The 50957-nt window shown below is 38.9% G+C and overlaps 1 protein-coding gene across 2 annotated transcripts; it reads left to right on the top strand.

Moving 5' to 3' along the window:
* The first annotated feature begins 18122 nt into the window (after window positions 1–18122).
* GSKIP (GSK3B interacting protein) lies at window positions 18123–47873 on the top strand. Of its 2 annotated transcripts, XM_069104229.1 has the most exons (4): window positions 18123–18241; window positions 33560–33708; window positions 42527–42785; window positions 46297–47873. In XM_069104229.1, the coding sequence occupies exons 3-4, from the start codon at window positions 42528–42530 to the stop codon at window positions 46456–46458; spliced, it is 420 nt and encodes a 139-aa protein (XP_068960330.1). In that variant the 5' UTR covers window positions 18123–18241; window positions 33560–33708; window position 42527; the 3' UTR covers window positions 46459–47873. The 2 variants fall into 2 exon arrangements, with proteins under 2 accessions (XP_068960330.1, XP_068960329.1); XM_069104228.1 differs by lacking the exon at window positions 33560–33708.
* Window positions 47874–50957: the final 3084 nt, after the last annotated feature.

Genomic DNA, 50957 nt, shown 5'->3' with positions numbered 1-50957 from the left:
CAAAGAGAAAATATTACAAGCATCCAGGAAGAAACAATTTGAATAAGAACACAATCAGGATAACCCAGGATCTGGCAGCTTCTTCACTGACGGATCAAAGGGCTTGGAATATGATATTCCAGAGGTCAAAGGAGCTGGGATTTAAACCAAGAATTGCCTACCCAGCAAAACTGAGTATCATGTTTCAGGGGAAAATATGGTCATTCAATGAAATAGAGGACTTTCAAGCATTCTTGAAGAAAAAACCAGAGTTGAATAGAAAATCTGACATTCAGATATAAGAAGCAAGAGAAGCATGAGAAGGTAAACAGGGAAAAGAAATCATAAGGAGCTTATCAAAGTTGAACTACTTACATTCCTACATGGAAAAACGATCATTGTAACTTATGAAACTTTTCTCAGTATGAGAATAGTTGAAGGGAATAGAAATGTATACATATATATGTACACACACATATACATATGTCTATATAGGAGGGTATATGGGCATATGAATACATGTGAGTATGTGTATACATGTGTACAGGTATACACAGACAGAGAGCACAAGACCAGTTGAATAGGAAGGGATGATACTTAAAAGAGAAATTAAGAGGTGAGATAGGAATATAATAATAGGAGATAGGGAGAGATAGAATGGGGTAAATTATCTCATATAGAAGAGGCAAGGGAAAACTGTTATAATGGAGGGGAAGAACAGGAAGGCAAAAGGGAATGAGTCAACCTTATTCTCAATGAATTTGGCTTATGGAGGGAATGACATACACACTAAATAGGGTATCTAACCCTATAGGAGAGTAGGGGGAAGGGGATGAAAGGGGGGGATGGTGGAAGGGAGGTCAGGCTGGGGGGAAGGGAAGTTGGAAGCACACACTTTGGAAAAGGGACAGGATCAAAGTATAGAATAGAACATGTGAGGGGTGGGATAGGATGGAGGAAAACATAGTCAGTCTTTCACAATATATCCACTATGGAAATATTTTGCATAGCTACACATGTACAACCTATATTGAATTGCTTATCTTCCTAGTAAGGGTGGGTGACAAGGGAGGGAGGGAAAAAATCTGGAATTCAAAGGTTTAAAATCAAATGTTTAAAAATTATTATTATTTTACATGCGACTGGGAAATAATATATACAGGCACTGGGGCATAGAGATCCACCATGCCCTACTGGAAAGTCAGAGGGGGAATGGGGGAAGATAAGGGAGAGAGCAGATTTCAGTGAGATCACTGTTTTGGGGTGGTGAGTAGGGGAAAAATGGCAAGAAAATTTGTAACTCAAAATCTTGTGGAAATGAATGATGTAAACTAAAAAATTTTAAAAAAAAGTAGTGGACCTTGGTAAAGAGAAGAACCTTCTTTTGAATAGAGAAGGAAATAATGAGGATGGTGTCAATGGCTTATGAGATGAGAAAGAGGGGTAAAGTGATAGACTCTTGACAATGGCATCATTTTCTAGGTAAAGGATAGCACAAGGGAGGGTAAAGGAAGCAAACTCCACGTAAATACTCCTCTGTATGTAGTAGGATAGGGAATCATTTAGAGAGGACTAAAAAAATGCCTCCCTTCCGTGTGGGAAGTAACTAACTGAAGTAAGATAACTAGGTAGAGGACAAAGCTCAGTTAATTGCATGAAAAATGTAACTAAATTGTTTTTCATAAATAGTTATATTAAACATAGCCAGCACTTGAATATCTATATTACACATCAATAAAATAATGTGTTTATACATTGCAGTATAAGATAAATATGAAGTTTTCTATTTTTAAAAATCCAATTTCTCTTCACATGTCAATTTTCTTAATTTTTAGTGTTCAATATTCACTTTTATAAGATTCTCAGTTCTAAAATTTCCTCCCTCTTTCCTCCCTCCTCCCCAAGACGGCATGCAGTCTGATATAGGCTATACACATAAAATCAAATTAAAAATATTTCCACATTAGTCATGTTGTGAAAGAAGAATCAAAACAAAACAAGGAAAACCAGGAGAAAGAAAAAAAAAAGGAAACAGTATAGCTCCAATCTGCATTCAGACTCCATAGTTCTTTCTCTGGAAGTGGATAGCATTTTCCATCAGGAATGTCTTTTGAATTGACTTAGATCACTGCACTGCTGAGAAGAGCTAAATGTACCAACATCAGTTATTGTACAGTGTTCAGCATGTCAATTTTCAAAATGATTTGTTTTAAATACTTCTTCTCCCCTATTCTAGATTAAGTTACCCTTGAGATTCTGACAACACCTTAGAAAGAAAAAGAATTAACAAAAAGGCCGATCATCTAGCCTTACTGCATATTATATTTAAAAGCAAATAGGTACTATTCAAGTTTAGTTATATTGATGGAAGATATTCTTATTTTTTAAAAGTTTTAAAAGATAGGGGGCATGGGGCGGCCAGGTGGCTCAGCGAGTAAGAGTACCGGCTCCAGTGTCGGGATGACCTGGGGATCGAATCTGGGCTCAGATACTTAGCACCACACCCAGAAATAACTGGCCATGTAACCTTGAGCAAGTTACTTAACCCCATTGCTTTAAAGAAGAAAAAAAAAAGATGGGGGCAGCTAGGTGGCACAGTGAATAGAGCACCGGCCCTGGAGTCAGGGGGACCTGGGTTCAGATCAGGCCTCAGACACAACACAAAAACTAGCCATGTGACCCTGGGCAAGTCACTTAATCCCAATTGCCCTCCAAAAAGCAAAAATAAAAAAAATAAAAGATAAACTTCTAGTAATCGATAGTTGCAAAGGGAGTGTGTAAAGGATGCAATAGATGTTAGAGATTTTTTTTACAAGCAGTAAGATATAGCAATGGTTGGATGTAGGGAGGAAAAGAAGAGTCAAAGACAAAAATAATACTTCAGATTTGTAAATTACTAAGATTTACAGAGCAATTTCTCCATACTTTCAGTAAATGAGATAGTGCAATTATCCATTTTACAGCTAAAGAAACTGTGAAAGATTAATGCATGACCATACTCTATGCATGACCATAATCACTAAAGGTAAGATCTGGACTTCAAAAGTCAGGTTTTCAAGATTCCTAAGTCCAACACTATTTTTTCATTATGTTGTACTACCTAACTCACCACTCCAAGACTTTAAACCTACTAGAAAGACAATGGCACTATCAATGCAAATATGGGAAGCATGAAGAATGGCAAGTTTGTAGAAGATAAGTTCAGTTTGGACAAATTAAGAATTCAGATAAAAAATCTGAAAGCTTCCTTGCACTGAGTTACATAATCATACATACACAATGAAAATAGAACCAACATAGCTATAGTTATAACCAACACCATTTAGATCACAGCAAACTTACCTAATCGAGGTCTAGGCCTGAACACCAGTTCTAATCCTTTCACTTCCAATGCACAATTGTCTTGTAACAAGGAGCCCCAAGGAACAGAGAGAGAAATTGACTGAATAAATCCTTCTGTAACTTCTAAAGGTGCATCTGCAGACTCCAGAATTTCATTGAGACTCTAAGGAGAGAACAGAAGTTCATTTTTTAAATTACATTTGATAACTTACATATAAAACTAAACACAGTATAATATATAATTTAGTATTAAGAGAGCAAGCTGAAAATACTATATACTTTTATTTTAAACCAAATATTTGAATGTCTACTATGTGGAACTGTGCTTATTCTTTACTTCTTATCTCACACATTAACAAAAGGTATGTTGAGATTCAGGGATAGATGATGTTTTCCATATATCCCAGGGAACACCTAACATAATGTTAAGTCCATTAAGAGAAAATATGTTAGAATGCGAAAAGCATTCACTGACCTAGAGTGCTAAGGCCCACTTGCTATTTATGAACTGCAATTTACCAAATAAGAACAATAAATAACACCTGGGTACCTATCCCACAAGGTTCTTTTGAGATTTAAATGGTGTAACACATGTAAAGTGGTTTGTAAACCTCAAGGAGTAGGCTGGCAAATGTTTAACAACCCATCTCCAAAAAAGCAAGAGATACTTTTGAATATAACCTGCATTGTTAGTTAACATTTCCTCCATCCCTTTCTTAAGGCTAGAGAATCAACAAAACAATAAATCAAGTACAGATTTATAGCATTTGTTGATTTCTGAAGTACAAAAGCTCACACTAAAAATTTGCCTCTGGCAAATTGATAGGCAACTAGCTCCAAAACACCCCCTGAGGATACATTATATATACTTAAGCTATAAAGTAGGCTCTCATATAAATGGTGGCTGATTAAAAAGAGCTGGAAGATTTTTCCCCAAGTGATTCACTTCCTCTTCTCTATATCTCAAAATCCACTGATGTCCCTCATTCTCTCTTTTATTCCAGTCTAATAAAATGCTTCTCTGGAAGATGAACCTCTCTACATATATCCTTGATCCCATCCCCACTTTTTCTCCAGCAAAACAGGTCCCACAGTCCTCTCCTCTTTCCCTCTAATACCATTTTTTTTACTATTTCTGGTTCCTTCCCACCTGCCTACAAATACACCAATCTCCTTTCTCTTATCCTTAAAAATCCTAGTAGACACTACTGTCTCTCAAGTTCCCATCTTATCTTTACTACTTTTCTTAACCAAACTCCTAGAAAAAGCTGCATACACTTTTTGTTGGTCACTTCCTCTCTTCTCATTCAACTCATTCAATCTAGCTTCCAATCTCATTATTCAACTGAAACAGCTTCTAGCCAGTGAGGAAAAATCTCAATTGCCAAAATTAACTAACTTTTCTCAACCTCATCCTTCTAAACCTCTCTCGAAAATACTTGACACTGTTGACCACCCTCTCCTCCTCCCTGTTACTCTCTCTTGTCTAAATCTTTATGACACTGTTCTATCTTGGCTCTCCTCCCAGTCCATTATATCTCCAACTGCTTATTGGACATTTCAAACTCAACATATACAAGGAAGAATTCATCTCTCTCTCACTTCTTCCAAACTCCCCTACTGTTGTCAAAAGTATCACCATCCTTTCTGGTCATCCAGATTTGTAATCCCAGCATTATTCTTTACTCCTCACTATCTCTCACTCCACATATTCAATCACTTCCCTAATCTTGTCACCTCTTTTTTTTTTTTTTTAAGCAATTGGGGTTAAGTAACTTGCTCAAGGTTACAAGGCCAGTTATTTCTGGGTGTGGTACTAAGTATCTGAGCCTGAATCGAATCCAATCCCAGGTCATCCTGACTCTGGGGCGGGTGCTTTTACTCACTGTGCTACCTGGCTGCCCCAATCTTGTCACTTCTACTTCCCTATCTCTTTCATCTCTTGACAAACAAGCCACCACTGGAGTTTAGGCCCTAATCATCTTTCAGTAGGACTATAAGGGCAGCTTCCTAATTGGTTTTCCTGCTTCAAAGTCTAGCCTTACTACAATCCATCTTCCTAAAAGAAGTAATTTTTACTAGTAATTTTTCTGAAACACAGGCCTGACCATGTCACTTCCTCAATCAATAAACTCCAAACACTTGTGATTGTCTTTAAGATCAAATATAAATTCTTCTGGTTTTTAAAGCCTAACACAACCTGTCCCCTCCCCTGTCTACCTTTCCGAAGTCTTCTAGCACTGTAGCCAGACTGGCTTTCCTAGTACTCCTCACACACAAAGTGCTATGTCTGTTTTTGCACTTGGCAGTCTCCCATGTGCACTCTTCCATGACTAGAATGTCCCATTTAGATCCCTTTTTCCTTCAAAATTGAACTCAAGAAAAAGAACTACATACAACATCTTTCCAGATCCCCCAGCTTCTAATGTCCTTCCCTCCAAAATTACCTTATATATATATATATATTTATATTTATATATACACATATGTTGTTTCTTCCAAGAGAATGCAAGCTCCTTGATGAAAGGGACTTTTTCATTTTTGTTTTTATATTCCCAGGGGCCTGGGTCATAATAGGTGCTTATTAAGGAAGGAGAAGGGAATATGCATTTATATTGCTTATTCTATGTGCCAAGCTCTTTGGGAAACATTTTTTTTGCAAATATTATCTAATTTGATCTTTACAACAACCCTATAAGGTAGGTGCTTAATAAATGCTTGTTGATTGATACTTAGGCATCAATTATATGCCATCAAAAGGACATAGAGAAAAACATATGGCTGACTTTCCAGATACCAGTTCTCTAATTCAGTTCTCAATCACACCAAGATTCTCTCACTACATCCTCCATGGAAATCAGAAAGGTACAGTGGAAAGGGTACGGGCTTTGAAGTTAGATGGCTTGGGTTTAAATCCTAACTCTGTTACTTAATGATCTTGGCAAAGTCATCTTATATCTCTGAGGTTCAGTTTTCCTCATCTGTAAAATGAGGTTAGATTGCTTCTAAAGTTCCTTCCAACTCTAAATCTATACTCCTATGATCCTAAGTGAATAGTCCCTTTTATTACAGAAATTGCAACCTGATCCAAACCTGCCCATATTACACATACCTATATGTATGGTGATGGGCATGCCAATATCAAACACTCAGTGGGGGTCTCCCTCTAGCCCCCTTGACATGGCATGGTTCATACAACTCCAGATCATCCTTTTTTTCTAGTTAGGAATTTCTCTGATGACATCTTTTATAACACCTCTCCAGCATAATTCCTCTTTCATAATGCACTGAACCTGTTTATATCAACCATTAATTTTTTTAATTCTTTTCTTAACACACAAGAAAGAGCATTTTCATATACAATGGATACAATAAGAGGATTCTATGTAAAAACTTGAATCTCTAATTCACACTGCTTGCTTTTTTAAAGTACAGAGTAAATTCTATCCATATATTTCAAAACTCCTGTGCTTATGCTTACTTTTGAACTTCTTGCATTTAAAAAAGTAATTCACTAGCCCTCCCCATCAGTGCTAATCCTACTCTCCCTTAACACTGTCCCTTGTCCTCCTCCCCCTCAATTTACTGAAAGGTGAAAAAAATCCTTATAAAAAATAAGCCTAGTCAAACAGAATGAATCCACAAGGAGCCATGTTTAAAAATGTGTGTCTCTGTACTTTAAGTCTATCCCTCTCTATCAGGAGGTAGGTAACATGAGTCTTCTGATGACATAGATAGTCATTACTTTGATCAGAATTTTAATTCTTTCAAAGCTGTTTCTCTTTACAATATTGTTGGTAACGTATAATTTGTTCTTCTGGTTCTGATAATTTCACTCTGTGTAAATTCATAACCCAGAAGTCTCTGGAATCATGTCTTTATCAATTCTTAAAGTACAATCGTATTCCACTAAATTCATTTGTTAAATATTTTTTAACTTTTTTAACTCTTGCTTCAGCTCTTCCAGGAATTCTAGTTGAACTTGTACCCAACCTGTGTTTTTATTATAAGGTTTGCTTGTAGTCATTTTGTTCTTCTGAAATGTGTCTTGAGCAATTATGTCTGAATACTAGCTTTTTATGGTAGGATTTTTTGTTGCTGTTGTTTTCTCATTCTTCCAGCCTTCTTCCTGACTTTGGAGTTGATATTAGGGCCAGACTCTATGTACTTCTAGAGGGGAAATCCTACTGCTGGAGCCAAGCTATTCCAGGATCTCAGAGACTGCTGAGGTTGGGAACCTACAAACTTTCAGGCCTCCCAAAGTGGTCCCATCCAGGCAATATATGATTTCCAATCTCCTAGCTTTACAAGTTCCTGACCTAGGTTTGTGTCTAAGCAACACCCCCGTATGCTTGTACCTGGAGCTCCAGTAGACTGACAATGAATTCAGTCACTATCAGTCAGGTGGAAAGCTCTGCTTATTGGCAGAACTAAAGGCTCCCTTTTAGTCTGTGATTAACACCCTAGTGATTCCATTACAAGCCTCAGAATAGGCTAGAATGGAGATCCTGCTCCACTCCTGGGGTCAGAACTATTCAGCTGCTGCTTGCTTCTGAATTCGTTCCTTGGTCAGAGCAGTCTAGCTCCTACAAAGCCTACAGCTCACAACCACTCTTCACCTTGGAGTGCTACCACTAGACAAAGGTCCCCTCCTCACTCTGTCAGCTCTGAATCTGTGACCTCAATCTGCACAGTAAGCAAGAAAGCTGCCAATTGGCACCTATTACTATCTATGCCCTACATAAAGTTAAGGACCTGACCCCTCATGCCGGATTGGGACTTCATCTTGCCCTAGTACACTGACTCTCCCCACTCTAGAATAGAATATTCCATGCAGTTGTTCCTGGCTTGACCCAGTACCCAAGGTATGAAGACATCTCTATCATTCAAGAAACATTTATTAAGCAGCTACTATGTGCCAGTCTCTCAAGAAGTTTATAGGGGAGACAACATGCAACCAATTATCTTCAAGATAATCAAGAGAGGAGGAAAAGAAGGATCTAGGAACTAGAACTAAAAAAAAAGATTAGAAAAGACTTCATGTGGAAGGTGGGATTTTAACCAGGACTTGAAAGAATCCAGGGAAGCCAAGAAGCAGAGATGATAGCAGGCTCGGGGAGGGGCCTCTAAAAATAAAATGCCAAGAAGTCAAGAGATAGCGCATGTTGTGAGAAACAGGAAAGAGGTTAAGTGCCACTGGATCACAGAAGGTGAAGGGAAGGGCACGGGACCACAGAGAAGGGGACAGATAAGATGTAAGGTAACTGGAAAGTTGGGGGGAGTTCTGGGGGAAGAGAGAGAAGCAGGTTATAAAGGAGTCTGAATACCAGAGTATTTCATATTTTATGCTGAAGGTGACAGGAAGTTTTTTAAGAGTTTATTAAGGAGATAGAGGGGTGTAACAAGGTCAAACTTGAACTTTAGGAAGATTATGATCTTTGAACAGAAGGTGTACTGGAGTGGGGAAAGAAGCATAGCAGGCAACCAACCAGAAGGCTATTGCAGTAGTACAGATTATTCCAGGCATGAGGTGATGAGGGCCTACACCAGAAAGATGACAAAGCCAGAGGAGATAAGGGGAAGTACATGAGAAATGTTACCAAGGTAAAATCAATAGGTCTTAGAAGCAGATTAGATATGGGGCATGAAAAAGAATGAAAAGTTTAAAATGTCTATCTCCCTTCACATACCAGTGATGGAAAAAATGATTCAGTGTACTTATTTCTTGTATTTCATGATCAGAACTAGGTCTGATCATTTTCTAGATCTATTTGGAAGAGTTGTGAAGTATAGCTAGATTATACTTCTTCCTGCTACTCTCTTCCTTAATTTCTTTTCCAAGAAGAATGAAGATTCTTTAGAGTTTAAAAGGTTTTGGTTCCTCTCATTTCTTAATCTTAAATCATATTTCCAATAGATTTTTTCATTGTCCTCGTCTTTGCTGACCTCTGCACTAACATCATCAAATATCAAAATATTATACACTGATATAATTTGGGACATCTTAGAAAGTACTCCATAGAATTTCCCTACTTTATCCTCTGCTACTGCAAAACTTCTTGGGGAAAAAAAAAGTCTTCACATCCCTCACTCCCTCACCACCCATTCTTTGCTAATTACAAAAGAAGGCTTCCATTCTCACCACTCTACTGAACTTGTTTTCTCACTGATTTCCAATAACTTCCTAACTGGGCCCTCAGTGCTGCTAGGCAATCCTACTAGACCTCCCTTATCAACTCACTATCCCATTCTCCACAGTGGCTCTTCCAAACCCTTTTAGTACCTCCACTGGCTTCCTCTCCCCCTTCTTTCTCAGTTCTGAGATCTTTGTCCCCATTTTATTAAAAAAAAAAAAATGAAGCTATTCACCATGAACTCCCTCTTCTCTCTCCTTCCTCATCTCCTATGACTCAGGTGCCTGCTGTCACTTTCTCCTCCTTCACCCCTTTCTCACATGATGAAATGGCTTACTCCTTACCATGGCTAACCCATCCCTTTATTTATTCAAGTGATATCCTGTCTCCTCCAACAAACTGTCCCCTCTGTCCTCCCCTACCCCTTGACCTCTTTTCAATTTCTCCTTCTCCAATGATTATTACCTATTACCTACAATAATGCCCATGTCTCCTCTATCCTGAAAAAACCCTCATTTGATCCTTCCATCGCTGCTAACTATCATCCTATATGTCTTCTGCCCTTTGTAGCTAAATTTCTCAAAAAGACTGTCTTACAATAGGAGTTTCCTCTTTCTTTCCTCCTACCTTCTTCTTATCCCCTTACAATTCTCCTGGTTTCTGACTATCATTCCACCAAAACTCATCTCTCCAAAATTACTAATGATCTCTTAGTTGCCAAATCCAATGAACTTTTCTCCATCTTTATTCTCCCTGACTTCTCTATAGCCTTTGACACTGTTGATCACTCTCTCCTCTCTTTTCTTCACATATTCAGGACAACATTCTCTCCTGGTTTTCCTTTGATCAGATCACTCCTGTCTCCTTTGCTGGATCCTCCTCCAAATAGCACCCTTTTAACTGCAGGCATCTCTCAAGGTTCTGTCTTGGGCCCTTTTCTCTTTTCCCCCTATACTACTTCACACTGACTAGCTCCCATAGATTTAATTGCCATCTCTATGCATTAGATTCTCAAATCTACCTTTCTTGCTCCAATCTTGAATCTCCAACTGCCTTACAGAAATTCCAAAGTGGATGTACAGTAGACATCTTAAACACAATATGTTCAAAACAGAACTCATGATTTTTTCCCCTAAATCTTATCCCTGCAACTGCCTTCCCTATTACTGTCCTCTCCTCTACCTACATAGGGTATCATACTCTTACCTAAAGGCACTCAGTCCAAAGGAAAGTAAATTTTGAAGGCTGAAGCCTACCTTGATACACCTTGGGGTTTACTGGCTAGATTTCTTAAAGACCATGCCTGAAATCCAATTTGTTCTAGATCTCATTGATTAGTCAAAAATAAGTTCCTACTCAAGCATCACTTGAAGGTTATCTTTTGGGCCTGAATGGCTGTATCAGCAAGCACCCCAGCATCCCCAGGGTGGGCTGCCAACACAGGTTCTTGGATCTGCTTTGATAAAGGAAAGCAACTCAAAATGGGTTAACAAGCTTACTAATCAGTCAAATATGTATCGTTTACCTAGTTCAGGGGAAAAAGGTCAGCACCCCGAACTTCAGAATATACAGACAGAATTATCAAGACAGAGAAACAGATCAAGTAGACAGTTTCCAAACTGTCCAACCATTACATCCATACCAAATCAACATCTGGGTTTTTCAAAGCTGGGGGACTCTCAACAACGGCTTCCCAGAGTTTCATCTGATCAAATCACAGAACACTTCTCAAAGTGAGCCCCAAAACAAAGCTACACATCAGGGCTTATATAGCCTTCTCCTGGCTCAGAGAATGTAACAACCTTACTCAAAAATCAAAAAGTATCTACAAGCCTCCCACCCCAGGGTCCAGGTGCACTTTAGTCTAGGGGCAGGGAAGATCTTTAAAATTTACATCCCCATTACAATGGCTCAAGTGAACATAAATAGTAATTGTCCCAGTTTGATTTTTTTTTTTAATTAAAGGGGACATCCCTTGGCTCACTTCTTAAACAGCATAATCAGCAAATGGGCATTGCCTCAGGCAGTGAGAACTTGGAAAGACCTTAGCTTAAAAAGGCCAAGGTTTCCCACTGCATCTTGGGTCATGTCCATTTTGTATGATCTATATCTGGTTATAGGAAACAGATGGCTCTGGAGGAGAAAGTGAGGCTGGTGACTGCACAGCCCTCCCTCACTGTAATTCAATTTACTTTGCAAGTCATGGCATCATCTTCCTGATTTCAAGATCCTCCCTTTCTCTCCTCTGACACTGTTGTGATAGAGATGGGCTCTGCATCCCTAAGAGGAAAAGACCAACCATGTCTTTGAAAGCAACCCAGTCCCTGAATTTTCCCAAACATTTCAGTAACCCAGATCACTGGTGCCTCCACCCAAGGCATCTGGCCCACCCCAGCCCACCTTGATTTACCCAACACTCCTTAATCCCATCCAGACCTTTTTATATAAAAGTACTAATCTTACCCCCATTAAATTGGGCAGATTAAGAATCTCACCAGCCTAGCTGGTGTTACAGTAAAACCTCATACTATTCTGACTGAAAGAAGGCTTCGGTGGTCAAATTCTTTAGAGGCAGATCCACCCTGTTGCCTTGCATCTCAGGGTTCCTAGCAACCCAAACCACATCACTATCTCTCACCACCTCATGCCTGGATTACTACAACAGTCTGCTGGTGATTCTGCCTGCCTCAAGTCTCTCCCCATTCCAATCTATTCAGCCACTAAAGTGATTCCAATCATGTCACTCCCCTACTCAATAAACTCCAGTGGTTTCTTATTACCTCCAGGAACAAATACAAAATGCTTGTTTGACAATCAAAGTCCTATATAACTTAGCACTCTCCTACTTTTCCTGGCTTCTTACATCTTAATCCCCAACTGGTACTCTTAAATTCAGTGATGATGGGCTTGACTCCCAGCATTTTCCCTGGCTCTCCCCCATGTCTGAAATGCTCTCCCTCCTCCATACCAACTACTGACCTGGCTTTCTTTAAGTCCCAACTAAAATCCCAACTTCTACAGAAAGCCTTCCCCAACCATTTTTAATTCCAGAGCCTTCCCTCTTTTAATTATTTCCTATAAAACTTGTATATAGTTTGCTTTGTATATTTTTCTTGCATTTGGTCTCCTCAAGGGCAGGGCCTGTCTTTTGTCTCTTATTTTACCCCCAGCACTTGGCACAGTGCCTGGCAGAGAGTGGTGTCTAATAAATGTTGACTGATAATATGCTTTATCAAGAATACCCTCAAAGAACCTAGACATTAACTAGCTAAAAGAAAATCTCAAGTAATAAGCTTTTAAAATATTTAACAACTTTTTTATTATGAATACAGAATTAAGAACACCTTTATAAATAAGTATAAAAATGGTACAGTAGAAAGGTATTACTGCAAACAAGAACACCCAGGTTCTAATCTAATATCTTACTGCCAAAGTTCAAATTCATCTAATTCATATACAAAACTATTCACAATATTGTACTCCCCTATCCTTTCAACCTTGAGTTAATCCACTCCATATGGCTCCAAACTATATTATTCTCAGTCCCACATACTTGTCCTATGCTTTCCAATCCTCTAGTCTTTCTTCATGTTATTCACAATGCCTAGAATGTGCTCTTTATTCCTACCCATCTTTTAAACTTCTACAAAAGGCTAAGAAATGTCTGGAAAAACACAGAGTATTATGTACAATTTAGAAGAAAGAATAGCAGGAAAGTGCTACTAATTCAAAAGAGATAATATCCAGGAAGAAATTTGGCTATTAGACCCCCAATCTCATATGTCTATTAAACACACACACACACACATACACAGAGTTAATAAACAGGATAAACTTGATATCCTAATGCAAACAAGTACATCTGACTTCAAAGAGTGAGAAGGGACTTGTGACTGAACTACATACACAGCTCCTTACATAGCCCTGTAAGAACCATTCTGGGTTCCTGATGTTAAGAAAAGAGTGGAAGCTACTGATAAGGATGATAAGGAAGAGGAGGAGGTAGAGGAGGAGAATGATGACAACTGCAATTTATATAGAAGACAAAGTTTTCAAAATTCTTTACATAATATCTCAATTGAAACTCATAACAGTTTTTTACAGACAAGGAAACAAACTCTGAGTGGACTGACTTGTCAAAGGTTAGTATCAGAAGCAGAACTTGAATCCAAAGGTTCCTGATTCCAAGTCCAGCACCATACCACCATACCTTGCTGTTTCTAATAAAAAGAAATGGGTAATGGCATGTTTTACCTATGTTGGGGACAACAAAAGGATGGGGGAGGGGGAAGGGAGGAGAAGGATAAGTTCATCTTTAAGGACAAATGAGATAATGGATGACAATGGAAAAAGTGAAGTTTTTCAGCTCTTATTTTGCTTCTGTGTTCTCTTCCCAAGAATGGACTTTGGACTGAGGACAGAAAAGCAGGTAAGAGAAGTACAAAATAGTGAAGACAGGCAACACATATAGCTACTCTCAATGAGTTCAACTCACCAAGGCAGGAAAACTACCTCTTAGAGCAATTTTGTGCTGAGTTTTCCTTTTATGCTATGAATTGTACAAAACCTACACTTGGAATCACAATACCATATTCATTCTTGAGTCTTCTGGAAACTACATGGTACTTATATTTTAATTTGCCTGTTCATCACAAGTCTCCTAATTCTCCACAATTACTACAAAGAATATTGTGCATTGAATTAAAAAAAAATTTTGAGAAACAATGTCTTAAGAGTGTTGAAAGAATTAGTAGATGTAAGTATTAAGCCATTGTCCATGTTGTTTGAAAACTACTGGAGAAATCAAAGGTACCAATGTTTTTGGGGCACCCAGGTGGCTCAGCGAGTAAGAGCACCAGCCCCAGTGTCGGGATGACCTGGGGATCGAATCGGGGCTCAGATACTTAGCACCACACCCAGAAATAACTGGCCGTGTTGAGCAAGTTACTTAACCCCAATTGCTTAAAAAAAAAAATTTTTGAAAAAAAGAACCAATGTTCACAGAGCTACAAATATGGCTAACTTTGTAGCAAAATTCTATAGCACACTGTTAAGAAAATGGTTACTGAGCACTTAGGGAAGTAGTAATCACTAAAAGTCAGCATGGCTTCACCAAGAACCAGTCTTTCCAAGTTAATCTCATTTCCATTTTTGACAGGTTAGTGGCAACATGGAATAGTGGGCATAGTGAAGGCCTGGCTCCAAGTCCTGACTGATATGTGCTAGCTATGTGATCACAGGTTAAGTCATTGAGCTTTTCAGGGCCGCAGGCAACTAAGACTCTAAGTGATATGTGCCAATCTGCATTAATAGAGACAGTCTTCACACTGACAGTATCTCCACACTGATGAAATCTGAGTTCACCAAAACAAAAAACCCAGACAAAACACTAGACTGGTAGCTCATAGTGGTGTAGGCATAGAACAAGCAAACTATGCTTATGAATAAGATGGAAAAATATGAACTCTGTGTGAGTACAATCAGATTTTGAAGTAAATGAATGACTAGACCCAAAGAATAGTCATTTGTGGCTCAATCAACTGATTAACAAGCATTCGTTAAATGCCTACTTACTATATTGTTAGCAACATGCTAGATGCTGGAGACGGAAAAACAAAAATTAAACTGACCCTGTTGTCAAGAGGCTTACATTCTAAAAGAAGAAGCAGCTTACATTCGATTAGAAAATACAACATATACATCAACAAGTATGTACAGTACAAATAAAAATAACTACAAAGCAGTTTAAATAGGGAAGAGCTTTAAAACTTGGGAGGCTTAGAGAGGTCACTAAAAGAGTGCCCCAGAGATCTGTTCTTGACCCATTTCTAACAATGAGTTAAGGTGACATAGCACAGATAAAGCATTTTAAGGAATGAAAATAGTCTAATGGCTCACTAGATACCTATATCAAACCACTACTTAAAAGCAGCTATTACATATTTACAAAGGAATTAATATGGAAATAAGAAGTGAAAAGATATAATTTAAGAGAAAAAGAGAAAACCATACCTGAAACTGATTACTTAAATACTTTTTTTTACTTTTTGCCTTTTTAAGGCAGGGCAAAATGGGGTTAAGTGACTTGCCCAAGGTGACAGGGCCAGTAAGTGTTAAGTGCCTGAGGCCAGATTTGATATCAGGTCCTGCAGACTCCAGGGCCTGTGCTCTATTCACTGTGCCACCTAGCTGCCCCAAATACCTTTTTTAGCTTCAAATTCTATCCCTACATTATCCCCCTCCAAAACAAACAAACAACAAAAAAAACCCCACAAAACTAGACCTTGGTAAGAAAAACTGTAGGGGCCGCTATGTGGCGCAGTGAATAGAGCACCAGCCTTGGTCAGGAGGACCTGAGTTCAAATTCAGCCTGAGACACTTGACACACTAGCCCTGTGACTTTGGGAAAGTCACTTAACCCCAATTGCCCTCCAAAAAGCAAAATTAAATAAATAAATAAACAACCTTTAAAAAAAAAACAACTGTGAAGTTGAGATTTACTTTACAAATGAGACGGAAAAAAGAAACCAATTTTATCCAGGATGTTTTCTAAATAAAGTAAATTCAATAATGTTTTTCAGTTACAAACTATAAAACAATGAACCAAAATTTCTTCAGATAGTAAACTTGTGTAATAAATGGAGGTGGAGAGGTAGTGGGAGGGAGAGTTATTCTATTCTTTTGTGACATGGCAAAGATTGAATTTAAAGTTAAAAAGCACACAGCAAATACATCCTCATAAGATCCTACTAGGTGGCTCAGTAGATACAGTGAGGGGCCTAGTACCAGGAAGACCTGAGTTCCAATAGAGCCTCTGTACACTCACTCTGGGAGTCATTTAAACCTATTTGCCTTAATCCACTGGAGAAGGAAACTACCAAGAAAACTCCATACTTGGTCACTAAGAGTAGGACACAACTGAATACAACAAACGTTCCTAAGTATAAGGTGATTTGATGTTCAAATGTATATGAAGCATTACATACTGTAAATCAAACTGAAATGTACCCGAAAACTGGAACATCTGTTTTTATGGTCTATTCTTTAAAAAGAGCTCTATACTATCTACACAACTTGCTAACTCAGACGGCTTAAAAAGGAATAATCAAGTCTTGCAAAAAATAATCACAGTAAAAAAAATTCTAGTTGAGGATTCTGTTAACAGCCAAGAACGTCTGTCAACCTAAATAACGTGGGTTAGTTTTTTTGTCTGTCTATAATGTTAGCCTTCTACTCACAAAGTAAGGAAAAGCTGATCAATCATCTTTGAACCTATTTCCATGATACCTTGTATCCAAAAATACAAAATATCTAAACTCTTTATTTTACCAATATTAATCCCAAGTTCTTAGTGAAATACTCTTCCTATAGTGTGGAATACATTACAACATGAAGCAAAGAGAATGTATACAATTTTTGGTTTAAATTTTTAAGCAGTCATTCAGACAAGGAAAAAATGATTTAAGAAGTGGGGGGGGGTGGTCTGAGGGGTGGCTAGGTGGTGCAGTGAATAGATCACCCGCCCTGGAGTCAGGAGGACCCCAGTTCAAATCCGACCTCAGACACTTAACACAAAAACTAGCCATGTGGTTTCTGGAGTTGAATTGGCAATTCATAGTTGACCTTGTCCCAAGAAAGACTCACCATCTGGGCGGCTAGGTGGCGCAGTGAATAAAGCACCAGCCCTGGAGTCAGGAGGACTGGAGTTCAAATTTGACCTCAGACCTTGGGTAAGTCACTTAACCCCACCAAATGCCCTCCAAAGAGCAAAAAAGAAAGAAAGAAAGGGGTCTGCAAATTACCCAACCGATTCCTTTTTAACCCTACCATTTTCTGCCTTTGGGGGTGCGGCAAAGAGAGGAAGAGGATAAGACTTCCTAACCTGTCACTAGAAACCCATGTCACAGCACAGTTCGCCAGTGGCTCTTACCCATTTGTCCAAGGGGACCTGCCAGAGGGATCCAGTCCCTTGGTAGAGATCCAGGCTGAGCTGCTCTAAGCTCAGTTTCTCCTGCAGGAAGTGGCCCAGGTACCTCTGCAGCAGGTACCTGCAGGCCCTTTTCTTGATGGACTCCGAAAAAGGCCAAGGCATAATGGCTGGCTGCAGGTGGCTACTGCCTCGGGGGTCAGCAACTTTCCGGCTCCAGAGTAATGCTGGCAGGGAGCGGGGAAGAGGGGACGCGGACGCGGCACGGCGTCGGAGCCTCGACCCAGCGACCACAAGTCCCCTGCTTCCGTCCCCTCCGGCCCGGCCCCTCTGGCGTCTCCCCTAGCTCAGGGGCCGACCCGGCGTCCCCATGGCCCGGGACGCAGCGTGCTCCCCGCCAGCTGCTCTAGGCCCCGTCCCCGCGGACGCTGAGGAAGGCCCCTAACCCCGAACGCCAGACAAAAGTCGAGGCTGCCGACGAGAGAGCGAAGCAGAGACAGCGAGCCCGGGGCTGGGAAGACAGAGGGCGAGCAGCCCCAGGAGCGAAGGAGATCGATCACCACAGCGACGACCCAGAAGCGACTTTGTTGTCATCCGCCGCGGCTGCGGCTCCCCCTCCCGGGCGTTCGCACCGCACACCCTCTCGGGAAGCGCCGCCACCGGAAGTGACGACACAGAGGCGGGCAAGAGGGAGGTGGAGGGGTGGGGAGAACGAGAACGCCTGCGGCGCTTCCGGATTCGATCGGGCGGGACGGGGCGGGGCGGAGGTGGGAGGGGAATGGGAAGCGCGAGAGTTCGCCGGCTGCTGCTCAGAGCGCGGAGGAGGGAGGGAGCGGAGGTCTCGCGCTTTGAAGCGCAGGTAAGTCTGTGCTCTGCCCGACAGGCCTAGCCCTGGAGGGGAACGCGAAGGAGGGGTTGGGCGCTCCGGGTGAGAGGCCGGAGGAGGACAGCCCCTTTCCTGGAGCCTTAGGTGCTTTAAGGGAAAGAGAGGATCCGGCCTGGGCCCGCTTCTCCCACCCTGGCCGCGGCGCCCACGGGGGAAATAATTAAAACTACGCACAGTTGGCATTTAAAGCCTTTGATAAACCGGGTTCCAGCCCGATTCTCTTATGCCCTCCACTGACCTACTTGCTGTTCCTCTTACATAGCTCCATCTCCTTCCTCTGTACCTTTGCTCGGCTTACCCCCATGCTTGCCGTGTTCTCCCTCCTCACTTCTGGCTGTTATGAATCCCTATTCCCCTTCAAGACCCAGATGCCAGCTCCTACGGGAGCCCCTCACTAATTACCCTTTCTTCCCGCCCGCGCCCCCAAGTTGTTATTGCTCTCCCCTCCCCACCCCCAAAACACTTGGTACTTTGTTTTGCTGTGTAGGTGTTGTTTTTTTGCCTTTTTAGAATGAAAGCTCCTTGGGAGCTAGGACTGTTTCCTTTTATCCTTGTATTCTGTGTGTGGCACGTGGCCCAGTACTTACTTAGGAACTGCTTAATAATGTATTGTTGGGTTGAATTGAATATAATTGCATTTTTAGGTTTGCAAACGTCTGTCTCCGAACTTCTTCCCAGGCAGAAGGATTTCCCTTGTCCGAAAGTTTGTCCCCTTTTTGTCTTCCTGTTCTTCATCCAACATTTGTTGCTTACCCTGTGCACCTGCATTCCCACAGCAGAGAAAAGCCCCTTGCTCCTCAAAAAAGCCGGGAGGAGCTTTGTGTTTCTTGCAAAGTAGTGATTTGCTTAACCTTGGAACTATCTGATGTTGAGCCCTTGTGGGTTTGTTTTACACCAAAGATCGGGAGAGCCAAGCCTTAGTTATGTAAATAACAGCTGCTCTCCTTTGTTGATAGGTTTAAGATTACGAAAGCGACCCCTCACAGCAGGTCTTGCACCCTTCCACACCGGAGGAAACTGAAATGTGTAATAAAACACTTGCCCACTAGTCAGTGGCAGAGCTAGGACTCGAGTCTTAAGATAGCTAGTTGCATCACTGTTGTGTGGTTTACTGAGGACTGAGTTATGGAGGCAGGAGCCTTGGGTATAGAAAGTCCTGCCTCAGACCCTCAAGCTGTGGAACCATGGGAAAATCACCCAATGAGCGTGATAACAAAGGAAAGAGTGGATCCAGAATGCTTTAGTTTAAGTCGAGACCCTTTTAGTTAATAGCCATATATTTCGGGGCAAGTTGCTTAAACTTTCTAGGCCTTAGATTCCTCAACTATAAAGTGAGGGGAATTAGAGATGACCACGGAGGTCAATTGTACTACTGAATGTGCATGGGATACCTTTGATCAGAGCTTCTCTTTCCTCATCTGTAAAGTTGTTGACAGGAAGATGCTTTGTGGGTCAGCAAACATTTATGAAGTGCCTGCTGTGTACCAAGTGCTGGGGATTCAAAGAAAGTCAAAAACAGTCCTTAACTTGGAGGAGTTTACATTCTAATGGGAGGGAATGGGGAGAGAAAAATGCGAAAAAAAATTAGGTATGCAAAACATACACAGACTAGGGGAAGGCACTAGTAAATGGAGGGGACATAGCAAAGCCTCTTGCAGAACATGGAATTTTAAGCTGTCTTGAAGGAAAACTAGAAGGCAGAAATGAAGGAGGGAGCTTGACAGTTGTTTTTAGGTAATTTACATGTGGTATTTTTAGAAACTATGTATGTATAAGATGATACAATTTACCAGAATGATTAACTTATGGTTGTATTCCCATTGATTGAATACTAATTGCTAAATGAGTTTAGGAATGTGACAGAGCCAATTTTGAATAGTTCAAATGATGAAATGATTTTTATATTTCCAAGGAATTGGTTTCTTTTATCCAGTTTTTAGGCATTAAAAGACTGAATGATAATGGATGGACTACTGAGCTTACATTCTAAGATACTGGAATTCAGATCCGGAGGAAGGCACTTATTAACTATTGTGACCTTGAGCCACTTAACCTGAGTGCCTCCAACAACTTTGTACTGGGTCTTTGATCTATTTCACTGTCTGGGTGCTGGTGAAATTACAGAACCTGAGATTATATACACCATTTAAATTTGATAAGAGGATAACTGTCTAGGGACTCATCCTGGTGCAGTAGAAAAAGCACTGACTGGAGTTAGGAGAGTAGAATAGAAAGTAGACTGATTCTGGAGGCCAGAGATCTGATTTCTAATCCCACCCCTATCTTATTTGTGTGAGCTGGGCCTCAGTTTTCTCTGCAAAGGAAAATGACCTTTATATTAGAAAAGGGGGTGGGGTGGGTATGGCAAACCAGAACAAACATAAATAAGAAGATAATGGGAGAGTACCTCACGCCCCTTGAAAAATTCAAGTCAGCTGACCCAAATGAGCCCCATCCTTGGATCCTGAAAGGTCTAATAGATGTGATTACTGAACCATTGTTAACTGTGTTTAAAATATCATGGAAATGGAAAAAGTCACACAAGATTGGAGAAAGGCAAATGTCCCAATTTTCAAAAAGGGGATGAGAACAGATTCTGCAAAATATAGGCCACAAATCACTAAAGAGGTGATTGGCAAACATCTAGATTGGGATGTAGTGATTACAGAGACTACTTGGCTTCATTAAAAGCAAGTGATGCTGAACTAATTTCTTTTCCTTTATTTTGAAAGGCTCACTAAACTAGTAAATGAAGAGAATATTGTGAATAGTGTTTACCTAGATTTTAGTAATGCTTTTCCTAAAATATCGAACTAGTCTTGTGGAGAATTGGAGAGTATAGATTAGACATAATCGATTGAAATATTCATAACTCACAGTGAATAAAGCGCCGGCCCCGGAGTCAGGAGGACCCAAGTTCCATTCCAGCCTCAGATACTTAACATCCACACAAAAAAACTAGCTGTGTAACCTTGGGCAAGTTACTTAACCCCAATTGCCCTCCAAAAGGCAAAAAAAAAAAATATATTCATAACTGATTGGATGGCTAGACTCAAAAGTAATTGTTGATGGTTTAATATCAACTTGGCAAGAGTTTTCCAGTAAAGTGTGCCCCAAGGTATCTGTGCTTGGATAGCCCTGTGTTGTTTGTTGGGGCTTGGGGGGGGGGGGGGTATTTCGATCATAACTTGGATAAAGGCATTGGGACTATATATTCATCTCATCTGTAGATTCCAGAAAGCTGAGAGGAATAGTTGACATATTGGATGACAGAGTTAGTATCCAAAAGAATCTTGATTGGCTAAACCCCTGAGCTGAATCTAACAAAATGAAATTCCATAGGGATAAATGTAAAGTCTTAAATTTGTACAAAACCTCAAACTCGCAGGTTAAGATGAGGCATGGCTAGATAACAGGTGTTCCGAAAAAATATTGGACATTTCAGTGGATTGCAAACTGGATATGAATCAGCAGTGTAATATAGCAGCCAAGAAAGCAAATAGGATCTTGGGCTGCATTAAGAGGAGCATAGTTTCCAGGGAAAGGTGAAGTGAAGTATCACTGTACTTTGATCCTATCACATAAGCTGGAGATGTCCAAAGGAGAGTGACCATGATGGTGAAAGGCCTTGTTGAAGGAACTGGGAGTATGTGAAGAATAGGGAAACATGTTAGCTTTCTTCAGGAATATGAAGGATTGTCATGTGCAAGAAGGGTTAGATTTGTACTATTTCAGCCAAGAGAGAAGCAAAATCAGGAGCAGTAGGTAGAAGGTACAAAGTTAGGCTTGACGTTTCGAAAAACTTCCTAACAATTACACATATCCAAAAGTGAACTGGACTCCATGATAGGTTTCTTCACTTTGAACATCTTCAAGTAAAGTTATATCATGGTTGAAATTCCTTCTGTATAGTTATTGGACCTAATGACCTCTGACATCCCTTTCAGCTGAAGAAACTAAAAATTGCCAACTCCTATAAAAGTATTGTATTTAAAAGCTGGAAAACACATACAGATCATTTAATTTAACCCCTTCATTCGGGTAGAAACAGTAAAATAAACTAGAAGAAAAAGGACCCATAAGAACTTAGGATATGGGACATCCCATGGATAGGTAGCCCTATCTAAAAACGTCTCCTTCATTTGCCTGTTACAAGAAATCCCCATCATTTGGGGTAAGGTTTGACAGACTTCAGGAGATAGTGGAAGATAGGGAATCACAAAAAGTCAGACACAACTGAAAGACTAAACAAAAAATTGTCTGTAGTTGTTCCCTATTAAAATATGTATGTGGTACCTAATAAACATAACAATACACTCTTGAAAACAGTGCAGAAGTTTTTCAAATTAACCACTTGTCAGTTAATAGATCAGACATAAAGCAACTAACAGTACTTTATACGTAGTCATTGTTTAAAAAATTATTGTTAAATTCAATAGGGCAAAGTACACATAACTTATGATGGGAGCAAGAATTTGGAAATCATGAGGATACTCTTTTTTTTTTTACTTTATCAAATGTTTCATCAACTTCTAGTTTACATCATTCATTTCTGCAAGATTTTGAGTTGCAAATTTTCTCCCCATTTTTCCCCTATCCACCACCCCCCAAATATTGATCCCATTGGCTATCCCCCTCCTCCAATCTGCTCTCTCCATATCTTCCCCCATGCTCCCTCCAACTTTCCAGTGGGGTATGGTGGACCTCTATGCCCCAGTGCCTGTATATTTTATTTCCCAGTTACATGTAAAATAATATTAATAATAGTGTATATATATATTTTTTAAACATTTGATTTTAAAACTTTGAATTACAGATTCATTCCCTTCCTCCCTTGACACCCACCCTTATTGGGAAAATAAGCGATTCAATGTAGATTGTACATGTGTAGCTATGCAAAACATTTCCATAGTGGATATATTGTAAAAGACTATATTTCCCTCCATCCTATCCCACCTCCCACTTGTTCCATTCTCTACTTTGATCCTGTCCCTTTTCAAAAGTGCGTGCTTCCAACTTCCCTCCCCCCCCCAGCCTACCCTCCCTTCCATCATCCCTCCTCTCATCCCCTTCCCCCCCTATTCTCCTATAGGATGAGATACCCTATTTAGTATGTATGTCATTCCCTCTCTAAGCCAAATTCAATGAGAATAATGTTGACCCGTTCCCTTTTGCCTTCCTGTTCTTCCCCTCCATTATAACCATTTTCCCTTGCCTCTTCTATATGAGATAGTTTCTCCCAATCTCCTATCATTATATTCCTTTCTCACCCCTTGATTTCACCTTTTAAGTATCATCCCTTCCCATTAAATTGGTCCTGTTCCCTCTATCTATGTATAACTGTACACATATATACACACACTCACATATGTATTCATATACCCATATACCCTCCTATATAGACATATGTATATATACATATATGTGTGTATACATATACACATATATGCATATATATACATTTCTATGCCCTTCAACTGTTTTCATACTGAGAAAAGTTTCATAAGTTACAATTATTGTTTTTCTTGTAGGAATGTAAATAGTTCAACTTTGATAAGTTCCTTATGATTTCTTTTCCCTGTTTACCTTCTCATGCTTCCCTTGCTTCTTGTATCTGAATGTCAGATTTTCTGGTTTTTTCATCAAGAATGCTTGAAAATCCTCTATTCCATTGAATGACCATATTTTCCCCTGAAACATGATACTCAGTTTTGCTGGGTAAGTGATCCTTGGTTTTAACCCAGCTCCTTTGACCTCCAGAATATCATATTCCAAGCCCTTTGATCCCTCAGTGTAGAAGCTGCCAGATCCTATGTTATCCTGATCGTGTTTTCTTTGAGAACCTCCTGGAGGATGATTTCTAGGTTCTTTCTGTGATCATGGCTTTCAGGTGGTCCAATAATTTTTAAATTATCTCTCCTAGATCTATTTTCTAGGTCAGTGGTTTTTCCCATGAGATATATTTCACATTGCCTTCTATTCTTTCATTTGTTTGGATCTGTTTAACAGCATCTTGATTTCTCATAAAGTCATTAGCTTCCATTTGCTCCAATCTAATTCTGAAGCAATGATTCTCCTCATTGAGCTTTTGAGATTCTTTTTCCATATGGCAAATTCGGCTTTTTAAGGCATTCTCCTCATTGCCTTTTCGAGCCTCTTTTGCCATTTGAGTTAGTCTATTTTTCAAAGTGCTATTTTCTTCAGTCAGGTTATTGACTCTCATTTCATAATTTTCTTGCATCATTCTCATTTCTCTTCCCAATTTTTCCTCCACTTCTCTTATTTGGTTTTCAAAATCCTCCTTAAGCTCCTCTATGGCTGTAAGCAGCTTATTCTTTTCTTGGAAGCTTCTGGTGCAGGAGTTCTGACTTCTCTGTCTTCCTCCTCCTGTTCCATGCTTTGATCCTTTTTGTCTCCTAAATAGGAGTGTAAAGTCACATTGCTGTGCTTGCTTTGCTTCCTTTCCTTGCTCATGTTGCCACTCAATTACTTGACTTTTGAGCTTTTTGCCACAGTAGGACTGTGCTACCAGAGAGGGGAGCTTTGCCCCAATTGCTGCGGTTTTGCAGCTGCTGGAGTTATTAGTTGGGTTCCCTCTCTGAGCCTCCACAAGCTCTGGCAAGCTGGTCACACACCCCAGGACCTCCACCCTAGACAGTGGTCCAGATCCAAGTAGGTTAAAGCAAGAGTGATTGCCCCTCAGACTTGTGGCTTGGTCCTCCTACAGTCTGCAAGCCAGGAGCTTAAGCTGCCACATGACAGCGATTGCACGGCTGAGGCACCTCAGCAGCTTCTCCCTCCAAGGGGTAAAGGCTGGACCACACTCCCAAACTCCCGGTTCACAAAGTTCACACTGCACTGACCTCTCACTTTGTCCTTAGTATCTGTGTGTTGATAATTCTGGAAACTGCTACAACTGCTGGTGATCTGAAGTCCCTCCAGGTGGTGGCTGGTTGTGGCCAAACTTATAGGAAGTTTGAGGCTAAAACTTCAAGCTCTAGAGGGGCTGGGCTCAGGTCCCAGAGGGCTGTGCTGGCCCCTTACTGCCAGCCTGTTGGACTGTCTCCAGTGGCTAGTTTCTCTCTTGTCATTTTGTGGGTTCTGTAGCTCCAGAGTTTGTCTAGAGTCATTTTTTATATGAATTGGAGGAGGTGGAAGCCGGAGCCGAGTGCAAGTCCTATTTCTACTCTGCCATCTTGACTCCACCCCCCATGAGGACTCTTCTTAAAAAGGAAATGAGTACAGCAAAGAGTCAACATGACACTGGGTTAGAGAAAGATAAGGGGAATAGGGTGTGGGGTAGATGGGGCAGAAAGAAAACCAGGAGCAAGAACCAAAGGCGTATTTCAAGCATAGACTGAGATAACAAGCTGTGTCTTGAGATGATATGTCTTATCCCTTACCATCTTAAATTGTGCCTGATGTTGCATGTCATTTTAGTCTCATACCTAAGGACCCAGACTACCAACTCAAATTCCCTTCCAATAATATCCCTAGCCTTCCCAGTGTATGACAAGGAAATATTGTCACTAATGCCACCCTCTGTCATCACAGGACCAAGGTAGAGACCCCCCTCATACTTTTCTACTCACCTGACTAGGAAATTCATACCTCCACCTCTCAAAATCTCTGTTATTCAGAGTAGCAGTTTGCTGATATGAAAAACTTCTCTGAAAGCTCTGCTTATATTCTTCCCACCCTAGAAGCAGATAGGTGGTACAGTGGATAGAGCACTGGACCTAGAATTGGGATGACCCAAATTCAAATCCAGCCTCAGACACTTAGCTGTGTGACCCTAGGTAAATCACTTAATCATCTGACTAGCTCAGTTACCTCAGCTGTAAAATGGAAATAATAATAGCTCCTGCCTTGTAGAGATTTTTGTGATCAAATGAAATATTATTTATGAATTGCTTAGCACAGTGCCTGGCACATAGGCACTAAATAAATTCTTATTCCTGCCTTCCTGCTTAACTGTGTCATTCCCCAGTACTTTTTCTTTTCTCCTATTGTGCCATCTGGAACAAACTTCCTTTCATAATTTACATCTTCATGTGTTCACAAAAATTTGGATTCAAATGACATTGCATCTCTGACCACCCTTTCCAGGGCTAATTAATCTTTCATTCTATCGTGTCTTCTGACACACTGGCCAGGAGGAGGAGATGGCATACTACTTTTCCCCTGCTGACATTTCCTCATCCTCATCACCACTCAGCAGCCATGCCTCCTGTTTATTACATCCACCCACATCATCATTTCTGACATTTATTTGCCTCCTTGTCACTCTTTTTTGTCCTTTCTCAAAGAGTTCAGTACTTGGACCACAGTGTTTCTCTTCCTCAAACCCCTAGATTCATATTTGGAAATATCATTATACAAACTGCTGTTCTCTATAAACTCTGACACCTGTGGTTTATCAACCTCTAACTTTCATGACCTACCATCTTTGTTCTTACTTTGCTGTGCCACTATGATTTTGAAGTGTTTAATGATAATCTCATCTCTTTCCATTCATTCATCTTCACTGTGATCTCTAACCTTTTTTTGTTGCAGTTGACTATCTCTCACCTGACCTCATTTTTTCCCTTTAAAATCATGACCTTTTTAACTTGACTAATTCACCTATACGTGCCTTATGTGCTGTATCTACATGCCATGTTATTCATATTACTCTTTAACCCAGGGTCACCTCCAATATCCATATACTCCACAGGAATTGATGTTCTTGGAGGAAATCCCACCACACTGCAAATTCATGTTATTGTTAAGTCATGTCCAACTGTTTGTGACCCCATTTGGAGTTTTCTTGATAAAGATACTGGAATGGTTTGCCATTTCCTTCTCCAACTCATTTGTCAGATGAGGAAACTGAGACAAATGGGGTTAAGTGACGTGTCCAGGGTTACATAGCTAGTAAGTGTCTGAGGTCATTTGAACTTGGGGAGATGAAGACTTGTCTTCCTGACTACCCAGCGTAGCACTTTATCCATTGAGTTATCTAGCTGCCCCCAAATTCATGTTATCTAATCTCAATTGACTCTTCATTGATGCATACGAATCTTTTTATTCTTACTGGATTGACTAGTCCACTCCCCTTAACTGCTGCTCCAAACTTCTTTACTCCTCAAGTTCCTAGTGCTGTGCCAACTCCCTTTCTCAAATCAAACAAACTCTCTTGCCACTTTGAAGAAAATCCAGAACCCCTTCATCTCCTCTACTCCATATTTTAAAACTCCTCTACAGGTTTATAATTCCTTTCCTGTGTCTGAGGAAGAGGTGGTCATCTCCTGTATGTGCCATTGGTCCAGTCTTTTCCCTTCTCCTCCAGTAGCCTGCTCCTTTAATAAATCCTTTTCTCTATTCCTGATCTACTAAATCATTCTGTGATGTATTCAAACAGACTTAGATTTACCTTATCTTTAAAAAAATCTTTAGCTGTTCAGATTGTAGTGTGGGAGACTGAGGCTAGTGAATTACTTAGTTTTGAGCTGTAATAAGGTTGAAGCAAATTGGGTGTCCACACTAAGTCAAGTAGCAGTCTGGTGAGTCTCTGCAAATGGAGGTTCATCTTAAGGAGGGGCAAACCAACCAAGGTGAAAAAAGCAACAGATTTGCATTCCATTTAGTATTGGGATCAGGCCCATACATGTGTAGGTGATGCACTTTCAACCTGGACAAGATAAGGAGATCTAATCTTCCCTATGTTCTATCCCTTCTTAAAAACACACACACACACACACACACACACACACACACACGGCAGCTAGGTGGCACAGTGAATTAGAGCACCAGCCCTAGTGTCAGGAAGATCTGAGTTCAAATCCAGCTTCAGACACTTGACACATTTACTAGCGGGGTGACTTTGGGCAAGTCACTTAACCCCAATTGCCCTCCAAAAAATAGCAAGAAAATTTTTAAAAATCCTTCATTTGAATCTTTCAACTCTTCAGGCTATTTATTGTCCTTCACCCAAACTTCACAATAATTAGCACTCTGAAGGTCAGTGATAAAGAAAAAGAACTGTGGGGCGGAGTCAAGATGGTGGAGTAGAAGGAGGACCTCCAAGCAATTCCACCTTCTGCCTTCCCCAATCCATGTAAAAAGGGGACTCTGAACAAACTTTGGAGGTGCAGAACCCATAAAATGACACAGAGAAGCTAACCTCCCGCTGAGGACAGCCCAGCAGGCCAGCAGTAATCAGCCAGGGCTGTGCTCTGGGAGCCGAGCCCAGGCCCATGTGAGCCGGACGTTTTAGCCCCAAGGCGGATCTGACCAGCAGCCTGCCGGAGGGACTCCAGATCACCAGCAGCTGTGGCCGTTTCCAGATTCATCAATACATAGACACAAAGGACAAAGTGAGAGGTCAGTGCAGTCTGGACTTTGAGACCCAGTAAGTGGGGGTGCATCAGCTTTTGCCCCTGGGGCGATAAGCGACTCAGAAGCCCAGCACAGCCAGCCAGCGCCATGTGGCACCTTCAGCTCCTGGCCTGCAGAGTGTAGGGAGACCAAGCACCAGTCTGAGGGATAATCGCTCTTGCTTTAACCTGCTTGGATCTGGATTGCAGTCTAGGGTGGAGGTCCTGGGTTATGTGACCAGCTTGCCAGAATGTGTGGAGGCCTCAGAGAGGGCACCTATCTAATACCCCCAGCAGCTCAGAAAACCCCAGCTTTTGGGACGAAAGCTCCCCTGTCTGGTGGCAGAGTCCTACTGTGGCAAAAAGCCCAGAGGTCAAGTGACTGAGGGGCGACATGACCAGGCAAAGGAAACAAAGCAGACAGAAGATTCCAACATTAGACTCCTATTTTGGGGACAAAAAGGAGTAAAGCATGGAACAGGAGGAAGACACTGAAGTCAGAACTCCTGCACCAAAAGTTTCAAAGGAAAATACGAGTTGGTTACAGGCCATAGAGGACCTTAAGAAGCACATAAGAGAAGTGGAGGAAAAATTGGGAAGAGAAATGAGAACAATGCAAGAAAATTATGAAATGAGAGTCAACAGCCTGACTGAGGAAAATAACACCTTAAAAAATAGACTAACTCAAATAGCAAAAGAGGCTTAAAAAGGCAATGAGGAGAAGAATGCCTTAAGAAGCTGAATTTGCCAGATGGAAAAAGAATCTCAAAAGCTCAATGAGGAGAATCATTGCTTCAGAATTAGATTGAAGCACATGGAAGCCAATGACTATGAGAAATCAAGATGCTGTTAAACAGATCCAAACAAATGAAAGAATAGAAGGCAATGTGAAATATCTCATGGGAAAAACCACTGACCTAGAAAATAGATCCAGGAGAGATAATTTAAAAATTATTGGACCACCTGAAAGCCATGATCACAGAAAGAACCTAGAAATCATCCTCCAGGAATTTCTCAAAGAAAACTGCCCAGATATTTTAGAACCAGAGGGCAAAATAGAGGTTGAAAGAATCCACCGATCACCTCCTGAAAAAGATCCCAAAAAGAAAACTAGGAATATTATAGCCAGGTTCCAGAATTCCCAGATTAAGGAGAGAATATTACAAGCAGCCAGGAAGAAACAATTTGAATATTGTGGAAACACAATCAGGATAACCCAGGATCTGGCAGCTTCTACACTGAGGGATCAAAGGGCTTGGAATATGATATTCCGGAGGTCAAAGGAGCTGGGATTAAAACCAAGAATCACCTACCCAGCAAAACTGAGTATTATGTTTCAGGGGAAAATATGGTAATTCAGTGGAGTAGAGGACTTTCAAGCATTCTTGATGAAAAAAACAGAGTTGAACAGAAAATTTGACATTGACAAGAAGCAAGAGAAGCATGAGAAGGTAAACAGGGAAAAGAAATCACAAGGAGCTTATCAAAGTTGAACTATTAACATTCCTACATGGAAAAACGATAATTGTAACTGATGAAACTTTTCTCAGTATGAAAATAGTTGAAGAGGATAGAAATATATATGTCTATATATGAGGGTATATGGGCATATGAATACATGTGTAAATGTGTGTGTGTGTATATATATGTGTGTGTGTTTACAGATATACATAGAGGACACAGGACCAATTTAATAGGAAGGGATGATACTTAAAAGGCGAAATTAAGAGGTGAGAGAGGAATATAATGAGAGGAGATGGGGAGAGACAGAATGGGGTAAACTATCTCATATAGAAGAGGCAAGGGAAAATGGTTACAATGGAGGGGAAGAACAGGAAGGCAAAAGGGAACCGGGTCAACCTTATTCTCATTGAATTTGGCTTAGAGAGGGAATGACATACACACTGCATAGGGTATCTCATCCTATAGGAGAATAGAGGGGAAGGGGATGAGAGGGGGTATGATAGAGGGGAGAGCTGGCTGGGAGAGAGGGAAGTTGGAAGCACACACTTTTGAAAAGGGACGGGATCAAAGTAGAGAATAGTACAAGTGGGAGGTGGGATAGGAGGGAGGGAAATGTAGTCAGTTTTTTACAATATATCTACTATGTTATTGTATTGCTACATGTATAGCTATTAGCTACACATGTACAACCTGTATTGAACTGCTTATCTTCCCAGTAAGGGTGGGTGACAAGGGAGGAAGGGAATGGATCTGGAAATCAAAGTTTTAAAATAAAATGTTTATATGTGTGTGTGTATACTGTTATTAATATTATTTTACATGTAATTAGGAAATAAGATATACAGGCACTGGGGCATAGATATCTACCATGCCCTACTGGAAAAGTCGAAAGGGGTATGGGAGAAAATATGGGAGAGAGCAGATTGGAGGAGGGGATATCCTGTGGGACTGCTGTTTGGGGTGGTGGGTAGGGGAAAAACAGGGAGAAAATTTGTAACTCAATCTGGCGGAAATAAAGGATGTAAATCAGAAATTAATAAAGCATTTGAAAAATGGAAAAAAAAAAGAAAAAGAACAAAGGAAATTCCTTTAAGAAAATAAATAGCCCGCTTCTATAAGTCTTGAAGCAGTCTCTTACTCTTCTGGCATAGTAACTAGTTTCTATTAGTTTTGAGCTAATCAACCTTGATGCAGATCTTTTTTCATTATTAGCCCAAAATAAAATCACATCATCTTATCAGCCTAGAAGCAAGGACATAGAGGGGTTATAGGAACTCCTAATGGAAAGGAAAATGTAACTTTTCACTTTCGCTTAAAGGAGACCAGGTTTTTTATTTGAAGTTACTCATGTCAGAAAAGCAGGATATAGAGCCCTGTCTTTGCTTGTACACTTTCACTTCCAAACTCCTAGAAAGAACCTTTGTGCTCACCTATACCACACACTCAACCCCTTGTGATCTCCTTTCTTTAAGGTCACAACCTCTGAAGTGATAAATATGATGGGATTTTTTTTAAGTTCTCATGATTGCCTATTGCAGGTTTTAACATTATTGACAGCTCCCATTTTATTTTGTGTAGATATATAATTCTGTAGAATAATTGATATGTGGAAGAGACGTGAGAAATATGGAAGGGGGTTTAAGATTTCTGCTGCAGTTTCAAGGGGAGCCAATGATTCATTCCCTCAAGCCTAGGCAATATCTCCCAAATCAGACTGAAAGTGGAAGAGGTGGAAAAACCAATTACAATAAAAACACCACAACAAAAAACGTACAGAATATCTGAGTTAACATTCATTACTAAATTTAATTTCAGCATCAGTCTGAAATGGGCCTTAATCCTGCTGATAAAGCACCAAAAGCAGCTCAAGAAATGTTTAAGGGATTAACTAGTATGGACACTAGAATACTCCAAATGAATTGAAAGAAGACATGCTTTTAGTCAAAGAAATTTGTAAGGACATAAGAGGAAATTATACAAAAATGAGCACCACTATAGACAAAATATTGCCAGAAATAGCAAAAAATGAGAAATGATACAGTAAAACAAAAAATTGATGGTGCAAAGTGGAAGAACAAGCCCAGAGTATAAAAGACCTAAAAAAATTTTGATAGCAGCACATGAAGAAGTGACCATCCTGGAGATCAAGTTTCATGATGATTATCACTCTGTAGGGCAAAATGCTCAAAATAATAACACACTTCAGGTTTTTTGTTTTGGTTTTTTTTTTTTTTTTGCTTTTTGGAGGGGGGAAGGTAGGACAGTTGGGGTTAAGTGACTTGCCCAAGGTCACACAGCTAGTTTTTGTGTTGTGTGTCTGAGATCGGATTTGAACTCGGATCCTCCTGACTCTAGGGCCTTCACTCTAGTCACTGCACCACCTAGCTGTCCCATAAAAAATGTTTTTGACTAACAAGAAGAAACCTTCAATTCAAATCTCTAAAATACATTATCATCAAACTCCAGAAGTAGAGAGGTGAAGAAAAATAACTCAAGTTTCAAAGGACAATAAACTATGTGAGAAAGCACCATTCAGAATTGCATCAGACTTCTTGATTCAAACAATGGAAGAATAGGGCAGTTGGTTAAATTATATACATACACACTTAAGAGACACAGGCTTGGTTCCTAGAGTCTGCTGTCCTGCAAACCTAAGTATTTGTCTTGAAGGCAGAAGAATAACACTTAAAAACTTAGAAGCTTTCAAAGAATTCCTTGACAAAAAGACTCCCCAGTAATAATAACTTCAGTCAGAGAAGTGCAGCATTTCCTTCAGGTGGAGAAATCAGGGGTTCCAAAAAAAAAAAAGTGTTGATAACTAGAGTTGTGATTGATTATAAGGTAAAATTCACAAACCTCTTTTATGAAAGAGAAATTTAACAGTGTTGCATTGACTTCAGGTTAGTAAGCATTAAACACCTTAAAAAAATGTGAAAGAGATGTTAAGAGTATCTAGTCCAGATGTCATGCAGAAGTTAAATGACTAGTTTAGTTTCAGACACCTTTATTAGTGACAGGGAGAGGACTAGAGCAATCCATTTCACTCTTACTGTTAATTGAGATATAACTGCCCTCAAGTAACTTAGATGCTATTGGGAAAATACAACTTTAATACAAGGCTATTTGAGGAGGAAGAAAGCATTAACAACTAGGTAGTTCAAGGAAGGCTTCTTGAAGGAGGAAGTGACTATCAACAAGCATTTTTAATTAATCAATAAATATTTATTAAGGGCCTACAACATGGCAGACATTGTGGCATGCAAGTACAAAAAGAATGAAATAATCCCTGTATGCAGTTCTTGCAGTCTAATGGGGAGACAAGTATATATAAAAATGTGTGTATAGCATGAATTTAATACTGATAAACACACATATACAAAATAGCTATATATGAAATAGTTTAAGAGGGCATTCACTAACAGGTGGAGATACAAAAAACCCTTTATGGTTCCTATGTTGCATCTTAAAGACAGGGATCCTCTGAGGTGGTGGTAAGGAAGATATGCATTCCAGACATGGAGGAGGGAGATGGAGTGTCCTGAGTACAGAACAGAGAGGACAGTTTGGCTGGATTGCAGAGTGCAGGAGGAAAAAGTAATGTCCACGTGAACTGGAAAGGTAGGTTGGAGCCCAGTTATATAAGACTTTAAAACCTGAGCAGAAGAGTTTGCATTTTAGCCTAAAGGCCTTAAGAAACCCTGGTCAGATTTGTGCTGAAGGAAATAGTTTTGGCATTCAGTGTATAGGATGGACTGGCATGATGAGAGGCTGCCACCTGGAGACCATTTTAGAGGCTATTGTAGTAATCTAGGCAAGAGATACTGAAGGCCTGAAATAAGGATGCAGTTGTATGAGTGGAGAGAAGGGATCAGATGTGAAAGACGTTGTGAAGGTAGAAACAGCAGTAAGAGTCAGTGTTCAAGAGCTTTGCTAGGTGCTGGGGGAATGATACAGAGATAAGAATGAAACAGTCTTCTCTCAAGCTGCTTCTCCTTGTAGAAGAGAGAACAAGTACATAGATATATAAATATTAGGAGAATAAATACACAGGGCATTTGGGAAAGGAGGGCACTCCCCATTTGGGCATCAGGAAAGCCAGCCTTCACATAGAAGGTGGTATTTAAATTATATCTTGAAGGAAGAGAGGGAGAATGTTACATGGAGGTGAGGAAAAGTATGCCTTCTAGGCATCTGAGATGGCCAGTGCATAGTCACAGACTTAGGAAAACATGGGTAGAGACATGGGAAAAAAAAAGAGGACAGTATGATGGGATTTCAGAGTGGTATAAGGTCCAGTGAGCTTAGAAAGATGGCTTGGGGCCAAGTTGTAAAAGATAGGAAGAATAAAAGCATTACCAGACTGAAGTGAGGGCCCATTTGAGTTTACCATGCATTTATAATGGACCCCTTCAAAATTTTTTCCTTCAGCGGCAATGAGCAGTTCAGGAATAAGTACAGAGACGGTATATAGTTTTGTCCCAGGGTTTAGGATTAGCAGAGAACATAAATGTAGGTAAGGTAAGGGATTCAACAATAGAAAATATTGCGGGGATGAACTAGTTAATTATAGCGTCAAGACTATCAAGGAACAAAACAACTCTGAGGACAGAAAGAAGATGAGGAACTAGGCAGACTGAAAGTTGCAAAGAGGACAAATTAAAAAACATTTATTAGAAATGGAAAGACAGGTAATTATGATCAGTTGGAAATTTTAGACTTCAAAATCAGAGTGGTACAGTTTGGGCTCCTGGTAAAATCCAAGATGTGATGACTCCAGTGCCTGACTGAAGCAAGATGGAGATTGTAAGTAATGAGAATCAAGGAGGTTGGTTAATTAGGAAGCCAGAATGTAGTAGTGTACCTCATGGTGAGTATTAAAGACCCCAAATATGAGGCAAGGACAGAGAGTAATAGAGAGAGATTGTAACACATACTAGAGAGGGTCTGACAGGAGCCATGGGGAGCAGGGAGTAATCTGTCTTTCCCTTCTGACCACTTGTGTTAGGAAGCATGAGAAAAGCAGCCAGCACTGGAAAAGAATCTTATAGAGAAATTCAGGTTCTATCAAGAAGGTGAAAAGAAGAAAGCAAGAATGAAGGAAAATTGATGATAAAGAGGGGATTAGTACAGAGGAGCTTAGGCACTGAGAAGAAAGAGGACTAAGGCTAAATTGAATGGGTATCAAGATGTGGGAAAAGGGAGCAGGACAAAGATGTTTTCAGGTAACTGAGATTAGAGGGGCACAAATTTGCCAGGCAGTAGGATGGGGCAAATGCCTGAATATAAAACTCCTTGAGAGCAAAAAACAGTCTCTTTTTTTGGTCTTTGTATCTCCTTAATAAATGCTTGTTAATTGAGCACTAGGTTGAAGTTGCTTAAGATACTTACTAGTTGTGTGACCTTGGGCAAGTCACTTAACCTCTGCCCCTAGTTTCCTCATCTGTAAAACAAGGATAATAATAGCCCTTACTTCCCAGGATTGTTGTGACCATAAAGTAAGTTAATATTTGCAAAATTTTTTGCAAACATTAAAACACTGTTTAAATGCTAACTGTTATTGATTATACTTATTTGTATATATTGAACCCTCCTACTAGATTGTAAACTCCATGAGGATGAGGGCCACATCTTCTAATTTAATCTTTGTGTGCCCCACCCTTCAAGCAAATAGCAAGCATAATGTTATGCATATAAAAGGTGTTAAATCTTTTAAGTTGAGTAATATAATATTAAAGTTCATTTACATAAATTACTTTGCACACAGATTAGGCAAGTTAACCTAGGTATAGTACCAAAGAACACTGAGAGATAGACAGAAGGTAATGTGTGCCATGTAAGTCAGGTCACATGTAAGTCAAGTAACACTTAGACTACCATCTCCCCTCAAACCCTGATTGAGACAGCCCAGAGCATTGGGAATAGCAGTGTCCACCAAACCACCAAACCAGACCTGTCTCCAGGCCTGCCCCCACAGCTATTGAGAGGAGAAATCACTGTGGAAAGTAATTTCCCAGCAATGCCTGCTGACCAACTGCCACCAGTGGGTATAGGAATCCCAAGGTGACCACTGGCCCTGCTGCTACCCTGTCCCTTAGAACCATTATCCAGGCAGAAAACTCCTATAGAGAAGGGACCAGCCATACCAACAGCTGCCAACCCATCGCGACCCAAGATGTGGACAGGCCAGCCTAGCTGAAATAGAAAGGTGCTTGGCACCATGAGGGAGAGAAGGCAGGCAGCACATGCTGGGCACATCAGGCCGTCACCACCACCGCTTATTCTGGAGACAGCCTTGGAATGACGATGCTTCTGGGAAGTAAATCTGTGGACATGAGATCTGGCAGCTGCTCCAGCAGGTGCTGTAGCCAGATGTGTGGGAGACTCCAAAAAGAATGCCATTGTCACCCAAGCCCTTGTCACTGTCAGATGGCTTAACATCAGAAACTGATAAGATTTCGTCACATTTAAAGGAGCAGCTTATTACCATGTGCTTGGTTGCTGCTCCCTTAGAACCAGAAGATCTTTCACATCTGTGCTGAAGCTGAAACTTTCCAGACTTTCCATGTGTGTTGTCTCCACCATTGTTAGACTGTGACCTCCTTGGAGCAGGGACTGGTTTTTTTTTTTTTTTACCTTTCTTTGTACCCTCAGCATTTAGCACAGTGCCTGGAAAATTGTTGTTTAGTCACGCAGTCATGTCTGACCCCTTGTGAAGTTTTCTTAGCAAAGATACTGGAGTGTTTGCCCTTTCCTTCTCTGATGTATTAAGGCAAACAGAGGTTGTGACTTACCCAAGGTCATAGCTAGTGAGTGTCAGAGGCCAGATTTGAACTAAGTTCTTTTTGACTCCAAACCCAGCACTCTAGTAACTGGGCCATCTAGCTGCCTCACCTAAAATATAGTAGATGCTTAATAAATGCTTGCTGACTGACTCTTATTTCTCCCATTAGAATATGTCCTCCTTGAGAGCAAGAATTATTTTTTTTTCTCTTGGGGTCCGCAGTGCTTAGCATAGTGCTTTGAACATAAGCTCCAAATAAATGCTGCTTCCTTCCTTTGTTTATTCCTTATTGGTTAGGTACTAGAGATATTATCCTCATTTTACAAATGAAGAAACCAAGGACTAACCCTCAGGTTAAATGAATTATGTCAGATAGGTAATGGTCTCATAGGTAGAATTCAAACCCAACTCCCTCTTGACCTCGAGTCTACTATACTTTCCACTACACCACACTGCAGATCTTCAAAGACAATTCATTATCAATGCCCCATTCCCTTTTCGTATCTCCTTGTTTGGAGTTAGAAAGAGATGAGACTTAAAAAACCTATGATCTTGGATGTCACCTGTACCTCTGTGTACCTCAGTTTCCTCATCTGTAAAACAATGTGGGTAAACTTAATAATCTCTAAATGCCTTTTGGAGACCAGTATTCTTAAACTCTTTTTGAGAATTATATTCTCTACTTTGTGCAGTTGTGGATTACAAAAGGATAAATTGAAAGTATACTTCAAATTTTGACTTTTTTAATAATTATGGTTTGTCATTTTCACTCCTGTGCAGTTTATAAAGTCTTTTACCTGAACTATACAAAGAAAATAGACAAGCAACTTCTGCCCTCTAACATAGTCTTTCCTTGAAACTCCTGATACTAATAATTAGTATACAATCATTTGATTATCTGGTTTGCTGACCTATAAATATTTTTCTCATCTCTGCAGGTTTGTTCATCTTTTAATCATCACAGATCTTTAGTTTCACTAAATAGAATTCTAATTAACGTTACCTTACACAATAATAGTAGTTTTCAAGATTTATATATGATTTTAATTTTATAGTTTTATTTCCTTTTATAATTTTTTTCAAATAAAGGTTAATTAGGAAAGAAAATGCTAGGATATCCATAATGCTTAAGATAATCACTCCTAAGATTACTAAAATAATGTAAAGTCTTACACTTTACAAATAGAAGCAAAAAGCACAAACAAATTTGTAAAAGATCTGGGAGTTTTAGTGGACTGCAGGCTCATAATGACCCAAAAGTGTGATATGACAGCCAAAATTACTACTGTGTTCTTAGGCTGCATTAAGCGATGCATAACTTCTAGGAATAAGAAGATGATTATCATATTCCTGCTGTACTCCCTACACATAGGAGACCACATCTGAAATAGAATCTCTAGATGCCTCGGTTTCAGAACACCATTGATAAGCTAGCTTGGAAAAGTATCCAGAGTAAGATAACCAAGTTTAGTGAAGGACTGTGAGTCCATACTATAAGGAAGAATTATTTGAAGGAAGTGGGGAAGTATCCCCCACCCATGTTTACAGTTTATAAAGTATAACTAAAAGTTCTGGCCCCTTTAAGGTTGAAAGATTTTTTAAAACTTGTACAAATAGTACATGATCTACTTTAGAAAAATAGATAGGAGTAGCTAGGTGTCACAGTGAATAGAGCACTGGCTCCGGAGTCAGGAGGACCCGAGTTCAAATTTGGCCTTAGACACTTAACACTAGCCATGTGACCCTGGACAAGTCACTTAACCCCAATTGCCCTGCCTTTCTCCCCTCCAAAAAGCAAAAAAAAAAAAAAAAACCGTGGAATTTGTTGAGAAGTAGACTTGGGATGTAAACCTTAGCCATGAGTTAGTTGCATAGGACAGTCCTCATATTCAGAAAAGGCTCTCATCTCTATTCAGAGATTTATTTTAAGCTCATTGTTTTGTAACAGTCTTATTAGTCTACTTTAAAAGTTAGTGCCCTAAATTGGGAAAGCCTTGTTAGAACAAATTACCAATGGACATAGAATCCTCATTTTCACAAATTTTTTAGATTAGCTAGCAAAAATCCTTTGTCTATGAAATGTCCACTTTAATGACCTCACACAGGACGACCAAACCCTGGTCATTTCATTGAGAAACAGAATCCCCACCAGTTTGTGTTTAGTATATAAATTCCCTTCCAGAAAGAGCCCTATGTCTGTGGATCCCTTTGTAGAATAAAGCCTAGTTATTGTTTATGTCTCTTTGTGTAGTGTTTATGTTTTCTTCTAGCATTTCTCTTAACCCTCCACCAAATCCAGCTCTAATGCCCCATTGTGGCATGGAGGTGCTGCTAGATTCTCAGACTACTCCCAGCATAGCTGGAGCTTTAAGAGGTTCTCCTTGTGCTGGAAATACTTTATATTTTTTACAGTTTATAAATTATAACTGCCTGTCAAGGGCCAAACTTAATACAGAGAAGTACAAGCAATAGCCTGAACACTCAGTCATGAATTCTTTGGCCAGGACAGTCCTTGGAAAAAGAAAAAGAAAAAAAACGAAAAATGACTTTTTTTTTTAGTCCTCTTTTGTTTTTTGTAGTGATTGATGATAAGACTTAGAGAAAAAGAGACACAGGTGCTGAGTCATACGGTTTGGAAACTATAAACATTAATTGAACAGCAAACACTATGAGAAATATTTAAAAAGAAAGAAAATTACCCCTAAGAAGCAGAGGGCTGTCATGGATAGAGCATAGTCTTTGGGCTCAAGACCAGAGGTCATATCCTGGTTCTTACACTTACCACCTCTGTGACCTGGATCAAGTCATTTAGCATTTGGGGGCCTCAGTGTCCTCATTGCTAAAGTGAAGAGGTTGAACTAAATGAGCTCAAAGATACTCTCCAGTCCTAAATCCACAATCCTTCAATGAATCATCTTTAGACCAGGTTAGTTTTGCTCTATCCTTCACTAAGTTATGCATTCACTTCACTTTCCCTTTTAATGGCATGTTGATGATGCTTAGTATATAACCATTTTCTTCAAAGAGACATTTCTGTATTTCTGTACTCTCGAATAATTTGACTCCCACCTACAACAGCATGAATGTCCCCCAGTTTTCTCTGTTCTCTACGTTCTTATCTATTCACCATAGAATCAGTTATCTCTATGTAAATACCTTTCAAATCCATATATCTAACTCCCTTTCTCCCAAGTGCTAGTTCTGCATTGAAGAATAGATATCTCCACCTCTTTATCCTGTGGGCATCTCAGACTCAAGGGCCATTTGGAATGCTTCTGCTCTACCCTTCAAATTAGACCACCAGAGACCATGCTCAAGTGAAGCTAAGCCACTAAGTTCTACATTCCCTGAGACATCCTCATCTTCACACCCAGGCATTTTTTGCCTTTTGCTACTGCTCTACTCTCAAGACAGACCGACCAGAGACTATTCCTGGAATCATGCACATATCTTTCTGCACCCGCAGCCATTTTGCACAAAGCCTTTTGAATGAGAACCATAATTGATTAAAAGTTTGGCCTTACTATTCACATTGAAAAAACCAGGTGGATAAAAAGTGCCTGTCATGCATACTTTGCTATTGTCTGCTTTTGAATCTACACTGTCAGTATGGTATAGATATATGGATTTATACCTTGGCCTAATAGTACTGATGAGTAGTGAGCTGAGCCTATAATTAAATAAAAAGCTAGGTTGTATTTGGGAAGCTCCCTAGTCCTTTTAATATCTCCAAAACTTCTTGAAATAAAGGCCTGTGTTTTTAACACCACTATTCTTTTGGGGATTCCATCATTACTACAAACAGTTTCTAAAGAATTCAGATTTGTATGAAATATATTTGGACATGAGTAAACTACTTCCTATTACCTATAAGGGATCACTGAAGAAAATTGGCCAAAAAAGTATTGTCAAAGGAATGTATGACCAGAAAATGAGAGGAAATGTTTTCATAACAATAAAGTTGAAGAATATTTAACATTCTTTGTGTTCCATTGGAAACCCATGCAACATTAGAAGATCCAGAGTAGAGGTTCTTGGACCTTCTCAGAATCATGTTTTTAAATATATGAAATTAAAATATGAATCAATCATATTGGAATATATTTACCAGAATATTTTTTTAAGTTCCCATACCGCAAGTTAGCAATGGAGGAAGGCCCCTCTGTATGTAAGTTATACAGAATGAGGAGGTATAGATGGGTTGCTGTCTGTTCTATTGAATGGAACATCCATATCAATGAGATCACAGATCTACTGAAATATTAATTCTCCTAATGCTCCATTTTCTGAAACAAATTTTGTGTCTTAACAGAATTAACAGATACAGATATGTATTCTGGTCTTTTCTTACTAATTTGGCTTTAAGATTTTATTCTCTTGTATTTGATGAGATCATGGCATGATGGTTCATTTTTTTCAGTCTAAATATAAAAAGTAATGCTTATAAGAGATTCTGCGGCCACTTTCAGCAACAATCATTACAATTTCGCTGCACTTTTTATGACTAGAGGAATGGTTTGACATTTTCAGGTTAGGTGTTTCAAAAGTAAGCGATCTTGTGTGCCTGCACAGGGTCAGGAGCTTCCTAAAAAGGGCCAAAGTAATTTCTTTTGTCCCACTCTGTATATGATTTGGCTCATGGAATAATCAGTTGTAATTAACTCATATCAATCTGTTTGCTTGACAGCAGTGGGCAGTGTTGCTCTCCTTAGCATCACAGGAGCTTAGCACCTTAGCACCCTCTACCTGATTGTTCATTTTCTCCATTGTCGGCCTTTCCCTCCAACCTCACCTCCCCCCTCCAGATTACTTTTGTGTGAGCCACATCATGACCTCTGGTCAAGCTTTCATTCATTCAACACATATTAATTAAACTCCCACTATATACATTAAAGGCAACTAGGTGACGCAGAGGATAGAGCCATGGGCCCTGGAGTCAGGAAGACTCATCTTCATGAGTTCAAATCCAGCCTTATAGTTACTAGCTGTGTGACCCTGGGCAAGTCACTTCACCCTGTTTGCCTCAGTTCCTCATCTGTAAAATGAACTGGAGAAGGATATGGCAAAACTGTTGCAGTGTCTTTGCTGAGAAAACCCCAAATGGAGTCCCAAGGAGTCAGACAGAACTGAAGCAACCTATATCCTAGGTGCTGGTGGGTAGACAACATAATGTGGCCTCAAGCTGCCTCCCTACTCCACTACTGCAGGCCCTTCTCTCAATTCTGAGGAAAGGCTCAGACCAACCATCCCTCATTCTTTAGACTTAGCCACTGGACTTCCATTCTGCCACCACTGCTACCCCTTTTCAATTCCTTGTTTCTGGATTGTCTTTCTTCATTAGAATGTAAGCTCCTCGAGGGCAGGAACTGTCTTTCTTTTGCTTATATTTGCATCCCCATCACTTAGCACATTGCCTACACACAGTAAGCTTGGTGACTGAGTGGAAAAAAGTATTAAGGATAAAAAACTACTTGTACAGATTGCTTTGAAAAATAAACTGAGTTACTTTTAGAAAAAATTTTAAATTGTTTTTGTGAATTTTGTATTGTGTTAAGAAATTATTTTGGATTTATAGTAGTTTTGTCAGAACATTAAAGGTATTTGTATTTGTTTTCAAAGAAAATAAGCAGGTTTTATTCTTTTATTTTTTTACAGAATGGAAACAGACTGTAGTCACATGGAGCTTAGCAGTAACATAGAAATTGAAGAAGATTCTGAATTTCAAGATTTTGAAAGAACAGATGTAAAAGACATGAGACTAGAAGCCGAAGCTGTTGTGAATGATGTTCTTTTTGCTGTTAGCAACATGTTTGTCTCCAAAAGCCTGCCTTGTTCAGATGATGTTGCATATATAAATGTGGAAACAAGAGAAAGGAACAAATACTGCTTGGAGCTCTCAGAAGCAGGGCTTAGGGTAACTCATTCTTCTTTCTAGGAAAAAAAATTATTTGGATAAGATTTTATCATTTTATAAGACTACAGAGAAATTATGAGCACTGGATGTAATTGTTTTTAAAGATTTGTTACTGTTTTCAAAAACCTTTGGGTAAATACAGGGAAACTTAAGACTTTGAAGGAACTTTTGGTTTTAGGTTTGCTGTCGTTGCCTATCATTTTTTTCAGGTCCCTTTTTCACTCAATTAAATGGTCTTCAAGATTGCATTAATAATCCTGCTTATTAAATAAGTTTTTTTTTTTTATTGAGAAAAAATGCCAGTGACACCTTGTATACCTAGGTTCAGACTCTTAACTTTAATTAAATCACAAGGCAGAGTCAAGTCTCTAAATTTCTAAGAGGCCTCCTGTTGATCTAGACCAACGCTCTTTGTCTTAGGAGACCTTAGCAAGAGGAGATACTACTACAGACTAAGTGGGGTGAGAAGAATCTGAAAGGTGAGATTTCATACAATAAGAAAGTTCATAGATGTTGGAATTATCTCTATCACGTCAATGATTACACCTCAGAACGTTTAATATAGTTCTCTTCAATAACGAAATTAATTTCTTTATGAGCACTGATATACTCATCTAAGTTTCCTAATTTTATAGTCAAAATCATGAGTTAAAAATATATGGTGATAAAAGGATGTCTATTTTTAAAATGAGTTATCATTTGTTAAGCATGTGCCATGTGCTGGGCACTGGACAAGATGTTGGCAATACAAATACAAAAATAAGATAATCCCTGCCTTCAAGGGGCTTATAATCTACTGAAATTGTCATCATTATAATTATTATCACAATTATATTGCCATTATTACAAAATTTCTCGTTTCAATTAGAGTTACAGTTAAATAAACCCTTGATTTAATGAGCAGTGGACTAGCTATGAGAACCATGAACTGAATCAGAGGTAGCTACAGTCTTAGTAATTTCTTGAATTTTCCTTTGCACTCATCTCTTTTGTTTAAATAGTAATTCCTGTAAAGGTATATGTTGTAGCCAAAAACAGACTATTGTTAAGTTGCAGTGCATGTCATTTATCTTGGTGCTCTATGGACACGTAAGTCCTTTTTTATTGATATGACGATACAAATTGCAGAGATACATCTAGTTTGCCAAGTGAGATATAGAAATCATATATACTATATAGTTCTTACTAGATTAACTTATATTTGGAGCAGATTCAGAGGGAAAGGATTTCTTAATTCACTAAGGTTTAATGTAGACATACTTTATGACTTTAGAGATGCTGCATAGTATTTGTAATATCCAGTCAGTGGAGTATATAACATAAAGCCCTAAAATTATATCAAGTAGATGACACTTACAAATGCAAATTAATTAGACATTATGATTTCCATCCAGTGAATTAATTTCTAAATGCCATCATTTACAAATGCAACTTGAAATAGACAAGAAATAAATATAAGTATTCCATATCTAAGTATCTAGACAATACCAAGAACTTTATGTGGTTGAATATTAATTTTAAGTCTACACTAATTTAGTATTGCTTTAATTAATAGAGGTATATGACAAGCCCTGGTTCAATGTCTGTAACTGATTGTCTTAGTATAGGAAGTTAGTAATCATTAACATTTAGTATTTATTGAGAGAAATTAAAAGAACTATTCCTAAGCACTGAGGGAAGATAAGAAGATAAAGAGCCCTGCCCAGAGGAAGTTCATAAACCAATTGGGGAGTTAAAGTACACATAATTAAGTGAGCCTTAGTACAATCTTCTTTCTTTCCAGCATTATTATAGGAAGCACAATATAAGAAAGGAAAAAAAAAACTGATGATATAAGATCATGTGACAAATTATCCAGCTTGACTGTAGTGTAGTGTGAGACAGCAGACAACAGTGAATTTGAACCTTACCTCCTTTGAAGGATGATATGAAGTCTAGTGTCATAAGAATAAAAGATTAATTTGAATTTTAAAAAAAAGTCAAAAATTTTTTAAAGTTTTTGCAAATATTTTTCCAGTATTATGCCATATAGCTATGAGGGATACAAGAGAGATAGATTCATCCATTGTGGATGGGATAAAGAACTTATACCTGATACCTAAAACTAGCTAACAGTGTTCCCTATAATAGCACAGAGTTGGATTTTACTAAACAGGTGCACAGAACCAAAAAACATATAAATGGTCTTTAATGTTGCAGTTTCTAAAGGCAGAATTGATTCTCTAATTCCTTATCTCCTTTGTCATGATAAAGAAACCAAAAATCAAACTGGAAAAGGGAAAAAAAGGTATTAATTATTAGCACCATACTTTGTCCTAGTTAGGTATTCAATAAATAAATTTTGATGACTGTAATAAGGGACTGGTGTTAGCTGTTGAAATGAAGCTCAGCTTTTGTTCAATTCAGCTATTTGTCCTACCTTTTTAGCTTTTTCTCAGGTTTTTTTTAGGGGAGAGGAAGAGCTGAAAAGTTAGACCTCATTGTTCTTGAAGATTAAGATGGTGCTAGAAAGAAAATTTTGTTTACACTATCTAAAGGTCTAGGTCATTGGTGTCAAACCCAAATAGAATGGGATCCCTTTGGCTAGCATATTCACTTAAAATAACACAAAGTAACATAGTCTAACATTTACCAATTACATTTTAATCTGGTTTGGAAGTTTTGCTGGTGCTTGAACCCCTACAAGTTTCTCACCTTCAGTCTGGATTATATTTTTCTTAAATACTGAATAAAGGTTTTCAGTCATTTCAGTTGTGTCTTCATGATCCCCACTTGGGGTTTTCTTGGCAAAGATACTGGAGAATCTTGCTAATTCCTTTTCCAGCTCATTTGACAGATAAGGAAACTGAGACAAACAGGGTTAAATGACTTGCCCAGGGTTACATAACTAGTAACTGTATAAGGGTGGATTTGACCTCATGAAGATGAGTCTTACTGACTCCAGGGCCCATACTCCATCTGCTGCACTACCTCGCTACCCTTAAAACCTTTTAGAGAATTGGAGATTCTCTCATAGAAGATCTCATAGGCCTCTTTTAGCTAAAAATTGTATTATCCTATTTTTCAAGAGCATTCTTTGTAAGTGCCTTTCAGTACTGTATTATTTACTTGTGAATATTTTCATTTCCAGTCAAAATGATTCTTACAGGTTTTACCGATAAAGACACTGATATTTAATAAAACAAAAAACAAAACTAAAGTCCTTCATAAGAAACATAAATATTGTTATGCCATTCACTGTTGGCTCAGAAATTAATTCTATATAAATTTATATAAAACAAGCAGGGGCAGCTAGGTGGCTCAGTGACTAGAGCACCAGCCCTGGAGTCAGGAGGACCTGAGTTCAAATCCGGCCTCAGACACTTAACACAAAAACTAGCTGTGTGACCTTGGGCAAGTTACTTAACCCCATTGCCCTCCAAAAAGAAAAAAGAAAAAAAAATTATAAAACAAGCAAAGAAATCACAATTGTATCTAATAATTTGATTAATTATTGGCATTTCTCTCGTAGGTGGTGGGTTATGCTTTTGACCGGGTAGATGATAATATACAAACTCCCTACCATGAGACAATATACTCTTTGTTGGATACTGTTAGTCCAGCATACCGAGAAGCATTTGGAAATGCACTCCTAAGAAGACTGGAAGCTTTGAAACAGGATGGACAGTCATAATTTATTCTACATTATAAACTTATTTTCTGTTAGGCTTGCTGCTGGAAACTTTTTAAATTTAAAACCTAGATTCTTGCTAATGAATATAATATAAAAGCATTTTGTTTTGTTTTGTTTTTCAGTATAGTAACTGCTTGCTTCAGATAGAGGCTTCTCACTCCAAGCAGTATTAATAATAAACTGTTCTTGTTATTTCTCTGAGACCTAGGGAATTTGGCAGTCCTTGTTTTGTGATATAGATCATGAATATGTTTAGATTTCTTTGGAATACTACTTCTGCATTTTGAAAACAAAACAGTATTTTACTATAAAAATGCAGGGCTTTAATGCATCTAGTAGTACTACATATGAAATTCTAGGCTTGCCTAATAAAATTGGCATTCTAATTAATTCTCTGCAATTTTAATCCAGCTTGCTAAATCAGGGGTTCGATATTAGCTTGGACTGAATTTGTAGTGATTATTTTGCTACTAGCCTTACAGGGAACAAATCATCGACTAGTTTCCCCTGCACAAACTTTTAAATTGCTTAAACTATTTATACTAGTGCGAATTGATAAAAATGTATTAACTGTATATAATTTATCTAGTATTATTGTGCTAAATGACACAGGGATTAGAATAGTTTTATGTATCCTATTTGCAACAGTCAGCCAGTTAAATAAAGGATAAACCTTTAGCCTATGAATGTAAAAATTACTATCTAATCTCCAAGATACCTAAGCACAGAATATAAAAATAGGCTCCATCTTTTTTTCTTAATAAAGAACATCATAAAATTGCATTGTTAAAAAGATATTATAATCTGTTTTCCTAGGAAACAATATTTTGGCCCATGTTGATTCTTATTTTTCTGAATGTTTGTTTACATAATGTACAGTGTTTATATATTCAAAAGTATTTTTGCTTCAATGTTTGCTTTCTAAAATGTAGTCCTTTGGTATCCTGTGATGTTTTCCTCTTTCCCTTCAAAATGTACAATGTTTTGTCTCAATGCTAAATCTACAATGTAATAATGCATTGTATGGGTTTGAAACCAAAGGACATATGAAGCATTCAAAGACTAATATTTGAAAAAAGGATACTCTGTATTTTGTATTTTATTACAGGTACTAATATTTGTAAGTTTATTTAACTGAATCATGCTGCTATGTGTTTTCAGGTATATGTTGGATGGGAACAATGGGGGTTGGTTTTTAAATAATCAGCTAACACTGTAGAAGTAAAATTCAATACCTGGATATGCTTCCTAAGTCTGCTGAATTTACAAAATGTTATTCTTTGTTTAATAATAAAAAATATTCATTTTTGTTCTGACTAAATATTAATTTGCATAAGTCAGAACAAACTAAACATTAATTTGGATTTTGTAGTCAAGCCTTATTGGAATTCTTTCAATAAATTTCAGAAGACAAATATTTGTAGCTTTGTTTTCAGTGCTTAACAGTAAAAACAACTTGTATTTGAATTGAAATTTCTCATGCTCATTCTCAGGCTAAATGTAAAAAAAAAATCTGTCAAGTCTGAATAAATTTTTCCTCATTTTTAGTTAAGTATGAAGAAAAATTGCTTTTTTGCTTGGAGAAAATTGAAATTGCTGATTTTATCATTTGTTTCAGGGTTCATTAGTTCTCATTTAACAATTCCACATTTCCTTAATTATGTATTAGAAGGATTAATTTTGTTACTCATCCTTGAGAAAGAGGAGATTGATTTATTCAATTTATAGGCACTTCAGTGTTGATTTTAATTTAAAATTGAATTGGATCTGTAAAATGTGAGTTGCACTTCCTGTCTCACAGAAGTTGTGAGGAAAGCACTTTGTAAACCTTAGAACTCTATGACATGTTAGTAGCCTTTGTTGGTGTACATTGCAATTTTAGTCATTATAGATTTCAGCTTTGCCTTAGCTATTTGAAAATTAAGTCAGAAAGATTCTAAAGGAGGTCTTGTTCTCTTGGGTTTTTAAAAGAGCTATATTTAATTAAAAAAATAAACTTGGTAGTTTTAAGATTGAACAGGTACTATGACTAGTCTTAACCGGCATCTAGAATTTTCCAACATCACATAGTGGTAACCTTATCTTTTTTAAGGCACTTACCCTTATAATTAATACAGTGTTTGCTCTACATATGACTCTTATTTTTATTTCTTTTTCTGGGTAGCTTGGGAGAACCATTGGTAAATATAAGTATATGTGTAAATGAAGACGTTTTGGAGTTTCTCTTGATGGCATTTTCTCTTTTTACAAGAGTCCCATTATTTCCAGTTAGATTGTCTCCAAAAACCAAGATACTAGTTATTTCAATGTGGCATCACAAGGGGACGTGTCATCATACCTTTCACATGCAGGTCCAGCTACATCCCCCATTCCTTCTGTCTTCATCTGTGTTGGGATGAAAGGGTAGGAAGTTGAAGGGACATCTAAATTACAGAGCTAAAAGAGCTGTATGTATATAAACAAAAACCCCAAGACTTCCACCCTAAAAGTTGTAGGAAGGTCATCTAAGCACTGAAGTTCATACAGGGCAGAACAGTTGGGATGATGAGGGGACTGGACACTGTACCATCCAAAGCTATGAACTTGGTAGACTGAAAAAGAAAAGTTGTAAGGAAGGGACAGGTGCAGTGATAGTACAGGAATAGTAGTGTGCCTGCATATCTTAGGAAAGTTGAGATTCATTTTGTTTTCTGCTTGACTCTAGACACAATGAGAGGAAGTTTCATAAAGGGTAAAGCCTCCCACTAAAAGAAAAGTTTCCCCAAATTATAATTGTCTGAAAAGTGAGATAGAATGCTTCTTATTCCAGAAATGTGGCAAGCTATGAGGACTTGTTTTTTATTTTCCTTGAGGAAGCAAAACATCCAAGAAAGCATCAAGAAGGAAGAAAAGAAAGATACATATTTTGTAGGGAGGGACAATGGAGCTAAAATTTCACTTTGAGGGAAATGGAAAGGATCAGAGTTCTAGAGGTAGGAGGGGCTTCAGAGGCCTTATGGTTTAGCCCTTAGTTTACTGAAAGAAAAACATGTCCCTTCCATAAGGCCATAAGTTGCAAAACCTTCAATTCTTCTGAATACTGCTCCTGAGACAGGCCAGGAGTAGAAGGAAGACAAGGGAGGAAGTCTCCAGCCAATACAAAGGAATCCTAGTAGAATTTCCCACCAGCAAGCAAAGAGTTGCCTGTGAGAGAATAGATGAACTGAGACATTGCTGTGCTGACAGCGATTGGATATAATGTGAACTAAGGAAACAGCTAAGGGTGTTGGGTGCTGTGTTCTTGGAGCTATGGAGAATTTTGAGCTTGAAGAATTAATAAACTTAATCTAATTAGGAGACCATAAAAACCTCCACAGGGATTGTATAGTAGACAAATGCTTCAAGACAACAGCTAGTTATAGATGCTGCTCATTGATGGACATTGTTATTTTTAAGGGGCTCTGATATGAATATTTGCTTTTTGTGCCATAATAAATCTTTGTTCATTAAGCCTTGTGAACTTGTCCTTATAAGGGAAGGTGGTAAGCCCTAGTTTCCAGGTATCCTGGTGATTGATGGAACCAGGTAAGCAGAAGACTACCTGGGCCCTTATATCAGGGCTTTTGGCGTGATAAAGAGAAGGCATGATGGAATGGAAGGTGAATTGCTGTTAAAACCAGCAGACCTGGGTTTTAATTCAAACTCTGATATTCGCAAGCCATGGGACCTTTCTTAGGTCACTGAAGCTCTCTTAAACCACAGATTCTGGAATTATAAGCCTTTTTGGAATATGTCCCTTTATTAATGCCCTCAGTAATCTTCAGTCTTTCCTTGCAGCCTACCAACAGGTCCACATCTTTAAAAAAAGAAAAAGAAAAAACTATGCTTCGACTTACTGCCACCTTAAGCTTTTCTTTATCTTTTTTTTGTTCATGGCCACACTCCCAGGAAAAAAGGAACCTCAATTTTCCTCCAATTCATTTCATTTTACATCTCTGTTCAATCTGACTTCCAACTTCACTAAAAACCACTCATTTGAAACCCATCATATAATAAGCCTATGGGTAATCCATCTATCAAAACCTAAACTTTTAAGTAAAATATTTTGCCATCCCACAAATTTATATTAAAGTATATGTATATACATGATATACATATGCCATATGCATACGTTTATATGAAGGGATGATGAGTGTCCTTGTGGACATTACAAGAATCAGTATTCCCTAAATATCCTGGGCCTTTCTCCATGATTTCATAAATTTTCATGGGTTCAGTTATCTGTACATGTGACTCAGATCTACACATCCTGCTCTAGTCTCCTAAGATTAAGTTGACTTAGCCAACTGCCTGTTGAACATCAGTGAAAAGACTGCCAGATTAGGCATCAGAAATTTAAGATTAAGCTTTAAGATTCCGGGCTTCCTCTCTTGTATACATCTCTCATATATAGATAGCCACTGCAAAGTTCAGGACTTTATCACTACAATCAGGGCTATTTCTCTAAGTGTACAGGATTT

The sequence above is a fragment of the Petaurus breviceps genome, unplaced genomic scaffold, assembly GCF_028583685.1.
Source record: "Petaurus breviceps papuanus isolate PSGF00001 unplaced genomic scaffold, PetGlider_PUasm1.0 685, whole genome shotgun sequence".
Classification (NCBI taxonomy): domain Eukaryota; kingdom Metazoa; phylum Chordata; class Mammalia; order Diprotodontia; family Petauridae; genus Petaurus; species Petaurus breviceps.
This window is presented reverse-complemented; position numbering and strand designations above follow the sequence as displayed.

Bases quoted from the DNA above. Each gene is read 5' to 3' on its own strand.
- GSKIP (XM_069104228.1), top strand. From the start codon at position 42,528: ATGGAAACAGACTGTAGTCACATGGAGCTTAGCAGTAACATAGAAATT. The intron at 42,786-46,296 runs GTAACTCATTCT...TTTCTCTCGTAG, and splicing joins TCTCAGAAGCAGGGCTTAGG to GTGGTGGGTTATGCTTTTGA.